Below are 67913 nucleotides of genomic sequence, written 5' to 3' on the forward strand. Positions count from 1 at the left end.
GGTGTGGGGAGTGTATGAAGTGGGTGGGGAGGTATATGGGGTGGGGTGTGTGTAGGAAGTGGATGGGTGCGTGCTGTGGGGGTATACGAAGTGTGAGGGGCATGAAGTGGGTGGGGGTGTATGGGGAGTGGGTGGGGGAATATGGGGTGCGGTATGAAGGGGTGGGTGGGGGGTATATGGAGTGAGGTATATGGGGGGTAGAAGAAGTGGGTGGGTGAGGTATTTGGGGGTGTAGGAAGTGGGTGGGGGGATAGGTGGGGTATGAAGGGGTGAGTGGGGGGGTATATGGAGTGTGAGGTATATGGGGGGTGTAGGAAGTGGATGCGGGGGTGATTTGTTTACAGACAAACGGGTCTGCGGGTTTGCTGTGGGTGCTGGACATTTTGGCATCGCCCAGCATTGCTGCCCCCAGGGTCGTGCCAGGGGCTCGCCTGGCGAGGGGGATCGACTGGATCAAGGAGCAGTGGGGGGCCGTGGCTCGTGGGTGCAGAGAACCCCCTCTGCAGAGCCCTCGCTGGCCCCTGGTGTGGAGGAGGAGGTCAGAGCGGGGGCAGGGGGCAAGGCAGGGGCTGGGGGCAGAGTCCATGTGCAGGGGGTGAGTCACAGCATTCCTGGCACGGGGACAGCCTGGAATCAATACCAGTGCACCCCGGGAGGTCAGGGACCGAACGGGCTGCCCCCACCACCCCTCCGGGCCGGCCCCCTGGGGAAAGCGGGTGAGCTGGGCACTGCTGCCCAATCGCTAGCGCCAGGAGGTGGGTGACAGGACGCCTGGTTCTATGCATGGCGCTGGGACTGAGCGAGTCCTCCCCACGGCCCCTGCCTCAGTTTCCCCAGCTGGGCTAACAATGCCAGCCCACCCTTCTTAAGAACAACGTGAGATTATCCTGTAGCTACGAGGGCCGAGCTCCCCGAGTTGTGAGCCCGGCCCGGGGCCTCCGCGTCGACCCTGTTAACTCACCCGAGCCCTGGCGCAGGCCAAGCGATTGTAAATAGCTTCGATGCAGGCGTGTGTGTGCAGGAGGGATGGGGCCAATTCCCCACGCAGCCCCCAACCCCGTGTCCGTCTCTCTCCTAGACGTGCTACTGGACGACGTCATCCTCACTCACTCGCTCTTCCTGCCGACCGAGCGCCTGCTGCAGGAGCTGCACCAGCGATATCCTTCGGGGGAAGGCCCCTAGGTTGGGGGCAGTGGGGATGGGCAGGGGGGTCTGATGGGCTTTACGCCTGGCTGGGTCTCATCTCGCCTCTTCCCTTTCCACAGCTGATGGGGGCCGGACTCGGGGGGGCGCACCTTTGCCTGGCCATTTGCTTGCAGCGGGAGGCGCTCGCTCGCCGTGGGGATGTCGGGCGCAGCCACGCCCTGGCTGTGATTTTCCATAGCACCGGCGGAAGCTCGAACTGGAAATCCCGTGGGGTGAATGCTTGTTTTTCTCCACAGCGGGTAGAAGCTGGTTTGTTATTGTAGGGTCTCCCGTGAGGAGCTGTGCTCTGCACGCTGAGAGCAGGGTGGGGGCTGGGCCGGTTTGTTATGGCAGGGTTGAGCCCCGGCCTGCTGACGTATATTCGTAACTGGGCTGGCCTCCGCCCCAGCCCGTGCCAGGCTGCCCGTGTGCCGGCGTGGTCCCTGTGGACAGCGACGCCAGGGAGGGCCGGGGTCGGGATGCCTGTGGCTCCCCTCGCGGCCTGACCTGGAAGCAGAGTTGACCAGGAGAGAGGGGGTGGAAGGAGCCAACGTGTCGCTTCGGCCGGGTGCCCTGGTTCGTTCCCTAGGGGAACGTGCCCCATCTCCGGGCCAGGCATGCTCGAGTGAAACGCGCATCAGCTCACTCAGACGCTTGTCCCGCCGCCTCCCCGCGCGGGGTTACCCCTGTTTGCCCCCCCTGTGGAACCACGGCATGCAGAGCAGGGCCCAGGGTGCTCAGCACCCGCCTCCAGAGCTGAGCTCATCTGTCCCCGGGGGGCAGCTGGGAAATGAACCCAGGTGTCCGGCGCCGCAGCCCGGCCCCCTTCTCTCGCTGCGCTAGCCAGGGCGCTCGTTGCCCCAGGGGCTGGTTGCCCCTCTTCCCCCAGGGGAGACTTTCAGACCCTTTCCCCTCCCCCAGCTCCCTGGTCTCTTTTCCCTTAACCCTGTGCCCACCTTCCTGCTGGCATCAGGGGGCCCTTCGCCTGGCTGGGCGGCGAGCGACGCGCGCCCGAGGAAGCGGGCCGTGCTGACCGTGTTGCTGCATTTCCTGGAGACCTACAAGGGCATCCTGCAGGAGGAGGAGAGCGCTGGGAAAGTCATCAAGGTCCGTGGCGGTCGGGGAGGGGGGGCAGCTTTACCCTCCCTCCCAGCCCTCGAGGGGTGGGGGGTCCCGGCCCGGAGCAGGACAACCCTGGGTCTGTCACTGCCGGGGGAGTCGTTGGATCCTCTCTGCCCACGTCTGTTTAACCCTCTATGCTTGGCCAGGCTGGTCAATTTCACTCTCTGGGCTGCCCCACTGGCCCCCACCCGGCTGCCCTGATTCTTCCTAGTGGATTTAATTTCCCCCCAAACTGTGTGTGGGGCTCCGATACCCCAGGGACCCGCTGCCCCAGGGAGAGTCTCTCTGGTGATGTGTCGCTCAGTAGCCGGAACATGGGCCCTGCAATCTGCTCGGCTGCACCCCCCAGAAAACCAGTGCTGACCATGGCCGGGGCGGGGGGTTGTTCCCCAGTGTCTCAGGGCAATGCCAGGCCAGATCTGAGCTGGGGGAGCCCTGCTGGCCGGGCAGCCTAAGACCCCCCTCCCTGTGCCCCCCTGCAGGATCTCTACCTGCTGATCATGAAAGACGTCGCCCTCTACCCGGAGCTGGAAGACGAGATCCTGAGACTGCACCAGCTGGTGGAAAGAGCGGAGCTCAAGTGAGTGACAGGGGGTCCCCGCCGGGTTAACTGGAGCGACGCTGCCCCGAGCCGCGGCCCTGCGACTGCACCCTCGCTGTGAGCAGCGTGACGGTAACGCCAAGAGGCCCCGATCCGGGCTCAGGGCCCCCTTAAGCCGGCTGGTGCCGTGCTGGTACCCAGCCCTGGGTGCAAAGGACTACTGGGGGACACTAGATGGCACCCAAAGATATTTCTGTTTGGGGGGCCAGGGCCTCGTGAAAACCGAGTGTGGCTTAATGCCCACTCTGCAGCCTCCCATCCCCCACAGGGCATTATTCCCCTACATCCTGCCCCTTTCCCTGACCTGCCCCCGCTTGGTTGCAGGGTGCCCGAGGAGATCCCGCCACCCAGCAAGCAGGTCAAGCCGCTTTTCCGGCACTTCCGGCGCATCGACTCCTGCCTCCAGACCAGGGTGGCCTTCCGGGGCTCGGATGAGAGTGAGTGTGGTGGTGGCGGGGGTCCGAGTGGCCGGCCTGGCACGGCGAGCAGAATCCGATTCCCTGCTGGGAGGCAGGACGTCTGGGTTCCCTCCCGCGGGGGAGGATGTAGCTGCTTGGCCCCAGTCACCAGCGCTGGGTTCCTGCCCCCCAATGGAGGGTGGTTGGTACCGGGGGGGGGGACGTGCTTGCTGCCTGCATTCGTTATTGTGATTGCGTCAGTTTCTGCGTGGGCTGGGGGCAGCCCCAAGGCTCCGGGCGAGCTGCCAGAGTGGCTGTTGGGGGTGTAAAATGTGGGCCCTGCCCCCACTGGGTAGTGCGGGGAGACCTCAGGCAAGTCCCTTCCCCGCTCTGTGCCTCAGTTTCCCCATCTGTAAAGTGGCTGGGCAAGCAGGAAATGCTTTGGGAGCCTGGGAGGGAGGGTGCAAAGTGACGCTGAGAACGAACTGTGAGCTGCCCCCATGTCTGATCTCCCCCTGCCCCAAGCCAACAGCAGCCCCCAAGCGACCCTGCCAGCAGAGCCCTCGCCGGGGGGCCCCTCCGCACACATCCCCTGCCCCCCATGCCCATCAATGGGGTGGTATGGCCACGGGCTCACGAGAGCGGGACCTTGCTGCCCGCTCCCATCGGGGGGTGCCGGCGATGGGACAACGGGGATGTGGCTGAAATTCCACCCCCACAGCAGCCCCCCCCGCCCCGGTCATCCACAGCCCCCCTCTTACCCCTCCCTCGTCTGTCTCCTTGCAGTCTTCTGCCGCGTGTACATGCCCGACCACTCCTACGTCACCATCCGCAGCCGCCTCTCGGCCTCGGTGCAGGACATCCTGGCCGCGGTGACGGAGAAGCTGCAGTACTCGGAGGAGCAGGGCACCCGCGAGGAAGCCCTTGCCCTGGTGGTGGTGGCGTCGTCTGGAGGTGACTGGCCTAGGGGGTCACAGTGTGGGGTCTCAGTGCAAGGCATGTTCCAGCTTCCCTTGGGGCTCGGAGGGTTGTGACTGGGCAGGGTCCGGCCTGGCATTGCTTCCCCTGGCTGCCTGCAGTGCATCAAACCAAGGATGTGCCAGCCCCCTCCAGGTCCGCCCGATGCACTGAGCCAGAACCGCCGAGGTCTCCATGGTCTGAGCAGAACGTGGCCCCTGCCCCACTGAGCTTGCAACGATGTCCTCCCTGGGTGCCAGTAGGGGGCACTCTGGGTGGTTATCTGGGCACAGGGGCCACGCCAGACCTCTGCAGTCTCCAGCTGATGGGCTGGTGCCAACCCTGGATAGACATGGGTGAAAGGGGCTGCAGGAAGGAGAGACCCGCTACCCTGCAGGGGTCTGGGCAGAAAGGGTATTTTACAGCTGGCCCTGGCTGCTGCCAGCTCATGGGTGGGGAAATTGCCCCCCGCCTGGGGCATTCCAGGGTCTGGTGGCTCCAAGAGGCCCCTTGATACAGATCCAGAGAAATGTGGACCCTGCATGAGCCCACCGCCACCCCCTTCTCATTCCGGGCCGGGGGGCAGAGCCTGATGGCCATTCATTTGCTGGCTGAGGTACAGTGAGTTTGGCAGGTCCCAGAGGCTGGGTCACAAATCTTTGGGCACTAGCCAGCCCCCCTTATGAGCAGAGAGACTGGCATTGATTGGCCCCTGGGTCCTACGCCCCGCGCCCCCAGGGCAGAGGGAGGGGGCAGTGTGGCTGGGAGACTGGGGGTGGCAGTGGGCTGACACACTGACCCCAGCCCCCGTCTCTCCTGCCCCCAGAGAAGGCTGTGCTGCAGCCCAGCGAGGAGTGTGTCTTCACCACGCTGGGCATTAACAGCCACCTCTTCGCCTGCACGAAGGACGCCATCGAGTCGCTGGTGAGAGCCCCGCCCCGCCCAGGGCACGCGCCAGGGGCCGCCCACGGCAGAACCCGGCTTCCTGCCTCTTAGTCCAGAGGCAGCCAAATGGTGCCAGCTGTGTCACAAACCAGAGGGGGAGCTGGGGACGCTGGTGCACAGAATCCTGCTTGTTTTACTTCCCATGCCCTCCCCTCGGCGGTGCTCTGGCAGATTCCACCCCCCCAGCTCCCCATGTCTCAGCCATCCCCGCCCCTGCTGACCCTGGGGACGGATTGCTGATCTCCCGTGGTTCTCATTCATCCTGAAGGGGAATCCCAGGGCTTTTGGAAACAAGTCTTAACCCTGAGATCACTGCGCGAGCAGTGAAATGCAGCCACCTCTGGGGTGGGATGGCAGCTGCTTGGCAGTGCACCACAACGCTGCACAACAGCGCAGGGTGGGAATTTAGAAATGCTGAAGCTGCAGGAGAAAAGCAGAGTCCCCAGGGTTGGGACGTGGCCAGAGCCCTGGGGTCGATGTCCCGACCCTTGCAAAAAGCATCATGAAATCTTAAAGGGCCCCCAGGATCTAACCACTAGGCAAGACCTCCTTTCCCACCCAATGCCACCATTCACCTCTGGATCTCGCTGCAGTCCCTGCGTAGCGCTGGCACCTTGGTGGTACGTAGGGGGGGCAGCCATGCAGGTGCCTTTGTACCAGGGACGTGGCCACAGTGCCATGGGGTTACTGGGGCAGCGCTGCACGAGCGGGCGATTTAACTGGGGTCTGGTCGCTTTAGCTGTGTGGTTCTCTCCCCTTCTGAGCATGTGGGTGCGGGGAGAAACTCCCCTCCCTGAATGCAGTGGCTTTTCTCATGGCCCACCGAGGGTGAGGGGGGACTATTACAGAGGCCAATAGCCCAGGCACCTTGCCCCCTCTCCGCACAGTTAGCCTGAGGCTACAGCCTCATGGCAAGTCTCGCCCCTTCCCCCCCGACAGGTCCCGCTCCCCGAGGAGATCCAGGTCTCGCCGGGTGACACGGAGATCCACCGCGCGGAGGCTGAGGAAATAGCCAATCACCTGACGGCCTTTCACTGGGAGCTCTTCCGCTGCATCCACGAGGTGAGGTCGGAGGGACTGGCCTGCAGGTCCCAAGCCTGCGTGCAGGGCACATAGTGGAGAGACATGGGGGGCAGGTGGAGGAGATACGGAGCAGAGCATGCTGGGGAAGCCAAAAACAATTGACAAAAACAATCCCCCACCCCCACCCCCCGCCCATTTTTCGCTGAAAAATTTCGTCCACGGTTTTGTAGGCTCCGAACTCGGCCGCTGCAAACGGGAGCAATGGGCCGGCCGGGTCAACAAAATCTGAGATTCCTGCACAAAAATGGAAACCGGCACAACACTCTCCACGGAATCGAACGCCTTTTCTGGGGGGTGCCCAGCTCTGAGATGGGGCCTTTGCTCCTCGCTGCTGGTTTGAGTCCAGCCTAGGACAGCAGGCAGCAAATGCTGTTCCCAGCAAACAGCTGTTTGGCCCGTAGGTGACACGAGTCTGGCGGTAGTTGACGGGGGAGGCGTGTAGGGCACTGGGGCTTTGCTGAGACTTTCTATACGGGAGGGGGCAGGGGTTGGGGTAGGGAAAGGGTTCAGGGTTAGGGGGCTGGTTACGGGACGGGGTTAGGGTGACCGGCGGGAGCTCAGGGTTCAGGCCGTGTGCACTGGCGTGGAGCGACACCGACCGCGCCCCTCTCCCGTGGTTTGCAGCTGGAGTTTGTGGACTACGTCTTCCACGGGGAGCGGGGCCGGCGGGAGACGGCCAACCTGGAGCTGCTGCTGCAACGCTGCAGTGAGGTGCAGCACTGGGTGGCCACCGAGATCCTGCTGTGCGAGGCCCTGGGGAAGCGCGCGCACCTGCTCAAGAAGTTCATCAAGATCGCAGCCATGTGAGCGCCGCGTCTTGCCCGCTGCCGGGACCGAGGGGCCCTGCATGGGGCTGGGGCGGGTGCTATGGACGGGGGGGGGGGCCCCCCTCCTTGCAGTCCCAGTCCCTGGTCCCTCGGCCTCAGCTCTGTGCTGCCGGGCGTCTCTCCTGCGTGGGCAGCTGGGACAGCGTGTAAGGCAGGTCAGGCGTGGATGTCGATGCTGGTGCGGCAGGAGGCTGCCGGGCCCCTGACTGGCACCGCCAGGGCCGGGACTGGAGTGCTGGGGGGGGGTGGGATCCCTCAGGGGCTTGGGGACACTGGTCATGGGGCTGCCCTCCACTTGCCCCCAGGGTCCTGATGACCCCATGCCTAGAGCTTGCCCCGCTGGAGGGCTGCAGGTTGCATGCCCCTTATCCCTCCCGCTGGGCTGGGGGGCAGGATCTCTCTCCCTTTTAACCCGTTAGCGGCTGGCCCCTGAGTCTCCTGCTCCATGTCCCCAGATGCAAGCAGAACCAGGACATGCTGTCGTTCTATGCCGTGGTGATGGGGCTGGACAACGCGGCCGTCAGCCGGTTACGGCTCACCTGGGAGGTAAGGGGGTAGCAGGAGTGTGGGTCTCTGCTTGTCGGCCCAGGGTTTGGGACCCCCCGTCGGTCAGGGCAGGGCTCCCCATCCCCCATCTGAGCCAGCCGGGTCGCTTTGCCCCGACTGCCAGTGACCTCACGTCATGGACCGCACCCAGCCTGCGCCGTGCTTGGGAGGGAGACCTCTAAGGAGAACCCAGGGTGCTGCTGGCTCAGGAGGGGGCGCTCTCCCCTGGCAGTCAGTGCTGACCCCAGGGGGGCGCTACGGGGCGCTGTGCTGCAGGGACTGGGGTGGGGGCTCAGTAGAGGGGGCACTCCCCTGGCAGTCCATGCTGACCCGAGCGAGGTGCTAGGGGGCCCGGGCTGCTGTCTCTCCGAGGTTGGGACTGTTTTGGAGGCATTAAAGACCCTGCCGACTGCCCTTTGCATCCGAGTTGGCTTTTAACCCCGATGCCCGGGCTGAATTCCAGCCCTGTCCTGCACCCGGCCTTGCCCCTGTGGTTTCAGCCGAGTACGCAGTGCCTTGCCCTCCCTGCCCAGAGAGGCTATGCAGCCTTGCTCCACGGCTGTGCAAGCAGCTGCCGTGGTCCACCCCAGAGGTGGCTGCATCTCCATGCTGGGGGAAATGGCTCCTTCCGCAGCTGCAAAGTGTGTGGGGATCCCGGTTGCTGTTTATCTTCCTCTTCCTCCCTCCAAGTAAACAAACCCAGGAAATAAACCCCAGGCCCCTCCCTCTGCTAACAAGGGCCTGGCCCATTGCACAAGAGAGCCTTGCCCAGACGGGGATTAGCTGCGCATTCTTGAGCCCCAGCAGCCTCCCCGCCCCCTCCCTGGGGCCCGGTGACCCCGCTCCACCTCTCTGCCCAGGGATGGCGCCCTGCGATGGAGGCGAGTCCCCCATGATGCCCGTGTGCCGGCCTGAGCCAGTGGCACCTTTCCCCCAGTGCGCATGTAGCTGGCACACGCAGTGACCTCCTGGCACGGGGGTACTGGGTGGCGGGGTCTGAACCTGGCCCCGGGGCCGGGCACTCACGGTTCCGTTTGTTTTTCAGAAGCTTCCGGGCAAGTTTAAGAACCTGTTCCGGAAGTTTGAGACTTTGACGGTGAGACCCTCGCCCCTGGGGGGCCGGGCTGAGTGGGGCGCTCACCGCTCTTGTCCCAAGGTGCTGGGGAGGCAGGACTGGGCACCCATGAGTACCTGGGTAACCTGGCACCTGCACAGGGGCGGGGTGGGGGCTGGGAAGGGAGGGGGTGGAAATGGTCCCCTGCAGCTCCGCTCCCGGGGGCCCCCAGCGGGAATCTCCCCTCGGAGTTAACTAGCAGCCCAAGGACGTGGCCGAGAGGAGGGAAAACGCAAACGGGGCCGGGGACCGGCCGGTCAACGGCCCTGCCCCTGTGCTGGGCGAGGCGAGCGGCAGCCCCCCAGCGCCTCCTGCTGGGAGTCCCATGAGCCGGGTGGGAGGCATGCACCACATGCCCCCGGCTGCCGCGGAGAGGTGGTGTGGATAACGTGGTGCCAGGAACCGTCCTCCCAGCCCGGCCTTCGCGCCCCCTGCCCCCAACACTGGCCTGCATCTGTCCCCTCGCTCGCGTCTGAGTATCAGGGACATAGGCGGGTTCCCCCATGCGTGCTGAGCGCACAGCGCTTGGCTCCTACCCGGAGGCACCGGGGGATTGGAACCGGCATGTTCCTGAGGCAGCCGCGCTGGGTGCGCTAGGCCGTGCTGCCTCGTCTGTGCCAAGCCGGCAGGCTGGAGACCCCCTAGCGGGGGGGCTGGGCCTTGCCAACGCTGTGATCTTAGCCACCGGCCCGGCTGCCCAGAGCGGAGCCTTGGGTGGCAACGGGGCTGACGCCGGCGCGACCCCATGTACCACAGCGTGGCCAGGCACGTGCGAGGCTCAGCCGGGTGGGTCTGGGTCCCCCGAGGGGTTTGCCTGTTCTTCTCTTCCTGGCCCTCGACCTGCAGAGCCCAGCCCCTTGTTCAGCCTCTCTGGGGTCCCGCTGGGGTGTCCAGGCTGGGGTTCCCTGGAGCACCCCCCCTTGACCTGTCCTCCCTCCCCGCCCCCTGCAGGACCCCTGCCGGAATCACAAAACCTACCGGGAAGTCCTCTCCAAGATGAACCCGCCCCTCATCCCCTTCGTGCCCCTCATCCTGAAAGGTGAGCCATGGGCCGGCAGGGACCGCCAGGTACAGTCCCTCCCTGGGGAGGCCTGGGGGCTCCTGGGAGACACTCCCCACTGCCCCCTCCCCAGAGGGCTCGTGGCCACGCAGGGACCCAATCCTGGCAGCCGAGGGCCCATGTGTCTGCACCTCGATGTGCAGGGAAAGCATTGCCTAGTGGTTGCAGCTGGGGGGGCTGCTGGACATGGCTTCAGGCTCTGCTGCTGTCTCATGGGTGACCTTGGGCCACTCCCCGCCCTCTTCGGTGCCTCAGTTTCCCCAGCTGTGCTGCAAGGAGCGGGGCCCAGGGCTCAGTAGGGGGCACGTTCCTTTCACCGTCAGTGCTGACCCCACTGCCCCAGCGCGGTGTCAGGAGGCACTGGGCTGCCTGACCTGCTGTCGCTCCCAGGAGGTGGTAAAACCTGGTGACGCCACAGCCCTTCCTGGCCAACAAGGGCCTCCTGCCCCTGGCCATGTTTCAACTGGGCAGAGTGAGCCCTGCGTGCTCCCCTCCCTCCCCCGCTGCTGCCCGCCCGGGATTTTCCCTTGTCCACTGACAGCTGCCGCGCTCCACCCCAGAAGCAGCTCATTCCTGGGACTCTTGGGGGCCGTGTTCTGCCCTCAGGCAGAGTCTCCGGAGCCAGCAGCCCTGGGAATCCCGCTGCCTGCAGAGCTATGGCCTGGGGCGCGGGGATCTCCCAGCCAGGTGCCCACGGAGCGGGAGGAGGGGCTGAGACCCGGGCCAGCACGGCACCCGGGCGGGGGAGGAGAGAGTCTGTCTTGCCTGCGCTCACCTTGTCCCTCCTCCTTTGCCCCCCAGACCTGACGTTTGTGCACGAGGGCAGCAAGACGCTCCTGGACGGGCTAGTGAACGTGGAGAAACTGGTGAGTCGCCCCCCTCCCCCGACCCCCTGGAGGAAGAGACCCCTGGATCCAATTCTCCCCAGTGGGTTTCATTCTCCCGGACACCTGGGTTCTTTCCTTGGCAAGGCCCTTCCCCTCTGTGACGTGTGTTACGCACAGAGTGCGTCCCTGCCTCAAGGAGCTCACACAGGGTAGGAGGGGAAACTGAGGCAGAGAGCAGGGACGGGACCTGGCCCGGGTCACCCAGCAGGCCAATAGCAGAGATGGCGACGGCTCCCGCCCCGTGTGCCTGTTGCAAGCCCCTGGCCTGGCTCTGAGAACAGCTGGTGTCTGGGGTGGGGTGGGGGGCGTTGCAGCACCAGACCCGCAGGGCAGCGAGCTCTGCCTTTGTCTGGATGGGACCCCAGGTGGCAGAGCCCCAGCCCCCTGCAGTTCCCCCCCCACCCCCAGCGGGATTAACTGGCGTTGTCCTGGGAACGTCCTTCATGCAATATTCAGCCTGGCGCAGGCGCGGGGGGGCCGGGAGTGTCGCAGCCAGCGGAGGTGGAGTGCGGGGGGGGGCCTGCTGCATGGAGCCAGTGTTGCCATGGCTACGCACTCAGTCCCGCAGCCCCTCCAGGGACGTGCCAGGCGCTCGGCTCATGGGGTCCTTGGGCCGCAGCTCGGCACAGAAAACGGGCCATGGCCAGGCTGGGGGGCGCCCGCTGCCGTTGGGGAGATTCTGGCCCGATCTGCCCGTCTGTCCAGCTCCACTCCCCTGTGCTGTATGTCCCAGATCCTGAGCTGGTGTAAACGGAGTCGCTGCCGATTGGCCACCGAGCAGAATTCCCCCCACCTGGCCCGTAGCTTGGGGGCGGCTGGGCTGAGAGATCCCCTCCCCCCACGGCACCCCTCTTCAGGTTTCATGGGGCTCTGGGCTGGCTGCCGAGCAAAGCGCTGGGTCGCTCCCCGGCGAACGGAGCCCGTCGGTGCCCTTCAGCTGGGGTGGTGCTGAGCCGGCAGGGGGCAGCACCCCGGGTCTGTGCCCCCCTCCCCAAGCTGTGCCAGGCGGGTGCCGGACATCTCTGCCCCCCCCATCCGGTGCTCGGCAGGCACTGGGTGTCCCTACCCCCCCCGAGCTGCGCTGGGCCCTCACTTCCGCCCTGGGTGTACCTGGGGCGTGAGGTGCGGGGCTGCGGGGACGTGAATTGTCCGGCTAGCGCCCCACGCGGGACGGCAGCTCCTCTGTGCCCCCGGCGCCACAGCTGGCTCTCAACGGGCTGGCAGCCAAACCCTGGCTGCCCCAGGGCGTGGAGGAGGCTTCGCTAGACCCGTGGAGTGCGGAGCTGCCTCCGCAGCGAACCCGGGCGGCCTTGCCCCGGGCACGTGGGCATGACCATACCCCACACGGCATGCTGTCCCCTCGGAGCCTCGTCCCTGCCTACGGATTGGCAGCTCCATGCAGCAGTTCCCTGCACCCCAGGGTTCCCGGCTCAGCCTGCGCCCCGGGGCGGGCATCTCACCTGCCTGGGTCCCCCCTGGATCTGTGCTGGGTGCTGTGCTGGGCTGGGGTTCAGAGCTCCCTCTCACCCACCCCTGGTGGGATCCGGGCACCCTGTCTAGGTGCTTGGTGTAGGAAACCAGGGCCCAGGTCTCGCTAAATCAACCCCCAGGGTGGAATTTCCCCTGCGCCACCTGCAGGTCACAGCCCCTGTAGGGCAGCAGCAAGGAACGATGGGTGCCGGGGCGGCAGAGCCAGCCTTGCTCCTGGCACTGGTGGGGCTCCCGGGTGCTGCGAGAGACCAACAGCTGGGTCCAAATCCCCTCCCCCACCTGCACCTGAGCCCCTGTGGGGGGTGGGTGGGTGGGTGTGTGTGTGTGTCTTGGCTGGGGTGTCTACCGCCCTCTGCTGGCCTGAGCGTGGAGGGCTTCGACCAGCTGTTTGTTATTTAACACACCTGCAGGGGTAGCGCCAACTGGATCGGGCTCCTTGGGCGGGCGCAGGGTGGGCGCAGAGTTGGTGCCTGTCCCCTGTGGGATGAGATGGGTTCTCCCAGCTGTGGCGCGGGACGGCTCACTGCCCTGACTGCCGGTCTCGTTTCTGTACCCGGCTGGGGGGGCTGGGTCCACGGTCCTGAGGCCCTTGCTGGGGCCTGGGCTGCCCCAGGGCCAGGCCCAGCACCCAGGCTGTTAACCACGCGGCTGCCTTCCTTTGCAGCACTCAATCGCTGAAAAAGTGAGGACAATCCGGAAGTATCGCAGCCGTCCCCTGTGTGAGTATGAGCGTCTCCCGCAGGCTGCCCCCCGCGCTGCGCTCCCGGGACAGGAAGGGCAGCGTCATTACCCCACGGAGCTCCCTGCTTCCCCAGACTGCAGATCCCGACTGGGGGGCACGGGGACTGGCAGCCAGGGTGACTTAGGGGCTGGCGCCTTTGCCCCTGGTTTACTGCTCTGAAACCTGCCCAGCCTGGGAGTAAATGAAAGCTGCCACCTTCCAACCGGCAGAGATCTGTTGCCCGGGCCATAAACCTGTGCGAAAGCCGACTCAGGCTGGCCTGTCTGGTTCTCGGGGAAGCTTCCCAGCTGGCCCGGTCAGGCCACCTGTGCCAGGGCCCGCCTGGCAGCCGCCATGCTTAGCCCCAGGGCAGCAAGCAGCCCGCCATCCTCCCTCATGCGGGCAGGAGCCAGGCGAGGTGAGTTCCACCAGGGGAGGGAGAGCAGCGCCTCCTGCTGCTGGCTCCCGGGTCGTGCGCCCTGACGTCTCCTCCCCTGCAGGCCTGGATTTGGAGGCGTCGCCCAGCCAGCTGCAGACCAAGGCCTACGTGCGCCAGTTCCAGGTGATTGACAATCAGAACCTGCTCTTTGAGCTCTCCTACAAACTGGAGGCGAGCAGCCAGTGACAGCCCGGGGGGCGCTGGATCCGTCACACTACAGCACTTTGGCCGGCCGCGGCCCCGTCTCGCTGGATGCCCCGTGCGTGGAGAGACACGGGCACTTTGTGGTTTACAGAGCCGGCTGGACTTTAAACACATGGCCCTTCCCCATCAGGGGGTAGGAGGGGACAACCCCTGCTGCGCAGACGGGGTGGGCCGGGACTGGCTTTCGGTCTAGCTTTAAACTCTGGGCCAGGCGCCCAGGGCACGGTCTGGGAGACCAGGGCATGGGCAGGAGACACTGTCCCCTCTGCCGGGTGCCAGGGGGGTGGTTCGGAGCCAGGTGGGGTGAGGGGCAGCATGTGGTATGGGGTCAGCATTCCCCTTGGCAAACGAAGGGGACCTGTGCCCCCTCCACAGGGTCCCAGCTCCCTCTCTCTTCTTGGGTTCATCCCTCCTGCTTCTCCCACCCATGTGTGTTTCCCTCCTTTCCTTCTTGCCCCAGCCAGAGCAGCTGTGACTGCATTACCCCCTGCCAGCTCTCAGACCCCCTCTGCTGGGGTGCTCTGAGTACATGTCAGAATGCAAAGCTCCCCCCCCTCCCCAAGGGAAACAGCATTGGGGTGCTGGGGAGAAGCCCTGGCTCCAGTGCCTCTGTCCCCCAGAGTCGGTCCAGCTGCAAGCACCTCACTTCCTTCTAGTTTCAAAATTATGGGTTGTCCCCACCTGCCCAGGGTGCCTTGGTCCCTAGGAGTTTGGCTGCAGTAACTGACACAGGTGGGGTTTGAACCTGTGACCTACAGAGTGGAAAGCAGGAGCCACCGGAGCTAGAGCCCTAAATCCCTTCAACAGCTTTCTGAACCTCATACATGGGCCGGCAGGGGGAGGGCAGGCAGAGCCCCCTGTGGGGGTTATGTGGCCCTCATAGTGCTCTGGGGCTGGGTTTATTTTCCCATTAGACTCCACCTGCCCCCCAGCTTCTCCCCCATCTCTGCCCCTTGCTTACCTATGCCAAGGGCAGGGTCCCCAGTCTGCCTGGGCCGGCACGAAGGGCAGTTGTGTAACCCCATTGCCTTTAAACCCTGCCTGTCTGCTTCATGGAGCCGCTCGTGTCCTGAAGCATGGCCCTAACGCCCTGGCCCCCAGCCACGCCCCACTGCTACAGCAGGGACTCTTCACCTGGGATGAAGCCAACCCCAACCCCCCTTCCCCCCACACACACATCATGCCCCTTGGCGGGATGGGAGCCACTCCCTACAGCCAGCTGCATCTGGCCCCAGGGAGCCCCCATGGCAGTATGCAGAGAGGATAGCAGCCTACGGGAGTGGGCGTCAAGAGTGGGGTGAGGTGGTTGCGAGGGGCAGCAGGTGGGTGGGGGAGCCCCAGAACAATGTTCCCTGCAATTCTAGTTTTGTACCTATCCTTTTGGTCACGCAGTAAACATCCCGAGGAGGTTCTCTTTATGTATATTCAGGGTCTTTCTGTTTCTGTCACGGCTGAGGGTCTCGCCTGCGGCCTGGGCGGCTCCCTGGCCTAACACGAGAATGTATATGTTTTGTACCAAAATGCTCTCTTAATTGTAAATTTATTTTTTAAAAGAAAACGGCAGCTCCTTGTGTGCTACGGTGCTTTGTACAGAGACTTTTCTACGGGCGGCTTCGGGGTTGCGGCCCTTTGCCCACACGAGCTGGAATGGAAAGATGCACCGTGCAGCTTGGCTGAGGCTGTTTGGGTTCTGAGTTTGATTGTTTTACCATGCTCCAGAAGCACTGGGGTGGGAGGAAGACTTTGGACCAGAACTGGCAATAAAAGCGGCACTGTCTACTGAGAGGCGTGTCCAGCACCTGAATGATTGCAGCAGCGGGTCCGAGCCCCAGCTGGGCACCAGAACCGCACGGCGTTGGCCCTAGGCAAACGCAACCTGCTGAGTCTCTAGACTCCAGGCCAGGCCAACCTGCCCCTTCTCATTCAGTTCCACTCGTCACACCCCATGGGGGAGACAAACGGGGCTCTGCGTGGCGTAGCCTTTCGGGAGAGTCTTTCAGGAGAGGACTTTGTAACCCACACACCTCCTGGGTGTGGCATTCTGTCCCATCTCGTGGCACCAGACCACTTAGAGAGAGACAATGAGTCTGCTCTACAGCCTGAGCTACGGCCAGTTGGCTTTTAGCTCATGTGGTAGAGCCTCCTGCACTGAGCTCCAGAGATCCACAGTTCGATCCTGCCGGCCGGGGGCCTGTTGGCATTACACCTTTAAAGTCCAAGGTCCCTAACCCCCATCCCCCCGAGTGCGTCTCTTGAGAGGGGAGGTTAACCTAGGGGCTGGCCATGCCTAGGATGGCCATCTCTGTAGTGCACAGGGTCTCTATCCTAAGCCCATCAACCCGGCCAGCTGGCGTGTGTGTGAACCCCATTGTGGATTTCCTAGGACAGCTACCTCAACAGAGGGACGCTCCTGAGAACACCGGGAGAGGCGCCAACCTTAAGTCCATGTGCCCTTTCCCCCGGCTGCGCCCAGAGGTGCTCCCTAGCACTCTGTGTGTGACTCCCCGCATGTTCCCTGGGCTCCAGCACGCCCAGGAGCCGGGCCCCTCAGCTGTTAAAGCGGGGTGAAGCAATTTGGGGGATCCAATTAGTAGGAAGGATCGGACCCCTGGCACCGAGTTCCTGAGTGTGGGTTATCGGGGTGTGTGTGTGCGCTGCGCAGAGAGGGACATGGCCGTCACCCCAGGAGAGAAGCTGGCAGAGGACCCCCTGTGGTGCTCCCAGCTGACACCTCACCCCCCCCCGTAGGGTTGCTGGGGGTCTTGTGACATGGCTGGGGGGGCATGAGGTTGGCTTGGCATCATGGCATTTTGGTGCAGCATGATGATGTCATATGTGTGATGTCAATGAAACAAGAAGTAGAGGCCTACTGAGGTGTGACATCTTTTTGGCGCAGTGTGATGATGTCACGTCATGCTGTGAAATGCCAGTACCCCAGGCTGAGGGCAGGTGGCAGCCTCAGCTCCCCAGGCCTGCGGGCAGGTGGGTCCCAGGGTGCTCCAGGGCCTGGCAAAGGGCCTCAGCAACCCACCCCCACTCACTGGTCCTAGGGCCCTATGTGACCTTCCCTGCATGGTGGCCCAGGCCACACAGCTCAGCGACCTTCCCAATAGGGGTACATAGCAGCACTTCCGTTGGACCTTCCTAAAATGGCCACAAAGATGGTTTCGCTTGACCTTCCCAAGAGGGCAGCGGGCTGCTGTGTGACCGGGTGACCTCGCCAACATGGCCGCATACTGGCAGTACATATGACCTTCACAACATGGCGTCTTCAACCTGTCCAAAGCGTTGAGCGTCCCGTCGCGCTAAAACCGGATGGGGGGGCGGGGGCGTGTTCTCTGCCCATGCGCAGAGGGTTCCCCGGCCGCCATTTTGTTTGGCCGCCGCGGCTGGGGGCCGGGGAGGTTCGCTCATTTCCGGGTTGGCGGAGGCAGGAGGCCCTGGTGCGGAGCGAGCGGCGGCGGCGGCGGCTCCAGGTGAGCAGGAGCCCCGGGTGGGCGGGGCCCTGCGCTGCTGAGGGCTGCGACGTGCCAGAGCCCACAGGCGCCTGGGGGGGTGCGGGGTCTGCCGGGGGGGCTGGGCCCGGGGGGGGTGCGGGGTCTGCGGGGGGGCTGGGCCCGGGGCCGGCCGGGCCGGGGTCTGCGGGAGGGGGGTTCTGGGGCTGGCGGGGGGCTGGGCCTGCGGGAGGCTGGGGCCCGCGGGGGGCCGCGGGCTGGGGCCTGGGGGCCGGAGATCCGGACGGGGAGCCCTTGCAGCAAACGGGGTGGCTCCGATTCCCTGCAGCCCAGTGGGGTGCCGCCCCCCGCCCCGCACTCCCTGGTTCAGCCCTTCCTGGATGTGTCTTGCCCTTGTGAATTGCCCCGGGCTCGGTGCGGGTCGGGGTGCTCTTGCCAGCTGGTCCAAGGCTCTGTGTTGCTCCCTGCATGAGAAAGGTGGGATTTCCCTTTCCGGGGGGGGCTCGTTCCTCGTGGCCCGCTGTGTCGGTGCTTCTCTCGCACGCCCTGGCAGCACCGGCGGTGCGTGGCATCCCTGCCCCTGTGGGACGCTGTTCGTGTCGCTCCCGTCGCGCTAGTTGGGAAGGAGGCTGCGGCCTTATCGGCATCGCCAAAGCACCTGCCTCTGCCTGACAAGCTGCTTGTGCTGCCGAATCTTAAATTGCCCCGTCTTCTCTGAGAAGAGACATAGAGTTCTTCCAAATTCCCCGTCCGTCTCCCAGTCATCCCCCACTCCTGAACGTGTGCGCCTGCCAGGGGTCCCCCGGAGCCCTCTCCGACGTGTGGCCACTCTCCCATGAAGGACTTGGACGGTCGGCCAAGGGAGCGTCAGTCTTGGGGCAGAGGATTACCCGTTCTCAGACTCTCACAAGCATCTTGACCCAGGTGTTTATCCCTGCTCAGGCTGTTACCTGCCCAGCCTTTAGCCTTCTCAGCGCTAGGTTTATGTGCAGATGAGGAAGAGCAGGCAAACAGATTGCCAGCAACATACTTGAGAACTTGGCTTGCGTGCGATGGGTTTGTCTCTGTTGCTGGATTTTAAGGAACGGGCTGCAAGAGAACACCTCAGTTTCATCTGTAGCCTGGGGGAATCTGACAAGCCAGTTGCAGCCAGGGAACTCTCCTCCTGGGCCATGTACAGAATTGCCCAACTGGTCAGGTGCATGATGGGGTTTCTTGCTTTCCTCTTAAGCGTCAGCTCTTGGCTGCAGTTAGAGGCAGGGAAACAGCTGGGGAGGACCAATAGTCTGATCTGATCTGGTAAATTGTGCATTGCTATGGTTCTAACTGATCATGTGATAACCTGGCTCCTGCAAGGAAATGCTCAGCATTAATCCTTAATGTATGCTCCCCCAGCTTCCTGCTCTGCGAGCTCAGGGGCTCTGTGCTTCCATTGTAAATCTTTGGGGTTCCCCGTGCAAAGTCCTTGTTTTAACAAACAAACGAGAAGGCAGCTGATAATTGTTTTATCTTTCATGGCTTGAAAGAAACTGGTGTCAGGCCAATGTGCCATGGTATAAGCACTGTCCTTTCCAACGCCCTTGCTCTGCAGAATTAATATGGCTTATTCCTGCCCTTTATTATTCCCCTGCTTTTCCAGGCTCAGGTTTCGCCTGCGCAGAGACTGTGACTCTTAGTCTATTATAGGCATTTGTCTGTGTGGTATCTTGGTGCCCCCAGATAATCTTCAGGGCTCCAGAACTGGCTGCGTGTTGCGGGCTGTGTATGGGAAGAATATCTCTGCACAGCTGGAGTGTGTGCCAGGTGTCTTGGCATTGGATTTTCTCTTGTCACTGCATTCTGTTGGCTTGCTCATCTACTGTCACCTGATTGATGGGTGCGCGCTCTCTCTCTCTCTCTCACTCGGCTATTCAGCCCCAGCACAAGACTGTACAGGGAATGTCTTGTACTGGAAGAGCCAGGGAAACTGCATGTCAGGTTTTGAGGGGATTTGGCCAAATCTCATGTGGGAACTGGGTCTGGAACGGCAGGTCAGGTGTGAGAGGCGGCAGCAGCAGAGCTGGGGGTGGGTAGCCCGGGACTGAATTAGGGAGGGATTCTCAGCCGTCAGCAAGCAGTGTGTTACAGGCAGTGTGGCCTGATGGCTAAAGCACTAGACTGGGATTCAGGAGACCTGGGTTCTACTGCTGATGTTAGAACAGTACTACCGTTCTACTACTTCTCTTGGGTGACTGGGCAAGTCACTGCCCCTCTTTGTGCCTGTTTCCTCATCTAGCAAATGAGGTGGTAATACTCATCCGCTTTGTAAAGCGCTTGTGATCTGCTGATGGCAAGTGCTGGATAAGAGCTAGGTTATTACTGGTGCTCTGGGGCCTGTAGTGAGTATTTTCCAAACCGCAGCTTGAGCTAGCTTCCAAGCTGATGCATCTGGAGTGAGTATCTCACACAAATCCATTTGCTGTTAATAAGCTATGAATAATCCATCTCTGATTCAGTACCTCTGAGGACCAAATTCATTTAGAGAGAGACAATGGCCCCCTTTGCAGCTGTTCAGGAGCCTTGGCAAGCAGTTATTTTAATGCCGCCCGACGGGATGTTGTGGAAGCAGATGTGAATTGCATGTAGTGATCAGCGGATAAATGAATGCACCGCTCCTGGCACCTTGAGAGCACTTCACAGGCTTTACCAACAGTTCCTTGCAGCCAGCTGGTATCGGCATGGAAGTCGTTCTTTGCTGAAATGCAGGTGTTGTACATGGAGGGAGGCAAAGAGACACCTTCAGGCCAAGAACGAAGTGCAGCTTAAGCGCGCTAGGACGGGGATGTTACAGCTTCTTCCGTGGGGTTGTGCAGGTGTCCTAGAATTGGGCTGTGCCAAGGACAGAAGCATCACATGGGGGAGTCATTTAAAGGAACCACTGCAGAGAGCATATTTCATGTACTGCATGCGGGTGGGAATGTTTGGAAAGATGCCGTGAACCCCAGTGGCTTTGTCTGAGGCCCCTCGTTTAGCTGTCAGCAGCCTTGGATTCTGCTCTGCCTGCTGCTGATCTCTTTGGTGTGGCCGGTGGTGGCCCTGCTAGAGAACGCCAGAGGCGCTTGGTGAAGCTGATTCCCCTTCATGGTAGTGCCTTGACTGCTGCTGAAGGAGCCGATGCGGTTTCAGGCAAGGCGTGAATTTGTCCGGCATCATGCAGGAGAGCTGATTTGAATGTGCTCTCTGAGGCAGACCCACCTGCCAAGAACGTCTCCTGCAGTGCTGGGCTGATGCCGGCGTTAGTGTTTTAGTGCCAGGGCTTGTTGCGGTTGTCACACTCCTGGGTAGTTTGGCACACCGCTAGGCCTCTCGGCTCGCTCATGAAGAGTTTATCGGAAACGTCGTCAGTTAGGTTCTTGCTGCAAATTGTCGAATGACGTTGCAAGATTCTTCCCAGTTACTGCTGTGTGTGGAGTAGCTGGGATACGCCAGATGTGCTCAGCTCTCTCGCTGTATTGCTTCGCTGCTTAGGGCTCTGAAGGGGCCCAACCCCCCCCGCGTGACAGTGAGCTGTGCATTGGGCCAGAAACTGCCCAGACCGGTCGCTTCCTGAACAAATACAAAGTGTCGCATCCAGCAACTTCGCATACGCTCGACATGTGAGCTGCACCACACAGCTGGGGGGAGAGCAGGCTATCCATCGGATCTGCACACAAATCGCCCCCTGTCTCCAGACATTATTTCTTTGCAGCTGGGCCGTTGCTCTTCAGAGCCAGACAGGCTGGCTTGATTTACTATCTTCCCCTTTCACTGGGTCCGTTTGACTGGTGTTCATAACTTAGTGCTAAATCAAAGCCCTACTTTATGTTGTCGGCCATCAAGTCATGGCAATGTGTGAATTTCTGAAGCTGCTCAGAAGCGCGCTGTCTCTGTGGCTCTGGCCCCAGGGCATTAGCGCCAGCAATGAGAGTCGCTGCTCAAGAGTCCCACTCCGTTATTGCATTTTCTGTTCTGACTGGATTGGCTCTTCATGCATTATCTTTGAAGTGAGGCGTGACAGTCACCTGCATGCCAATGTAGAGGTGAGGGCGCTCGCTCCAGAGCGGGGCTCTCGCCGCCGGGCTCTCTTCGCTTTCAAGCAATTCTGTCAGGGCGTTTGGTCCTCAAGTCTGTCTGACCTACTTACTACTTGCTCTTTCAGAGGGCAAGACAGAGCCATTCTTCAAAATAAAAGTAGGGTTTTCACTGCGAAACAGACGTTGCCTGGGGGAAAATGGTCCCTAGTTAGACATCCCACGAAAGCAAACTGTCTTCTTTCATCTCCTGGCTTCCCAGTAGCACTTACTGAATCAGTTCCCTCTCTGTGCTTCTGGGGCACAGTAACAGCACTTAGTACTGGAGCGTTTCACAAAGGTGAGTCCGTTTCGTGGCCCACGTTTTGCAGAAGGGAAAACTGAGGCTCTTAGTGGCTGTGACTTGCCATGGGTCATACACTCAGTGGTGGAATTGGGATTGTGATTTGGAGACACTCTGGATGCATGGTCAGGATGAATGAGATGCTGCCATTGCCTCTGACAAGCAGTCTTGTCTTCTCACCTCCCATTAGGTTCTCCAGAGCCCGTCCTTGGACACCAGAGCAGCAGCTCCCTTGGAAGTGCTGGCAGCTCTGGGAGGCTATTACTTGTCTCCGTGCATGAGGCAGAACAGGACAGAATCTTTCTTGCTGGCGATGCGTGGCCAGAACGGACCCAGGGTGACTTCCGGGTCCCACTAGAATTGCTACAGTGGCACCACCGCAGCGCTGTAGCGTAGTCACGGCAGCACTGGGAGGGGCTTTTCCGTCCCTGTAATAAATCCAGATGTTGTAGCTAGGTTGAGGGAGGAGTTCGTCCATCGACCTGGTGGTGTCTACACGTGAGTGTAGGTCGGCTTAATGACACCATATGGGGGGGTGACGTTTTTCACAGCCCTGAGCGATGTAGTTAAGCCAACCTCACTCTGTAGTGTAGACCACCCCGGGGATGACTCTGCCAAGGTTGAAATTTTCTTTTTTAAAAATAAACCTGTTTAAAATTTGAATTTAGTATGGACTATTTATTATAATATGCTATAGATACTATACATTGATTATAATCTCTCAAAACATTTCCCGACAAAATAAACATGGTGTTGTCTGTAATTCCAGTTACCACCCTAGCGCGGCTTGATACAAATCGGGAACAAAAAGTGAATTAGCTGGTAAGTAAGCAATGTATCATTCACACTTTGTAACATTTTACAGATTCTCAGGTGTAAGCTAGATAATTGCTTAAATAAATGTGGATAGCTACAGCGGCTCCTCCTAGGCGGCCAAGCAATGGAGCAGATTTCGTGTAAAGGCTCTATTTAGTTGTAAATCAACATGTTTAACTGGTTAGATCAATCAATTAGAATGTGCTTTTGTTCAGTTATTTTCTAAAGTCCCAGTGGAAACCTCAGGTTAAATCAGCCAGTGAACTGGAGGCTTTGCATTGAGTGATTAAATCAGTCCACCGGGCTGGGTACTGAGCTCTAGTCTGCAGGTGTGTCAGTTTCACCCCCCGTGTTGACACAAGACCTTTCTTACACTTACCCAACCCTTGCAAAACACACACGCCCCTGCAACTGGAGCTGTTGTGGTGAAGGCCCTAACCCCTGCTCCTTCAGTTCCTGTTGACTTCAGTGGGAGCCTTGCCTGAGTAAAGACTGCAAGATTGTCTTAATCTAGTGGTGCCGGGTTATGCACAATGGCCTATGGCTAAGACATGGCATTAATAAAATGATTTGGGGATCCACATGGACTATCCACCACGGTTGGCAGGCAGATGCTTCCATTTGACGTCTTTCCCAGAGTGCGTAGATAGTGGTGGGGACAGCAGAATGCCTTGCAGGCTGGATTGCAGAGAGCGCGATGTTGTAGTCTTGCCATTGGCAGTAGAATTGCATGTTTATGCCGTAAAGCAGCCATGTGGCTCTTCCGGCGTAACATTGGGCCCATGTATAATGCTTTTGTGTCTTCAGAACTGTGTACAAACATTGAGCGATTGTATAAATGGCCCAATATCACTCGCAAGCACTGAATAGATGGGCATTGGGCTTGTAAACTTGCTCCTAATTGCTCGTGAACTGCAGAGCTGGTTAGAAGCAGCAGCGTTTTTAGCCACTTAGGTTTTAAAAAACATACCGCAAACTGTTTCCTGACTGCATCTCTTCTCTCTGTGAGGTCATCCTGGCTTTGGCTCAGCTCGGGGTAACCAGACTCTCCTGGTGGAATTCCATTAAACGGTTCCCACATTGTTACAGCAAGGATTGGCCATCTGTGGTAGCTACGCAAAATAACTTGCACTGCATGCCTGTTCCTTGCCCTGCATAGTCTGAATTATAAATTGGTCCATCTCTGCTTGGCCCGTGCCTAGGAAAACCCTGCGAATACTTGGCTATGTCCCTGGGCCCAGGAGCCTGCTTTCGCTAGATTGCATGGAAGGACGAGAGACCGATCTCTCCCCACACTGAAAGAGAAGAATGCAAGGGACTGTTGTGGCCAGTGCTGCCTCCCAAGGCAGTGCTCAGAGATCCCAGCCTGTGAAAGAATCCCTCCTAGAAAGTGGAGGAGGCAGGCAAACCAGTACGTCCAGTCCCTTGTGGCCTACAGGTGGAAAAAACAAAGGATAGCAAAAGGAACAAGTTAAAGGCCAAAGACTTCCCTGGAACAAGAAGGGCTGAGAAGGTATCTTTGAAGAGTGCTGCACAGACAGCTGGTCCGTTAATAAGTAAGGATGGGTGGGAATGACTCAAACTGCGAAGAATAAAGAACTCATGGGAATAAAGAAAAGCAGTCTGGACAGCCCTGAGCCTGAATGTCTGCACTGTAACTTCATAGCCCTGCAGCCCGAGTCAGCTGAGATGGAGCAGCCCTGGTGTTTTATTACAGTGTGGACACACTCAGAGAGGGAGTCAGGAGAAGACACAGGCTGGGACTGGCCATCGTGGGGCCAAGGAAGTGGCCACCGGTTAGGGCGCAAGAGGCAAAGTTCCCTGCAGCACTGCGTCCAGGCAGGAGGGGGTGCCCTAGAGGTGAAGATGCGCTCTTACAGACCCTTAGCACCTTTTGAAAATGCTGTCAGCCTAGCCAGTAACGTCTCCTCCGTTTCTGCATTGCTCAGTGCTGAGTCTAATTTCATTGGACATTCTCCTTGCCTAGTAGATTCTGTTGTTGCACCTAAATTCTGCTCTGAGACCGTTCTCCTGTCCTATATGAGATGAACTAAACAATAGCCCTTTTTTCTTTTCAATTGTGAGAGTTTAATTTACTTGGAACATACAAGCAGCTATTTGAGCTCTTAGTGGACGGGGATGTTGGATTACTGGCCGTTGCTAAAGAAATGTCATTTTTATTTAAACTATAAGCTACTAACGTCAATCAAACAAAGGCACTGAGGTCCTTTTTCCTCTTGCAGCATATTGTTTGGTTGGAGGCGTGGGTGGTGCAGTTGAATGCATCCCCCTTTCCCCTCCCCAAATGCCTTTATGGGGTCACATTCTAAAGCCTCAGAAAGCCCTCAATTCAGTCTCTATTTACTGTTGTCAGTGAAATGATCAGTAGAGGATTTTTTAAAATAAAATGTTAAGAAAAGTCCTCTTGTTAGTTTTCGTCACATGCATCCCCATCCCTCTCTGCACCTCATGGGTTGTTCTGTGGCGGGAGGGGGAGGGAAACCCCTAAGCTTTTATGGGAGGGGTGTTTCCTCCTTGCCAGATCAGTGTTTCCTTTGCTTCAGTTTGATGTGGTGACAGGATTCCTTGATCCTGCTGACACTCTTCCTTTGCCAAATGAAGAAAGTTAAGATTTCTGGAAAGCTGTTAACGCACGGCCCAATTTGGCAGCCCTCCAATGGAGCAAAGCTCCCACTGAGTTGCAAAGCGGGGTCTTGCTCCATTGAGGACCCTGGAATTTGACCCTGAGGCATCTGAAATTTTTGTTCAAGGTTTGTTAAAAATGCACTCTCAGTGCCCGTGGGTTGTTAATAATTCATGATGAGTGTCTGAGTCCTGCAAACTGAAGCAGGTATGTCTGTCTGCACTCAGAGATGGGCCATGTGTCTGAGAAGCTCTGAATTGAGATGGCAGCTTGCTCTCTTAAATCATTTATGGTACATTTTTAAAAGCCTGACTGACCCTCAATTCTGAGATATTTTGCAGAGTAAATTAGTTATGTAGCAACCTCCGTGCTCTTCAGAAACAGAGACTCAGGAATGTCGCACTTCAGGGTTGGGTCTGGGATACTGAATCCAGGATCTGGAATACTTTCGGGAGGCTGAAGAAGGAAATTATGGAAGTGCTCTAATCTTGTGAATAGTCTAAAAGCTACTATAGCTACATCCGGCAATCAGTGCGGCATCATAAGGTTTGGAAATTCCACTCCAATCTGCAGTTCAAAGCCACTGCCCTCTGTGAGGATGAAATGTTTTCTTCATCTTGGTTTGCAAATGCAAACTAGCCGTAGAAGCATTGTAACTATGAAATATGAATCTGGCACGGTACCCAAATCCCTTTGAAAGGTGAGGAAATGTGCTCCTGACCTGTGAAAGGCACTGCTGCATCTCCAGTGAAAAGTCCTGACTGGAGAATCAATACTGAATGCTTTAGAAAACAAGTTATTTCCCTTTACAGCACATCTGGATTTCACAAATGTGTAGAAAGTTTAGGCTACTTCCAGCATGGGTTTGATCTGTGTGGATTTTCGAAGGCTAAGCACAGTTGGTCACTACAATCCAATGAGCTTCTGAGCATGAAGTTTGGCTTAGTTATTCTTTAAAAGGGTGGGGGAAAGGACTTGTTCTTACGCTCAATAGAAGTGCTTGCAAATAGACCACTTCTGATCTGGGTTTATTGGGCAGATGAACTAGTGTATAAGTTTTCCAGTGGGTGGGACACAAGCTGAGTTCTGAATGGCTACTATAAAGGATCTCTGTCAAAGGAGGCCTGGTTGCCTTGCCATCCAAAAACCACTTGCCTCCTTCTGAGCTCTTCAACTGAAGAAACTGGGAAGAAGGTGCTTCCTTTATTTTTATGTATAAAAGATCCACTAAATGGCAAATGTCTTTTCCTCTGGTTTACCCAAAGAGCCTGGCTGTGTTCTGTGCTTTAGTCTATTACGGTGCCTTTTGCATGCTGCCCTGCTCTGGGTCTTTCAAATTGCTTCCACCACAAACCAGAGGCTAAACCGCCGGAGCGTATAAAACCCTTGAACATTAAGATCTGTTTCCAGGTAAAAATCCTGATTAATAAAGGACAAAGCAAATGAAATGCTGGGCATCAGCTGTCTTAACTGCATTGTGTCAAAGGGGCGTGTTTCCCATAAGGTGCAGACTCAACGGGAAGGGCCTGTAAGCGTTGCTGTGAGAGACTCTTTATCAGCTGTGTTGACTGTCTTCATGAACCTAACAAAAGATGTGGTGTGTTTTTTTTGTTTTGTTGTTTTTTTAAGATTCCAAGATCTAGATTACTTCAGCCTTCCTTTGGAGTTTTCTTCTGGTTTTTCTCGGTATAAAGTAACGCGCTCCAATAGGGCTGTTTTTTGAGCTCAGTTGAATTCATTGGCTCTTAATTTTTAAACCTGACCTTTGCTGAGGGGTTTGTAGCCGTGTTTAGTTGCAGGATATACGAGAGACCTTTCCCAGATCTGAGGAAGAGTGCTGTGTCACTCGAAAGCTTCTCTCTTCCACCAACAGAAGCTGGTCCAATAAAAGATATTCCCTCGCCCACCTTGCCAAGTGGTTCATCCGTAATGTGCATTGGGCCACACGTTAAAATGAAGTGACCTGGTCATTAGAAATCTAGCTCCCTTTTCTCTCTGAGCTGCTTTAGCTTAGACTCTTTCTGCTTTTTTTCTTTATTTCAATACCTGTTTCGGTAGACTGGGACTTCTGCTTAATGTAAAGTGTTCAGAGATTAAAGTGCATCCATGAGTACTGTGAGAATCTTTCCCCAGCCAGCCCCACAGTCACTCAGTTTAATTCTGCAGGATTTTCCCCTCTGTTCCACTGAACGATTGCACGTCAAACTGATGAAAGTTGAGTAATGATCTCCGAGGTACAGTGAGGTCCCAGGGGTCTGAAGTAGGATGTGGAAGCAGGCGTGCCCTGATTCTATCCTGGACTTTGCCAGTGACTTGCTTTGTGACCGTAAACAAATCACGTACTCAGTGTCTGTGGAATGGTGGTTGCAGCTCTTGGTCTAGGGTGCCTATCACAGTCGTCCACGTATTACTTCTGTAGCATCTGAGCACGGCTGGTACTCGCACGGTTGGGCAGGATTGGTGTATGTAATGTTCAGGATCTATGCGAAGTGCTGTTGTGTAAGTACAGGGCTAGATAGCAACACCTTCCTTTGCATGGACTGCGGTGGGGATTCCATCAGGCCTGATCATGCTCGTAGCAAGCATGAACTTTGATTTCCGCTCAGTGGAGATAACTCCTCTAATCATCTGAATGTTCCTACAGGCCACGCGTCGAGAGGATGGGGAGCAGTTCTTCATGGCTTTGATATTTTTAAAGAGGAAGTTGGGTGCTAGGCATGGCTTTCAAATACCTCAGACTGAATCATAAATCTTTACCCCGTGCGCATTTCCCAGCTGTTAGTGTAAGCTAATTACCCCAAGCTATTTTCATCTTCTCCGCCGAGCTATGAAATCACAGTATTGGCCTTGTGACATCACAGTCGCTTCTGTGGCAACAGGCAGTGCGAACGTCAACACGAAAGCATGAGTTCATCGCAGGAAGGAGTGGGAGCACACGTGTGCTACTCAGGGAGAGAGCGCCTATTCAGACACACCGAAGGCAGCGCAGACAAACCCCAGCAAAGTATGTGACATTATTCCTCTTACCGAGAAATTTGTTCTCTTTCAGATCTGTTCTTGTGTGCGAGTTCCTATCTGAGTGGATTTGATGTCTTACTCCAATTCACTTGCCTTCTCGATTGTTGTGAGGACAAGGTGGGTAAGGTAGTGTCTTATTGGACCAACTTCTGTTAGTGAAAGAGACAAGCTTTTGAGCTTACGCAGAGCTCTTCTTCAGGTCTGGGATTAGAGTCTGGAAAGTGCTGAGACGAGTAATAGCTGTAGGTGAGGTCTAGATTTTATTTAAAAGCAGGATCTCATCCCGAACAGAATTCCACAGCGGTGTCAAAATGAAGAGCTGTTGTCTGAAAGGGCTCTTGGGTAGCTGGATTGCAGCGCTCACTTGGTGTGCCGTGTTCGAACAGGGAGCCTCGTTATTTAAAGAGATGTTTCTATCGGAATTTTTTTCATAGTAATGTTTCAAGTGCCACTTAGTATCACTGTAAACAAAAGACTTAGAGACAAATATTTTTCTTCGGTTTATTTATGTATTTAACAGCAGTTTGTGTAGGGCCGGTTTCACTCTTTCCTGCTGTCTGCATGGCTCTTTCACCCACCAGCAAGAGAGGGACATTTTTAAAGAAGGGGTTGTAAAACCATAAATATTGGCATGTGGGCTCTAGGGCAGGGAAAGTCCTTTACATTATTTTGAACTCTGGTTTTTTAAATTGACTCTTTCAGTCTGCTGGTGTCCCTTTCTAAACAAGGCAATACATGTAAATGATGAGACTAGAACCTCCCTAATTTGCTCTGATCGTGGAAGGGGTACTGTGGGAATGATGGGATTCTGTGAATTAGCATGAAAGGAAATGAACACAGCTTAAAGAAAAGCTGCTTTGATAACCTAAAACCTACATGATTTATTTAGACAATATGGGTTGCCTCACTAGTAAATTATTCTATAGTTTATCTTGTAGGAATAATGAAGTCTTATTACAAGCCCCCATTGCAGCCTCTGTTGCTCACTTCCCACCTCTCAAAGGTTGGCCAGGGTTTATTTTCTGCATTAGAAAGTGTGTGGACTGGCACCATCTTGCTATGTCATGTAACTGCCTGTTAAACTCCTTGGTTCGCTTATGATGGGATCTGGGCAAGGGATCTGGAGCACATGTAACTCCTGCTTTGACAAGTGAGTCCTGGCGTTCGTCACATTCCAATCCCATTAGCCGCTACTGTTTGAGAGTTTTAATTTTGTAATTTCATGTTGTCAGACTAATGGCTCTGACAGGTATCGGTGTCTTGCAGTCACCTGGTGATTCACCATCTTGTGCCTTTATCTACGTCCTCCACGGAAATGTTTCTTTTGTGACAGTGGCTGGTTTGTACAGGCTGTTCAATACCCAGGTTATTCAAAGGCCTAACAGCAGCGGGTGGTGGTTGTGCTAGGTAAGCTAGAGCTCAGATCCGTTATTAGGAGATTTCTATATGAACAGTTCAGACAGTGAAATACGCTCCCATTGGGCACTTTGGAGTCACTGTTAGAAATAACCTAGACACTGGGCCAGATTTTCAGGTACTCAGCTGGCCCTTTGCATTGGCGCCTGTGTGGGATCTGAACCTTTTTGAAAATCTGGCCGTTAATGCCTCCTTCTCAGGGATGGTTCAGGAAGAAGAGATTCTCCCCTGCTGTGACCCAGGGGTGCAGGCTCCAGGTCTCTTCCATCTCAAATGGTTCTTGATGATGATTTACACGATAAAAGATGTAGATACATTTATGGCTTGTGGCTCCCGCCTGGGAATTCTGCAGCGTTAGCTCTTGATTTCCACTGCTGAGCTGTAGATGTCATGGGCCCGTTAAATCCTGGCGTAAGCAGCCTCCTGCTGTGGCGGAAGTGGTGTGGATTGATGGAGTGTAGGATCAAGGTAGCTGGTTTGTTCCTTTCTCAAGTGAGATGATTGGGTTAAAAATAAATTGAATTCTGGATGCTTTGCAGCTCTCGCCAGCCATGCTTCTTGGGCAAGTGCTGAGCCTTCCTTGCTAGGGACCTAAAAGCGGGTCCAGATACAGGGTCTGGGGGATATCCTGGGTTCCTACACATAGTATCTGCCCCCAGGCTGATCTTCCAGGTGTGATTGAACTAGTTGCCTCTCAAGGAATCTCGCACCTTAAGCTGGCCAGAAGGTGGCGCTCGAAGCTCACAGGTATTGCTCTCCTGAAGCCAAGCCCTTGGAGAAGTCTCTGTACGGAGGATGGGTAGTGCTGTATCCTAAAGCTCTGTGCTCAGCGTCCACCTGTGATTTGCTCCCAGGATCCGCGTCATTGGGGACTCTCAGAGAGGCGGGGCTGCTGAAGTGGGGTGTTCCAGACAGTGTGGCCCGCTCGTGCCAGTTGCTGTTCCTTGCCCTGGCACTTGCATGGTTGCGTTGCTGAAATGGCCTGCGGGTCCCTGACTGTTTCTGTCTGAATTACAGGTATATGAGGGACCAAACGCTCCGCGGACGCTAAGCAGACTGAGCCAGCCAGGAGTGGGAAAGGATGCCAATACCTCCTCCCCCTCCACCGCCTCCTGGCCCCCCTCCACCGCCAACCTTTAATCAGGTACGGCCCCGCTCGCCCCCTCTCTCTGGGGCTAGTGGCTACTCTGCCCTGCCACTTCCCTTCTCCTGGGGTGGCTCATGTACATGGGGTGCTTTCTTCACAGCTGCATTTTCTCTGGCTGGATACCCTGGTGCGTTGCTGGAGCTGTTGGCGGCAGTTTGAATGGGACTCCAGAGACTGTGTGTAACTGTGGATAAGTCACCTGACTCCTGCCCTCAGTTTCCCTGGCTGTGTGGTGGGGATCAGTGAATGCCCATGTGACATGGACGATGCTAAGTGCTGGAGACGTGTTGATTAATTAGGTGAAGCTGTGAGATTGTGCCCTGTGTGCATGATTCTGATCTGGCACTGTGTGGCTACTGCCTGCAGCAGTGTCCCCTCAGGGCTCAGCTGGGCAGCATGACCAGCCCTCTGGACGTATCACTAGCAGAAGTTCCGGTGTGAGACAGGGCCCTGTTCAGCAGCCAGAGCTAGGCCGTTTTGGGCAGCGGGGGAAGTGGAGCTGGTCAGAAGCAGGGGACGAGACGAGGGAACAGGGGCAGTGAAGTCGCTGGTGGGCTAACAGTTGCCATCACCTGTCAGTTGGGAGTGGCGCTTCCTCCACCATAGCCAGTTCGAGGCGCGCTAGGGGAGGGCTGAGATCCTGTGATGTGGGGCTGCTGCCCCCTTCCCTCCCAAATGGCCCCAGAGGGAGAGCAAAGACTCTCAGGTGTGGTTCTTATGCCCCTTTGACCCAGCGGAGATGGGGACACTTATGTCTGGGGTAAGGGGGCGAGGACTGTAGCGACGCTCCTCTTGGGCATAGGAGGAACCTGCCCGGTACTACTTGAGAACTCTGCGTGTGCCTTGGTTTGGGTCTGGCGCGATGCTCCGTCTGGAAGGGAGGGATTGAAGCAGAGCTGCCTCGTGATGGGAGGGGACAGTGCAGTGGTGCCAGGGGCTGCAGTCAGGGTTGGAAGGGAGGGATTGAAGCAGAGCTGCCTCGTAGCGGAAAGGGACAGTGCAGTGGTGCCAAGGGCTGCAGTCAGGGTTGGACTGGGGGGATTGGGGTGGTTTGTAATGAGACTTCCAGCCAGCCCATCTGTACCAGCAGGGCTGGGAACGTGCCTGGCACTGACTTGCTTTCTCTCTGTAATGTCCCTCTTGTCTCTAGGCAAACACCGAGCTCCCGAAGCTGAGCCGAGATGAGCAGCGAGGTAGAGGAGCCCTGCTCCAAGATATCTGCAAAGGGCCCAGACTGAAAAAGGTGACGCAGGTCAATGACCGGAGCGCTCCAGTCCTGGAGAGTGAGTATCCTAGGCGTTTGCGTCCAAACCACCGTGCGGTGCCTCTTGGCCCCAAAGCCTCCTGTCCACCTCTAGCTGCAATTCCAGCCCCTCCCGTAGGTGTTCCTCTGAATTGCTGCCGTTGCTGGGAAGGGCATTTGTTGTGAAACTGCAGCAGCCCCATGGCTGCTCCGTACTGGCCGAGTTGGTTTCTCCCCACACCTTCCCTTAGAAACTTCTGAGGCCCCATACTCCTAGGCGTACAGTCCTCGTTCTGTGAACACACACTCACTCCTGAGCCAAGGCCTGGGGGGATGTTGGTGCTCCAGCTGCAGACGTGAGAGGCACCATTCAGTTAGTGGTCCTGGAGTGACAGCGAGTGGGGGTGAACAGAGCTGCTAATGCCCCGCATACACGCCCGGTGCTGCGTAATCTGAGGCATGCTGCGCCTGGAGCTGGGATGCTTCAAATCAAAGCCGCGAGAAGGAAAGGGGACCCTTGGGAGGGAGGCTGAGTTTGGACCCCTCTTGTTTCAGAGCCCAAGGGAGGAGGCAGTGGTGGCTCCAGCTCAGCAGCGCTCCAGCCCAAAGGGGGCATCTTCCAAGGGGGCGTCCCTAAGCTCAGACCCGTAGGAGCGAAGGACAACTCAGGTACCCAGTAAATCGCTCGCTGCCGTTGCTTACCGGTCACCAGCGTCGAGCAGGGGGGTCTGAAATGCTGCTGGGGTGCGGGGCGCATCACAGCACGTTGCAATGCACCAGTCCCTCCGTGGCCCCCCGCCCTCGCTAGGCTCTGGTGCCTGATCTGGTCTCAGAAGGGCTGGGGGTTCTCACTGCATGAAACCAGGGTTACCAGGCTGGCCCAGATGGGGGAATGGTCTGAACACAGGCCTATGAGCCAGGCGATAATCCCAGTTTTTACAGCCATCCTGTCTGGGACTTTGGGTAAGCCAGTGCATCCCTCTGTGCCTCAGTTTCCCCCATCTGTCCCATTAAGGATAGTTTATTTCCTGGGGTGGGATGAGGCTTGTCTTGTCTCGTGCTTTGGGAATGGCCCTAGGTGCACCAAGTGTTAACAGAAGAATGTTACTTTGCCTTTCTTCTGTGCATAACCTTGGCCTTCAGAACCTGCGAGGGTTAATTAGTGCTGCCTGGGAGGGGAGCTATCAGCTCCCTCTGGAGATCCCTGTGCTTGCCATTCCCCCGTCCTGGCACTCTGCTGAGCTGAGCGCTCTGGCTCCGCCGAATTGTGTGCCGGGCGCTGGCTCCAATGTGTCCCTTCAGACCAAGCTGGGCCCATCGATCTCCCTCAACTCAAGCCCTAGGCCGGGCTGGGACCCTTTTCCTCCCTTGGCAAGTAACCCAGCTTTCTATCCGCCACAGACAGCTCCTCTGGCAAGCAGTCGCTTCAGGTTCCTGGCTCCAGATCAGCAGCCCCGAGGCCTCCGGTGCTTGTGACCAACAGCCGACCTCATGATGACTCCGACAACAACCGGGCTTCCCCTCCCGAGCTTCCCCGGATGCAGAGACCCTCCTTGCCTGACCTTTCCCGGCCCAACAGCGCCAGCAGTACCGGCATGAAACACAGCTCGTCTGCCCCTCCGCCCCCGCCTCCGGGCCGCCGAGCCAACGCACCCCCCGCACCTCCTCCGATGCATGGCAGCAAAGCGCCTTCCTACAACCGGGAGAAGCCGTTACCACCAACTCCAGGACAGCGGCTCACCGCAGGCCGGGATGGCCCCCCAGCACCGCCCCCCATCAAGCCCCCCCCATCCCCAGTGAATGTCCGAACGGGGCCAAGTTCTCAGAACCAGTCTCTAGCTCCCCCTCCGCCCCCCTATCGGCAGCCCCCCGGCGTTCACAATGGCCCTTCCAGCCCTATCAACGAGCTGGCCCCAGAGCTGCCCCAGAGACACAACTCTTTGCATAGGAAAACCCCGGGCTCCGTGAGGGGCATGGCCCCTCCTCCACCCTCTTCGGCCTCCCCGTCGCTCCAGAGCAATCGACCCCCTCCGCCGGCCCGAGACCCTCCAAGCAGGGGAGCAGGTAAGAGCCCCTCCAGCGTGCCCTGCTCAGCAGCCCCGGAGCTAGTGTGGCAGTCAGGCAGCCACGCAAGACGCGGCTGCCTGCTCCTGATGGTTTGCAGTGGTGTAGCCGCGTGGCTCCCCAGGTGTGAGGAAAGACAAGGGGGCAGGGTGGAATCCCCAGCGCCTGCTGCGGGTAAGGGGCGTTCGTTTGTCAGGCTCACCGATGTGTGTGTCTGATCCCTGAGGGGGTTCAGCCTCCTCCTGGAACTTGTCCCTTGCGTTAGAGCCCTCGTTTGCAGGAGCTTTCTGGGAGAAAGTCAGAGCTTCAGGGTCTGATGTCGGCCTTTCCGAGCATGACTTAAGGCAATGTTTTCTCTTCAAGCTCTTTGCGTTTTCTCCTGGGTGCCCTCAGCTTCCCCCTCGCACGTGGCTCCATGGCCGTGCTAGCATCCGCCTGTGGTCAGCCCCTGGAGTCGGGAAAGCACAGCACTCGTATTTTATCGGGCTCTTCGAATGCACCGTCCCGGGCTGCGCCACAAGGCTGCAGTTCTGCCTCGGTTAGTCACCAGCTCCGGCCCCTTGTGGCCCTGCTGGAGTCCCTCAGTTCAGTCACCGCTACAGAGCTGGTGCATTATTTCTGTCTAATTAACCTAATTAGGAACATGAGCTGAAAATGTCTCGTTGGGGCACTAAACAGCAGAAAGGCTCTAGTAGGTACTTGCCGAGCCCTGATCCTGGTGTGCTCTAGCCTGGCATCTCTGCCTGACCTGGAGTCTCGGCTGGCATGAGGGGGTAGAGTGGGCCCCTGAAAATACTGGCTTGAAAAATGTCCAGATCCTGACAGGTGAGCTGTGTGCTGGGATTTTGCAATGGTAACGACCAGTCTTGTTGAACATGGGCTCCCCAGCCAGCCAGAAGAGGGTTAGGTCTGGTGTTCTGTCCCCCGCTGGGCTGCCCACTGGAGAACTGGGCAGTACCCTCCGAGCGGTGGAATAACCCTCAGTGCCCCGTTGCTGGAGGATGCCTCACTGGAGAGTGCTGGGGGAGGCCCAGTCCTGCCCAGGCTGCGCAGATGGACACGATGATCCAAGAGTCTCCCTGGCCCTTGTTTGCTGGAAGCTGGGAGTGGGCGACGGGCTGGATCGCTCGATGGCTGTGTTGTTCTGTTCATTCGCTCTGGGGCACCTGGTGTTGGCGGCTGGGCCATCGGTCTGACCGTTCCTATGTCCTTATCTGTGCTGATCAGGGTTTCTGTTGCAGCCCCCCCACCCCCGCCCCCGCTGATGCGGAATGGTGGTCGTGACGCGCCCCCGCCCCCGCCCCCCTACAGAATGCATGGGTCATCGGAGCCTCCGAGTCGAGGGAAACCTCCGCCCCCACCTACCAGGACACCGGCTGGGCCGCCCCCTCCACCTCCGCCAGTGCGAAATGGGCACAGAGATTCCATCGCCACCATGAGATCTTTCTTGGGTGAGTAGATGATGTTAGACCCCAGACAGAACCTGCCTCGGCCTGCTTGGGCAATGCAGTCCAGGTTCCAAACAGCCCTCTACAGACGCTGCGTTGGGGAGGCGCATGGAAAACTGCTGTTCTTGTAGGTCCTACGTAAACAAGGTGTGAGCCACTCCCTGCTGACGCTGCAGCAGTTCAGGAATCTTCATGGGTGGGCGCACGACTTTCCGGCAGCTCGAGCGTTCCTGGGTCTGTCTCCAGTACAGTGCCTCTGCTGTGGCTGGCTCTTGGGAGGAGAGGACAGTGCTCCCTCCCTCCCTGCCCTTAACAGCCAGATGCTTTCTTCCGAAGGGTGTTATTGCAGGGCTGACTCTGCCCTCCCCCGCTTCCGGGGTGGAACCCCGCTATTCCTGTCCTCCTTCAGTTCAGAGAGGAATTCTGTTCCCCCAGGGCATTCATTGCCTCATGTCTCTCTAGCCCCTAGCAGCCTGGCTTCTGATACCATGTCGTGGTAGAATTCTAGCTCCTTCGGAGACAAGGGAGGATAAAATGGATGAATTTCAGGGTCTTATGAAGGCTTTAGGGGGTGGCGGGAAGCCCTGTGTTCCCTGGCTGTGGTGTCTATGCTGGCTACATGGGTGGGAAACCTTCAGGAATCCCCACTCCTGCAGAGCACTGGGCTTAACTATTGAATGAAAACCTGCCGGCCTTGGGCAGTGCTAGGCATGAGACATGCTGGGGTGGGCAAACTCCCTGTGCGTTGCTCTGGTACCGGGTTTGATGGAGGCTGAAGTGATCAGGTTCTGGATTTGCCCCCTGGCTTGGAGTCATGGGCCCTACTCAGAAAATCTAACCATCATTGACGGGAACTTGAGCCTCGTGAACCATTTGGCTCCTGTCTGAATCAGGTCCAGGCCCACTAGGAACAGAGGGTGGTGGGGGGGAGCATGTTCCAGTTAACAGGTACTGGGGCCCAACTATTCGACGAGGCTGAGGCCTGATTTCCACTCACGCAGCACTCCCTAATGCTTGCAGAGTGGCTTTGCAGCTAGCGCAGTGAACGGAGGGCCCCCGTCAATGGGATCGTGTCTCTAACTGCGTGATTAACACCCGCTGATCGTGTTCCAGGTGGAAATTCAGCCCTGTGTCTGGAGCCATTCTCCTTTGTCAGCCAGCGGCTGGCAGCATGGCACAGAGAGAAATGGGAACTTACAAGGGGAGGGAAAAATTCTCCTCTGGTTCATAGAATCATAGAATATCAGGGTTGGAAGGGACCTCAGGAGGTCATCTAGTCCAACCCCCTGCTCAAAGCAGGACCGATCCCCAACTAAATCATCCCAGCCAGGGCTTTGTCAAGCCTGACCTTAAAAACTTCTAAGGAAGGAGATTCTACCACCTCCCTAGGTAACGCATTCCAGTGTTTCACCACCCTCCTAGTGAAAAAGTTTTTCCTAATATCCAACCTAAACCTCCCCCACTGCAACTTGAGACCATTACTCCTTGTCCTGTCATCTTCTACCACTGAGAATAGTCTAGAACCATCCTCTTTGGAACCACCTCTCAGGTAGTTGAAAGCAGCTATCAAATCCCCCCTCATTCTTCTCTTCTGCAGACTAAACAATCCCAGTTCCCTCAGCCTCTCCTCATAAGTCATGTGTTCCAGACCCCTAATCATTTTTGTTGCCCTTCGCTAGACTCTCTCCAATTTATCCACATCCTTCTTATAGTGCGGGGCCCAAAACTGGACACAGTACTCCAGATGAGGCCTCACCAATGTCGAATAGAGGGGAACGATCACGTCCCTCGATCTGCTCGCTATGCCCCTACTTATACATCCCAAAATGCCATTGGCCTTCTTGGCAACAAGGGCACACTGCTGACTCATATCCAGCTTCTCGTCCACTGTAACCCCTAGGTCCTTTTCCGCAGAACTGCTGCCTAGCCATTCGGTCCCTAGTCTGTAGCTGTGCATTGGGTTCTTCCGTCCTAAGTGCAGGACCCTGCACTTATCCTTATTGAACCTCATCAGGTTTCTTTTGGCCCAATCCTCCAATTTGTCTAGGTCCCTCTGTATCCTATCTCTGCCCTCCAACGTATCTACCACTCCTCCCAGTTTAGTATCATCCGCAAATTTGCTGAGAGTGCAATCCACACCATCCTCCAGATCATTTATGAAAATATTGAACAAAACCGGCCCCAGGACCGACCCCTGGGGCACTCCACTTGACACCGGCTGCCAACTAGACATGGAGCCATTGATCACTACCCGTTGAGCCCGACCATCTAGCCAACTTTCTACCCACCTTATAGTACATTCATCCAGCCCATACTTCTTTAACTTGCTGACAAGAATACTGTGGGAGACCCTGTCAAAAGCTTTGCTAAAGTCAAGAAACAATACATCCACTGCTTTCCCTTCATCCACAGAATCAGTAATCTCATCATAGAAGGCGATTAGATTAGTCAGGCATGACCTTCCCTTGGTGAATCCATGCTGACTGTTCCTGATCACTTTACTCTTCCCCTTTTTAAAGATTGGCACTACATTAGCCTTTTTCCAGTCATCCGGGACTTCCCCCGTTCGCCACGAGTTTTCAAAGATAATGGCCAATGGCTCTGCAATCACATCCGCCAATTCCTTTAGCACTCTCGGGTGCAACTCGTCCGGCCCCATGGACTTGTGCACGTCCAGCTTTTCTAAATAGTCCCTAACCACCTCTTTCTCCACAGAGGGCTGGCCATCTACTCCCCATGTTGCGATGCCCAGCGCAGCAGTCTGGGAGCTGTCCTTGTTAGTGAAGACAGGGGCAAAAAAAGCATTGAGCACATTAGCTTTTTCCACATCCTCTGTCACTAGGTTGCCTCCCTCATTCAGTAAGGGGCCCACACTTTCCTTGGCTTTCTTCTTGTTGCTAACATACCTGAAGAAACCCTTCTTGTTACTCTTGACATCTCTTGCTAGCTGCAGCTCCAGGTGCGATTTGGCCCTCCTGATTTCATTCCTACATGCCCGAGCAATATTTTTATACTCTTCCCTGGTCATATGTCCAACCTTCCACTTCTTGTAAGCTTCTTTTTTATGTTTAAGATCCGCTAGGATTTCACCATTAAGCCAAGCTGGTCGCCTGCCATATTTACTATTCTTTCGACTCATCGGGATGGTTTGTCCCTGTAACCTCAACAGGGATTCCTTGAAATACAGCCAGCTCTCCTGGACTCCTTTCCCCTTCATGTTAGTCCCCGAGGGGATCCTACCCATCCCCTCCCTGAGGGAGTCGAAGTCTGCTTTCCTGAAGTCCAGGGTCCGTATCCTGCTGCTTACCTTTCTTCCCTGTGTCAGGATCCTGAACTCGACCATCTCATGGTCACTGCCTCCCAGATTCCCATCCACTTTTGCTTCCCCCACTAATTCTTCCCTGTTTGTGAGCAGCAGGTCAAGAAAAGCTCCCCCCCTAGTTGGCTCGTCTAGCACTTGCACCAGGAAATTGTCCCCTACGCTTTCCAAAAACGTCCTGGATTGTCTATGCACCGCTGTATTGCTCTCCCAGCAAATATCAGGAAAATTAAAGTCACCCATGAGAACCAGGGCGTGCAATCTAGTAGCTTCTGCGAGTTGCCGGAAGAAAGCCTCATCCACCTCATCCCCCTGATCCGGTGGTCTATAGCAGACTCCCACCACTACATCACTCTTATTACTCACACTTCTAAACTTAATCCAGAGACACTCAGGTTTTTCTGCAGTTTCGTACCGGAGCTCTGAGCAGTCATACTGCTCCCTTACATACAGTGCTACTCCCCCACCTTTTCTGCCCTGCCTGTCCTTCCTGAACAGTTTATAACCATCCATGACAGTACTCCAGTCATGTGAGTTATCCCACCAAGTCTCTGTTGTTCCAATCACGTCGTCATTCCCTGACATCACCAGGAATCTCCAGTTCTCCCTGCTTGTTTCCAAGGCTTTGTGCATTCGTATATAAGCACTTGAGAGAACTTGCTGATCGCTCCTCATTCTCAGTATGAGGCAGGAGCCCTCCCATCACAGACCTTCCTGCCTGTGCTTCCTCCCGGTATCCCGTTTTCCCACTTACCTCAGGGCTTTGGTCTCCTTCCCCCGGTGAACCTAGTTTAAAGCCCTCCTTACTAGGTTAGCCAGCCTGCTCGCAAAGATGCTCTTCCCTCTCTTCGTAAGATGGAGCCCGTCTCTGCCCAGCACTCCTCCTTCATGGAACACCATCCCATGGTCAAAGAATCCAAAGCCTTCTCTCCGACACCACCTGCGTAGCCATTCGTTGACTTCCACGATTCGACGGTCCCTGCCCTGGCCTTTTCCTTCCACGGGGAGGATGGACGAGAACACCACTTGCGCCTCAAACTCCTTTATCCTTCTTCCCAGAGCCATGATCACTTCCGCAGTGATCCGCTCAAGGTCATTCTTGGCAGTATCATTGGTGCCCACGTGGAGAAGCAGGAAGGGGTAGCGATCCGAGGGCTTGATGAGTCTCGGCAGTCTCTCCGTCACATCGCGAATCTTAGCCCCTGGCAAGCAGCAGACTTCTCGGTTTTCCCGGTCAGGGCGGCAGATAGATGACTCAGTCCCCCGGAGGAGAGAGTCCCCGACCACCACCACCCGCCTCCTGGTTCATTTGTGCTAAGCAAGTCAGTGCAGTGCACAGCTCCCCCTGTGACACCCAGAGCATGATCAGGGTGGGTATCTCCATCCCCAGCTGCTCAGACTCGCACAGCCGGATCTCCAACATGCCCAGCAGCTCCCGCGAGTGGGGAGAGATTCTCCGTGTTCCCCCCCAGCAGTAGAGCTATTCTGCGTCACTGGCTCTGATCGGGAGCTCCGAGAACTCGGGGTGTAAGTTGACCTTTTCTGTTTCCTCTCTTCAGTTGTCTTATTTAGTTCACCCTTTTCCCTTCTTCCCAGATGACTTTGAGTCCAAATATTCCTTTCATCCAGTCGAAGACTTTCCAGCTCCAGAGGAGTATAAACACTTCCAGAGAACTTATCCCAGCAAAACGAACCGAGGTAGGTGACGGACCTAGCCAACGTGTCTCGCTGCTAAAACATCTGTGCCTGGTTGGTGGAGGACTCCCCAGCGCCTGTCCCGCTAAGCCGCCTGGGTGGCACCTACCACTTCAGAGCGGGAGGGCTAAAGCCACTGCTGAGCACTGCTGTCCACCGGCTGTCTGTGCAGCGGGCAGTGGGCTTTTGCCTTTCTATCAGCCCGTTGTCTTCCCTTGCTAGGCTTCTCCAAGCCCGCGCGATGGGTCTTTGCCCCTGTTCACACATGGGGTCTAACCCCAAAGGTGCCTTGATTAAGCTCATGGCCTGTGACAATATTGTGCCTTCTAATAGCACCCCCCAGAGACCTGCCTCCGTCAGTGCAGAGCTTCCAGGGCTCTGGCCTCCCCACCTGAGCTCCCTGGGAGCCTGTTGCTGACAGGCACTGGCTGGAGATGCAGTCCTGATTTCCTTCCCCCCTCTCCCCCCCGCTCCTGCAAAACCCCAGGCCTCACACTGGGCTCCTCCATGGCTCGTTCGGGGGCAGTGGCTCTTTGCATCCCCTGGGTGGGTGGAAGCTGGAGCCCCAGGGGGCAGTGCTGGAAGCTGGGACGATAACGAGCCCATGCACCAGTGACGGCTGGGTCTGTGGTTGCTGGACAGGGATCCCAGGTTTCAGGAATTCCCTGGGGGAAGTGGCCCATGAGTGCACAGACTCGGCAGCCATTGGCCAGGCTGGCGTCCGAGGACCGATACTTGACACAGCAGCTGGTGAAGAGACCTTTGAACTGAGTGACTTGGCCAGGAAACTCCTGCGCTTCCTGCTGCAGCCTAACTAACCCGGCTTCCTTGCCTTGCAGCAACACGGGGGGCCCCGCCGCTGCCTCCCATCCCCAGGTGAAGTCCAGCTGCATTGCCTGGTTGCTCCTTGGTGAGGAGACAGACCTCCTCTCCTTTCCTTGAATGGACTTTCCCCCCTGCCCCTAGGAACCTGCATGAGAAGCTCCCAGTGTCTTGTTTTGTTTTTCCAATGGTGCAAGGAACAAACAAACCCGGATGAATCCCCTCTCACCTCCATCTATGCATTCATACCTGGACTTACCTGGGTGAGTCCCTTCCTCCACTTTATAGCTGCAGATCCACGGGCCGCGCCGGAAAGAGGCTTCCTGCGCCACTCTGCAGATCTGTGCAAAAAGACTCTCCTGGTCCACAAAGTTAATATAACGTAGGGTGAACTCCAAGCAAGCAAGCCAGTGTGTGATGGCTTTGGGGCCAGAAACCAGCGTGGTGTGGCCAGTACCCCCCAGTGCTCCATGCTAGGGCAGGGGCATGTGGGGTGGGGGGTCAGATTTGGAGAAGGGAGGGCAGGAAAGGGCCCGGGGGGGAGGGGGGTGTCAGATTTGGAGACGGGAGTGTAGGAAAAGGGGATGGTTTTCTGAAAAGCGAAATGTCTAGAACACTATTGGCTGTGAACACTATATACTGATCAGTTCAGCTAAAGCAACAGGTTGCAGGAAGAGTTTAAACTAACATGGTTATTTACCCAGACACAGCAACTGCCATTTCCCCCCATGGATACAGCGAAGGGGACCCTACTGTCCCAAAGGAACACGGGCACACTGGGTGGAGCAAATGCTAGCTCAGGGCACGCTATCCCAGCCGTTCCAGAGGGACTGACCCCTGGCTGGAACATGCAGGCTGTTTGTGGGCCGTGTTCTGTCTGGGGATGCTGTCCATGGCTGCGTGGCCCTTCCTCAGAGCGTATTGTTGTAACAAATAGGGCACTGCTAGATTTCCCCTCCTCCCCCCGGAAGAGAATTTGACAAGGCTTATCATTCCTGGTTTTTTAACCTGGTAACGGCAGCTGCAAGCATCTCCAGCTTGCCCCCTGGTTGCGACACGGATGGTAGCTAGCGGCCTGTGGTCTGGGAGCTTGCTGTATTGGGAGCGGTCAGTTTAGTCAGACCGATGGGTTCCTGCGAAATACTGTCTCTGCTCCCGATGGGTGGCACGGCCCTTCGTGCCCTGCTGGGTACTCTGATTTTAATGCTAAATGACCAAATTTATCATTTTAACAGGAAGACTATCATCGTTGTAATGTTAATAAGCAAAAAATATGGAAACCCTGCTAAATAGGTTTTAATCTGTGGGGGGGAGATCAGGGTCCTCGTGTTCTGACTGTGGGTTGCCTGGCTAGAGAGAGTGTTTTCACGCTATTTCTAATGGGGGGATTGCCTCGTTTGGCCAAACTAGCTAATGACTGTTCAGATTCCATGGTTTCTAACAATAATCCAGTACCTAGCTTTTGTTTTGCCTTATACACTACTTCTGTCCTCCTGTTGGTACCAGATTGATGATTATTCTGTATATTTACTCTCTAACCAGGAGGGGTTACATTAATCATAGTTACTGATCTATTTTGTATGTTGTAAAAAGCTTGTAATATAGGATTAAGGTGGGCTTGTTGCAAGTATACTAAAATCCTCACCTTTAAACTGCTCTTTTTCTATGATGATGGAAATGTATCCTTTTTATGTTAGAACTAGGCAGCACTCATGTTGAGGACCACTGCCCAGTTACAGGAAATTTTGGGTTTGTTTTTTGTTTTTCTGGAGGAAAAATATCTGCCCAACTTAGCTGGTTGGAAGAGAAGTTAATGCACTGTGCATTTTTGTTTAAATAAATTTTAAAAAAGGAAAAAAAGTATTTCCCTGTAATGTTCGCTTCCTGTGAGTCTTGTTTTGGAAGCAGAGGGGGTTCTTTTTAAAGGAAAAAATAAAAACCAATAAGCTTGAAATTGCATTTAAATAAAAATAATAAAGATGCACCTCTGTTCAAATCGCAACTTTTGGGCCAAAGCACTTTGCTATTAGGTGTTTCGAATGTTGTCTTGTATATGTTTTGTGGTACTTCCATTGCTCGTCGGAGACCTGTTAGCGTTTCCTTCATCACCCTGCTGTGGTGTCTGTATGCCTTGGTCATTTATCGGTCGGCGGGGAAACGCAGGCGGAACCAGCTTTGTAGCAACGCGGGGAGTATCCAAGATGGTTCGGCCAAACTGGTCTGTGACTCATCAAAGGATGCTGCTAATGGTAGATCACAGGGAGCCCTTAAAGGAGGCATAGACTTGTTCGGGTGGGGAAGAGGGGCAGAAGGAAGAACAGGAAGATACCACTATATGGCAATGTGATGCTTCCTCAACTAGCCTGACGTAACTGCTTAACGTCAGCTTTGCTTAATGTAACATGGGGTTTGCTTGATTTTTTTTTTTTTTCCTGACTGCTTGAAATGGGGCCCTTGAGCCTGGGCTTTTTGTAGTAATAGACACTGCACCAACGAGGAGGTGTGTCCACCCCCCAAGAGGCGAGCAATCAGTTTGGATGCTCCAGCTAGCAAGGCTCTGCTGTGCCCTCTTTGGGATCATAGGGATTGGCTGGAAACAAAGTTCCTAACAGTCCTGTTTTTCGTAGTCTTGCGTTGCACCTGGAGCAGCTCCGAAGGGCTGCAGAAGGGAGAGGCTCAGTGGGTCTTCAGCGAGAGACCAGTCAATGGATGTAAAGAAAACGAAAAATGTTCTCCATTCATGCTTACGGTGCCTTACCTGTGTCCAAAGCATTTCGGACTCCTCTCCTTGTGCTTCGCGAACTGAAACAATTCAGCGTGCATATTCCCACCACTGTGATTTGTTTTTCCTTTCACTTGTTTGGTCCTATTTTAAATCCCAAGTTCGTCTTGACTGCAGCGCCACTGGGAGGAAGGGTTCCAGTTTCTTGAGTCTCTCCCACTGCAGCCGCTCCTCAGCTTGGAAGAGCTCAAGTATTCAACGGCCCGTTGTATAAATGGACCAGATCTGACCTGTGTGTGGAGTCCGCATGATTTTTATAATTTATTGTATGATGATTTTTTTTGTTACATTTTGCTGCAAGACTGTAGCCATCTCTAAAGGTTTGACTTCTCCCTTGGAGGGATGAGTACTGTAGCTCAGATTCTGGTCTAATTTTGTATGTTTCTTCCTGACTCTGCTACATGCAATTCTTTAAACCTCACTATTAAAATAATAATCCCAATGTTCTGTCGTGCTTCACATTCTTACCCTGAGGCCCCAAGGAGCTGCTGGCCAGGTTGGTGAATCCCCCGCTCTCCCATCTCCCAGCGGAAACAACAGCTGGATGGAGGAATCACTTGTGGCAGGTTGTTTCACCTGCCTGGGTTTTCACAGTCCACATCTGTAAAATGAGGTGACTCAGACCTGCCTTTCCTGAAGCGCTCTGAGCTGTTTCCTTGTAGCTTGCTAGCTAAGTGCCAAGAATTGTGTCCTGTTCTGTGCGGCTCCTCAGCTAGTGTCAGGCTGCCAAATCAGAGGTTGCGGCTGCCTGGACTGAGAGGCCCTGGATGAGATTTTTCTCAGAGGTGCGGAGTGCCCCCAACCCCATGGATTTCAGTGGGACATGCAGCAGCTCAGCCCTTCTGAAATGGGGGGTGTCTACAGACATTTGAAAAAGGGTGGCTTTAGAGCTCCGTGCCTCGGTTTCCCCATTTCTCTACTGGGGGATTTTTCCCTATCTCAGTGTTCTGGGCCTGTGAAGTGCATTGAGATTCTCAGATAGGAAGGAACGAGGGAAAATCCCAAGGCTTCAGCAGCCCTGAAGTTTGCAGTCAAGCTATCTCCAAGGCAGAGGATGCCAAGAGCCTGATATGTATCCAATGGAACAGGCAGCTGACCTGCAACTTGCTACTGGCTTGGCTGGAAGGTCTTATTAGCAAATGTTGCCCGTCTGTTTTTGTAACATGACAGCGATTCAGATGGGCTGCTTGCCCTGGCCAGACCTTCACCTGAGTTACCTACATCAGTCTGGGAGCTTCTCTGCAGAGTCCAGAGGTGGCAGGGCTGAGTGGACGCAACAATGGTATTGAAGCTAGAGTCAAGTCCTGTCCCCCCACTCCCTTTCTGAAAATTCTGCTTTGGAAACTTCTCAGAGCTGGGCACTACCCGAGGACTCCTGGCTTGCAGGGCAGCAGCCTCTGGCCTAGTGGCTGAATGAGTAAGAACCCCACTTCCTCTGAGTAGAGGAATTCTGACCCAGTGCGTGCCCTGAACCCAGCTCTGTTGCAGCTCCCGGAGCGTGTCATTCTAAATTCTCCTCGAACTAGGGCTTCCATGAAGTCTGCGTGTGGCTGCTTCACCATAATTAAGGTAAATGTTCTATGGAACGCTAATGATTAGTGCAGATGAGCACAGAGCCAGCTGGCACCGTCACTGCCTGCCCAGTTTGCAGTACTGCCTTCAGATTTTAAAAATCCGCTACTTTCTGATCCCCATAACTCCACTGCTTGTGGCCGGCTGCAGCAGGTTTGATTCTCCAGTAGTAGGTGCTCAGAGCTGGCTGCCATTTTTCTCACGTGGTTGAGAAGCTGTGCTGTGTAAGCGGTATGGTACTGCCTTTTGATCCCGGAGACCTAGGGTCTAGTCTCAGCTCTGTGACCTGAGCAAGTCCCTCTGTGCCTCTCCCCCCGCATCTGTTTAGATTATAAACCCTGGCTGGGCAGGAGCTGTCTCATGCATTGTGTTTGTAAGGTACCTAGTGCACTGGGGCTCTGTTCTCTGAACCTCACTACTATAGTTCCTAAGAGGAAGATGTAATGTGTGCTCTTATCAGTTCTCTTTATTTTCTGGCCTGTGGGGAGAAGAGGAGTGGAGGTGAACCAAAGAGAAAACTTGGTTAATATTAACTCTTATCTCTGGGCACCTTGTCCCAGTTTGCATTCAGCAGGCTTCTTTAATAATACACCCAGGGCTGCTGATACCCTGCCCATCAACCTTGGAGAGCGACTTAGATTTTTTAAAAGGGTAGGTTTAAGCATGCTTACAAAAAATACCTGAGTGGGTTTTTTTGTTTTTTTTTTGTTTTTGGTTTTTTTTTTAGTGGTAATGGCCCTCCAGCGGTAGTCCAGGTAGCAGTGGTATAAACTTCCAGCCTAGCTCCTCAGCCACAGCGAAGAGGCTTCAGGCACTGGCTTCTCTGCTGACGTTATGCCTGCTGAGGTAGACTATGGATACTTGATCACCATAACTATCATGCCATAGCAGTCGGGGCTGGATCTGCACCACCCGTGGAGTTTCCTTAAGCAGCCTTCTGCCTCCCTATCCTGTTACTAATTAATGAGTGATATAGTTAATTGTAGGGACTGTCCTTTTTCCTCAGCAGTGAGTGCAAATGTTTCTCACTTTGTTGGGGCTAGGCGCTTGTGCCTTTGCTTTTAGTTGAAGGAGGTGGATGTGTGTGTATTGCTAAGGGTATGGTCTGGCTCTGGTCGCTGAAGAAGAAGAGAGCAGTACCATTTCCAGTGGTGGTTGGATGGTCAGATCTTCCAAAGCTTGAGACCTGCCTGTGCCTTCCTATCCTGCTAACTCACCTGCCGGAATTGATCCAGGAGTTACAGATACCACTCTTCTACCAGGCTGGGGCTAACCTGCTGTGTTCCTTGGCGGGGCTCACCAAGGGCCGAGCCTTGCTGCAGGAAGTAATCCTGCTCCTGGGTGGCTGTTAGAGCGGTGATTCATCTCACACTGGGAAAATAGGCAGCGGGTCTTCACGCAACGCACAGTCAACCTGTGGAACTCCTTGCCAGAGGATATGGAGAAGGCCAAGACCATAACAGGGTTCAAAAAAGAACTAGATAAGTTCATGGAGGATAGGTCCATCAATGGCTATTAGCCAGGATGGGCAGGAATAGTGGCCCTAGCCTGTGTGTGCCAGAAGCTGGGAATGGATCACGGGATGATAATCTGTCTGTTCATTCCCTCTGGGGCCCCTGGCGGCAGAGAGGACACTGGGCGAGATGGGCCTTTGCTCTGACCCCGTCGGGCCCTTCCTATGTTCCAAAAACCCTCTGCCCCAGGTGCTCTGACGAGTCTCCCTGTGGCTCAGCCCCCACTTGCTTCCCCAAACCCAGGGCTCCCTGCGGGCCAGCCCCGAGCAAGACCTGCCAGGCCCGGTCCGGCTCCTGCTGCTCCCAGGCCTGCATTTTCCCTCTCTGGCCCCCAGCGTCCAGCCCCGGGCGTTTGCAAACCCCCCTGCACCCCGGGACTCGCCCCCCCTACACGTGGCTGGGGGGGGGGACAGGGAGCGTCCGCCTCCCTCCCCCCCCCAACAGCAGGGGCCCCTGGAGCTGCTGGCCCGAGGCCGTGGCTGAGTCCGCTCCTGCCTGGCGCCGCTCCGGGCCGGGCCGCCCCTGGGGGTCTCCCGCTCCAGGGCGTATGGCAGCCTCCAGCTCCTGTCCCGCGCGGGCTGTCCGTCAGTCCCAGCACGTGTCTTTCCACGGGGACTCCATCTCCCGGCATGCACTACGCCCCGTGAGCGCGCGATGCGGCCCCAGCTCTGCCGCATGGGCTGCTGGGAGCCGTAGTCCTCTGCGGGGGGCCTCGGTTTCCGGGAGGGACGGGGGAGGGGTCGCGGCGGCTCCCTGGGCGCTGATTGGCTGCCGGGCGGCTCGGGCCGTGGCTTGGCTTGGCGCGGAGGCGCGCGATTGGCGGAGGCGCCGGGCGGAGGAGCCTATGGGGTGCGTGGGCGGGGCTGGTTCGGGCCGGTGGCGCGAAGGGAGAGGGAGAACGCTGAGGTGTTTGGCGCCGAGCGGCCGGAGCCGGGTGAGAGAGGCGCGGGGCCGGGTCTGGGGGGCCCGAGGGGCTGGGTTTGGGGGGGCTGAGGTGAGAAAGGGCGGTGGCGCGTGGTGTCTGGTTGGGGGGGCTGAGGTGAGAAAGGGGGTGGCGGGGGGGCGTGGTGTCTGGTTGGGGGGGCTGAGGTGAGAAAGGGGGTGGCGGGGGGGCGTGGTGTCTGGGTGGGGGGGCTGAGGTGAGAAGGGGGTGGTGGGGGGCGTGGTGTCTGGGTGGGGGGGCTGAGGTGAGAAGGGGGGGCGGGGGGGCGTGGTGTCTGGGTGGGGGGGCTGAGGTGAGAAGGGGGGCGGGGGGGCGTGGTGTCTGGGTGGGGGGGCTGAGGTGAGAAGGGGGGGCGGGGGGGCGTGGTGTCTGGGTGGGGGGGCGGGGGGAGTATTCTTGTCGAGTGTGTTCTTGGCTGAGTCCCCTGGCTCCAGCCCGCTCCTGCGCAGGGGGTGGCCGGGGGCAGCGCTTCCAGCTGCCCGGGAGGGTGGGGGTTTCCCATCTAGCTGCTGAGCCTCCCCCCTTCCCCGCCCAGCGTTGTGAGGGGGGCCGGTGCCCCTTATGGGGAGGGGATGAGTCTGAGGCCAGTGGTTCCCCTGCCTCCCAGGTATCGTGTGGCAGCCATGCCCAGCACCAGGTCCCAGACCCAGGCCGCTATTGACTTCCCCCGGAGGAAACAGCCCAGGACGCCTGTCGCACCCGCTGGGGCTTGCAGAGATGCCACATCGAACCCCACCAGGGTGACCCTCCTGCCGCTCTCACCCGGGGAGAAGGTCCTGCCGCTGAGCCCCCGCAAACGCCTAGGTGAGGTACTGCCAGGGGACTTACCCTGCCCCCCACCTCTTGCAGGGCCAGAACTTAATGAGTTCAGGGTTCCTGGCTCCCAGCCCCACGCTTGGAACTCACCGTTCCCACAGGCGTTACCAGGCTGTCCCCTACACCCCACAGACAGCAGGCCTTTCTTTTCCTTTCCACCTGGAAAAAGGAGGCACTGTGATTGCTAAATGCCTGAGAACTGGGCCTTGTTTCTTGGGTAGCAAATAACTGCCTGGTTGGTCGTCCTGGGAGAGGGGTGGCAAACACTCAGCCCATGGGCCAAGTCCAGTTCTTTTGCATCTCCAGAATCCAAGGGCTTGTCAACGCTAGAAATTTTTGCCCCTTTAACTATGTCAGTATAGTTAGAGTGATGCAAGCCTCCTCATGTGGCTGCAGATATAAGGCACCTCTACACTGGTGCAACTGCAGCCACACAGGAGCTTAGACCTGTATAACCATGTCAGTAAAATATCACACTCCTAACTGACACAGTTATATCGGTAAAACTTTTATTTCCAACCCCCTCCCCCCAAATACCTAAGAGCGTGTCAATTATGAACTGTGTGTAACTAAGGCAGTACTGACTCAGGTCTCAAGACAGCCTGGACCAGAGGTGTCCATTCCCCACTCCACTCATCACTGAAATATTCACTCTAGGACCCTAAGATTATTTTAGTGGGTGGAATAGGGGAGTGGAAATGGAGCCCAGGGATATGGAGGTGGGATCTAGGGTTGCCAGGTGTCCGGTTTTCGACCGGAATGCCTGGTCAGAAAAGGACCCTGGCAGCTCCGGTAAGCATTAAAAGTCTGGTCGACAACGCAGCGGGACAAGGCAGGCTCCCTGCGGCTACAGGAAGCAGCAGCATGTCCCCCCTCCTGATCCTATGTGTAGGGACAGCCAGGGGGCTCCATGTGCTGCCCCTGTCCCAAGCACCAGCTCTGCAGCTACCATTGGCCAGAGCCCCCTGGCTGCCCCTCCGCCTAGGAACCAGAGTGGGAACATGCCACTGCTTCTGCGAGCTGCTTGAGGTAAGCGCTGCCTGGAGCCTGCACCCTGACCCCCTCCTTCACCCCAATCCCCTGACCCAGCTCGGAGCCTCCTCCTGCACCCTGAACCCCTCATTTCTGGCTTCACCCTGGAACCTGCAGCCCCCCCAGAACCTGTACCCCCTCCCATACCCCAACCCCCTGCCTCAGCCCGGAGCCCCCTCCCATACTCCAAACCCCTCGGTGCCACCCCCACCCCAGAGCCCCCTCCTGCACGCCAAACCCCTCATCCCTCGCTGCACCTCCAGTCAGAGGCCTCACCCCCTCCCACATCCCAACCCACTCAGCCCGGAGCCCCCTCCCGCACTCTGAACCCCTCAGCCCCATGTCGGAGCCCCCTCCTACACCCCAAATCCCTCACCCCACACCAGAGCCCTCACCCCCTCTTGAACCCCAACCTCCTGAGCCAGCATGGTGAAAATGAGCAGATGGGAGTGGGGGGGGCGGCGCAGCAAGAGTTTTTGGTTTTGTGCAAGTAGAAAGTTGGCTACCCTAGTGGTATCTAGGAGTTGCTGCAGGGCAAAGAGATCAGAGAAGGGGGAGAGGAAGATGGGGAAGGAAGGAAACAAGGCAGGAATAGTGCTGTTCCTAAAGGGGAGCAAGTTTTTCCACTAAGTGATGATGAAAATGACAAGACACTGAACAAATAAGCCAGGGTGACTGAAAGCTTAGTCACCGCATAAATGCTGTTACACTTTTAATCTGTGCCAGCCTCTGCTGAGGTGAGAAGTGAGACGTGGTCCTAAATGGAAACCACTGCCCAGGGATTGCAATGAAAGTTAACACCTGTGTTAGACCCAGCAGGCTTTTCCTGGGCCCTGTAGACTAAGGGAAGTTTCCCCCTCCCTGAGGCCAATGCAGGATTGTTTTATTGTCTTACCCAGCCTAATATGAAGGATCCCAAGCAACAGATGAAGCTGCTCCCCTGGGAGGCTGGCCCACAGCTGGATAGGTCTGTCTCACGGAGCTTTTGCTAATATTGGGGCTAAATTTTCCCCTTGGCCCATGAATTGTAGTTACCACCCCTGGGTGCCATTCTAAATTTCTCATGGGGTTGACATCCTAGCCTGTCTTTCAGAGCGTGCCTTAATCCTGCAATGTAAGTTGGTCCCTTGTCATGGCATCCAGATGCCAGACCTTCCTCCAGCCATTTACCTCTCCATTGGCCCCTGCTACCTATTGAACTTGACGCTTCTCTCCTGTAGGTGATGACAACCTGTGCAACATCCCTCAGTCACTGCCCTGTTCCCCAACGAAACAGAGCAAGAAGGAGAATGAGCTCCTATCTGTCTCTCACAAGGGGCGATGCTTGTTCTTCAGCGAGCAGTCAACGACTGAGTCTCCTGGCAAGAGGAAAAACTTGGTGCCATCCCTGCTCCACAAGCGGCAGGAGACCCCAAGAAGCTCGGAGCGCTCTCGTCTCAACAAGGAACCTGTGTGCAACCAGCTGTTCAAGCAGGAAAGTAGGTGTTGATGCAATGTCTGGTGGAGAACAAGCCCCAGGGCAGCTCCGCAACCTTCTCTGATGTGTTTCTTTATCTGGCATAGGCACTTGTTATCAGCAGGCGAAGAGTGTTCTGCACACGGCTGTCCCTGACCAGCTTCTTGCCAGGGAGAAGGAGACTGATGCCATCAGGCGGTTCCTGAAAGAGCATGTCTGTGGGGAGAAACCTGGCAGTCTTTACATCTCTGGTGCTCCTGGCACTGGAAAAACTGCCTGTCTGAGCAGAATCCTGCAAGACTTCCAGGTATGGCTGTGCTTGGAGGTTCAGACACCTGTCTCAAATGCTCTGTTATGGATGTCAGTGTCTCTTTAGCTACAGCAGGAACATGCCTACTTGCTATAAGCCCAGTGTACCCCATACCTTTGACAAACAAAATCTGATCCCCCTGAAATCTTTCTTGGGTGATCTTATGTGGGATGGATTTTCCTGGGAAGCTTGAGGCAAATCACACAAGTGGTACGGAGCATACTGGGAAGGGAGCAAACAATGGGGTGACTTTGGTTCTCCAGCCCCTCCTTAAGGCTGCTTTTCTGGCTCACCACAGCTCAAACACTTTGGCCTTTATGCTTCATGTTTGGTTTAATCTGCCATCCCCAGTCAGCATTAGCACCTCTGATTACTGCAGTTTGGGCATGCTGTAGCTCCATGTACGTGCAGAGTAATCTACGAACGCTTACCCTGGTCCCTGTCGTGTGGTGCTTAGTCTGGTTCAGGCAGTTAAATGCAGTGCATGTGGAGGGGGAATAACGAGATAGAGCATGTGCAGAGTGGGGTTTGAGGAGGAGATAGTTGAGGGCATTTCCTCAAGAAGAGGGGAAGATGCCATGAGAATCGGAGTAGGAGAAAGGAGTAAGTGTGCACTAGATACACTTCAGGTGCACCACTGTAGAGTAGACTCTTCCTACAGCGTTGGAAGGGCATCGCTTTAGTTAATCCATGTCTTTGAGAAGCGGTAGCTGGGTTGAGGGAAGAATTCTTCCCCTGCCCAAGCACTGTCTACACGGGAGCTTTGCTCGGCTTAATTACATCTCCTGTGGATGAATTTTTCATCCCCCTGAGCGATGTAGCTAGCTTGATCTAAGGCGATGGCTATGCTACAGAGCTTAAAGCAGCACAGCTGCAGCACTGCTAGTGCAGACGCTCTAAGCCGACCGGAGAGAGTTCTCCTGTCAACTTAATTACTCCAGTCCTCGTGAGCGGTGGTAGCTCTGTTGGCAGGAGAGGCTCTTCCATCAACATCACACTGTCCACAACAGCGCTTAGGTCAGTGTGACTTACATTGCTCAGGGGGGTGGCTTATTCACATCCCTGAGCAACATAACTTATACCGACTGAAGTTCTAGTATGTGCACATAGCCTGAGTTTTAGGTGTAGACCAGGCCTGAGGCCGAGGGACATAATGGGGAGAGAAAGAGAGACAAACACAACACCTTGAAAGTGAGGTTGGGAGGCATGAATTTGCTGTGATGATGCTGTGGGACTGGTGCACTGGGAAAGGGAGCTGGCTGCTAGCCAGTCTCCGCTCTGGACAGACTGTCAAAGCCTGGGTCAGCTGAGCTGCGTTGTCCTGTGCTCCGGTGCGCTGATCTGCTTGGCTCGCCTGAGCCTTTGCCTGGTGCAGGAGGGTGAGTGGGATGGGATCTGAACTGTGGCTCGCTGGCTCTCTAACTCTCCCTTTTCTCCCTGTGGCAGAATGAACTCCCGGGCAGCAAAACCATTGTCCTGAACTGCATGTCCCTCAGCAGCTCCCAGGCTGTGTTCCCAGCCATAGCTGAGCAGATGGGCCAGCAGGGGGCATCCAAGGTAGCTGGGAGAGACTTGGTGAGGAAGCTGGAGAAGCAGCTGACAGCAGAGGGGACGCCCATGATGTGAGTACCCTGCTCTGAAACTCTCCTGAAGTGTTGTGAGCTAGAGGCTGGGCCTGTGTGATAGCTGTGTTCCCAGCCAAGATTCCCCTCGTCATTGCAGCTGGTTAACTGCCAGAAGAGGGAGCTGATCGGTGCCTCTCTGCACCCAGGGACTGAGGGCTTGATTTTCCAGAGGTGCAGAGCACTGCCAGCTGCAGTGGAAGTCAGGGTGAGATGTGGGTGCTTGGCATCTTGGGATAACCAGGCCCTTATTTTGTTACTAAGTACAGGCTGTGTCAGGGAAGGATTGCACCCTGCCTCTGCCATGCCCCAGGACAGAGGGGGAGTGCTCTGCCATGCCTCAGCAGGGGCTGGTTAGTCTCCATGCCTCCAGGGTAAAGCCTCGGTGCTGAGCCGGGCTTTCTTTCCTGCCTTTGCATAGCGTGCTGGTGCTGGATGAGATGGACCAGCTGGACAGCAAAGGACAGGACGTGCTCTACACAGTGTTCGAGTGGCCCTGGCTCATTGGTTCCAGGCTTGTCCTCATCGGTAAGTGTGTCAGTTGTGCTGTGACAATGCTTTGGCCTGGTGCTGCCGTTGAAATGCCCTGTGGCTGCAGAAGCTCTGTCGGAGCGCCCTGAGGGGATGGCACGTATCCACCCTCCTGCAGGAGGTGCCCTGGCATTTTTCCTCTTGGAGAAAGCTGGGGAAGATTATGAAGCTGGTTTCTGGCAACAGAAATCAGTCTAGTTATAGTAGCAAACCTATCACCTGATAGGTGTGTTTAAAAACTGCCCTTGCCCAGCCCCAGGATGCATGATCGATGCAGGGCCTTGCACATGATTCTCTAGCCCTGGGCTTTGGAAGATCTCCCCACTCCCTGTTAGCCTAGGCTGCCATTCTCAATAGCTTCAATGTGCTTCACAGGAGTGGCCAATGCCCTGGACCTCACGGACCGGATCCTGGCCAGGCTACAGGCCCGGCCCAAGTGCAAACCCCAGCTACTAAACTTCCCACCTTACACAAAGGAGCAGATTGCCTCAATCCTGCAGGAACGGCTGAGACAGGTAAGAACCCAGGGACCAAGTCCACATGGGTTCATCCCCTTCTCTGGGGAAGAAGCTTAGACTCCTGAGCCGTTATACACAGAGATCTGGAACCACATGAGCAGCTTTCTGGTGCTGTCTTGAAGAAACTTTGTAGTTGTAGCTGGCTGATATTGCTTATTAGCTGCAGCATAGCACTCCTCTGCAGTGCTGGCTTCTGTGAGAGATGGCTCTGCTCTGTCTCCAACCCTGCCACTTCCCACTAAGCTGGTGGCAGAAGGGACAGTTGGTGACTTTCCACAAGCAGGTCAGTCAATGGCATAGGCTCAAGCCTAATCCAGGCACTGTCTCCTGCCCTGTTGTTATGACCCCACTCGACCCCACTGCCTTAGAGGGAACAGAGTCCAGGCTGTTGGGAATCCCATTCTCAGTGGCATCCCTGGATCCTCTCAGACTCTGGGGTCTGGAGGTGAGATCTTAGCCATGATGCAGTGAGTTACGCATTCTGTCTTCCCAGCACAGGAGGGAGAACTTCCCAGGTGCAGTGGGGTGCGGGAGACAATCCACATACATCCAGCCAGATGGGCTATTTTCTGTCTGAACCATATTGGACCACCTGAGGCTTCTGCAGTGGAGACCTCTCCATAACTGCCCTGTGCCCCATTTTCTCGGCAGGTGTCTGGTGATCAGGTCCTGGACAGCACTGCTGTCCAGTTCTGTGCCCGGAAAGTCTCTGCAGTTTCGGGAGATGCTCGCAAGGCACTGGATGTATGCAGGTAAATGCCGCCGCCTTGCCCTGCTGCTTCTGAAGGCAGGCTCCTTACCCAGTGTCCTTTGAGCGAATGTGACTTAAGGCTCCATTATGCCACTGCTTCCCTGGCGTTGAAAGGAGGGCTTGCATCACTGCAGGCGTGCTGCCTCCTGACCATGTTAATGTCTGAGACGTTCGCAGTCCATTACCTATGGAGGGTGAGACAACGGGCTGCTGCCAGCCCTCCCTGCTGTGACTAGAGATTGGTTAATTACATTTGTATTGCAGAAGGCCCCATTAGCAGCTCTCAAGCAGGTTTCTTTATGAAGCTGAACCAGTTTTTCCTTCAGAATTTTTTTCCCTCCTTGTTCTTTCTTTCTGGGGCTGTTTTCCTCCTCTAGTTTCATTATAGGTGGGACTTCTCTACCGCACTGGGGACACTTCCTTTGCTGGGGCACATCACTTCCAGAAAGGGGTGCCAGTTAAGCCTGTGCCAAAGGGTACATTCTGGACTATCCTGTTGGTTGGGGCTTCCGCACTGGCACAAGGACGGGTGCCATCCTGAGCTGGGAGTGCGGGAGAAGCAGGGTTGTCCCAATAGGAAAACAGCTGTATTGGAGGGACATTGGCCACCAGTTTGGGCCCAGAATTTGGGCTGGGAGGGACTAGGAAAAACTTACACTAGAATGCTGTAGAAGTCAGGTTGCTCCCCCCGCCCAGATTTGAACCTTCCCCTGCTATGCTGGCCACCCAAACGCCGCATCATCTTGCCAGGCATGCAGTGGTTCTCTTGCTTCCTTTTGTGGCCCACTTCTTAAAATCAAATGATTTCCTGGGCGCCTCCTCTCCCAGCCTCCATCCGTCAGTGACCCTGCAGCAACTAGAGGATTTTGTCTCATTAGGGCCATGTTTAGAGATGAAAATGAGCTCCTGTTAATGGGCTGTGTGCTGCTGTTCGTATCCCACAACTTCTGTATTCATGCTGGTTTAGCTTCTCTCCCTGGGTGCAGGGCTTATTACTTACTGGCTGTGATACTGCCCACCTGGGAATTCTTGGGAGATTGGGTCCAGCCTCCTGGGAGTGGGGTGGGGTGAGTTGGTGCCTAAAAAGTGATCACAGCTGAAGGAGGGGGTGCAGCAGTCCCATAGAGGCATGACCCAGGCTGCAGCTAGCAGTGAGCATCCCTGCTTGGAGACGAATGGATGCCCCGTTGTTGTTAGTGGGGCAGTCGGGGGGTCCAGGTGTGGGGCATGCCATGGGGATTTACCCGAGTCCATGCAAACCCTTCATGTTCCAAGCTGCTCTGTTTCAGTGAAGAGGGGCAAGGGTGCTGCTGGCAGGTCTGGGGCGTTAGGTTTTGACAAGCCCCAAAGGCTCAGTCTAAAGTAACTTGCGTAAATCTGTGTCCTAGGCGAGCCATTGAGATTGTGGAGTTGGACGTGAGAAGCCAGACTGTCCTCAAACCACTGCCTGGCTGTAAGTAGTTGCCGCCAGCCTGAGTCAGGAAGCTCTGCACTCTTGGCTTTTATTTTTCTGTCAGTCTCCTCGACCTTAATTGTAGCCTTCCTTGCCAATGGCGTGTTTTGCGCATTACTGGAATGGAACTCCCCAAGAGATTGAACAAACGCCTGGCACGCAAGGAGCTTTCCTTCCAGCTCTCTGGAAGCAAAAGCCCTGGATGTGAAGGTCACACCTGCTCTCGTCTCTGGGGCTGGCTTTAACTAGAATGAAAGCACTTAAGTGTAGGTGTGAAATAGCAGCTCCCAAAAGGGGGCGATAGAGTGGGCGGGAGTTCAGCTTGGGATAGGAGCTGTGGAACCTTTCCAAGTGCAAGCTGTACATAGGGGCTGTGCGTGGGGGGGTATTGGCACAGCCGTGTCTAAGCCCGTGTTCCAAAGGACTTCAGCCCTTCCCCTTGGATTTTTGGCTGCCATATGCAGGATGTGCTGCTCTTAGGGGTGGCTAAAACATCCCCCACTCTTGGGTCCTCATCAATTTTGTGACCATATATATAGAATATGAGTCTCTCTCCCTCTACTCCTGGTGCTTCAGACTATAGTAAGATGAAGTTTGCTTTAAAAATCTGCTTTTCTTTGCACCATTTTATGCCGCTGGCATTTTGCCCTGCCATGTCCTAACAGCGAAACTAGATGGATCAGTTTCACTTCCTGGTTCCCACGCACTGGCCCAGGGCTGCAGGATTTGGGTTCCCAATGCGGTGGGGGAGGAAGGGATAGTTACATCCCACTCAAACCCATGGCGTCTGACAACTCGGACTTGACTGAGTTGCCTTTAGCCAGTAGCCAATACACTGTGTGTTCTGCCCTGACCTATTTCCTGTCCCTAGTCTTGTATTGCTTCTATATTGATCAAACCCCAACTCTTCTGACTCAGCATTGTCTGGCCTACAGGTAAATCGCCCACTACATCTGCCTTGGTTTCCCCAGTTCCTAGGAGAGTTGGTCTCCCACACATATCCCAGGTGATCTCAGATGTGTATGGTGACAGGATGGCCCTGGGAAATGATGGGGCCAGTGACTCCTTCCCCCTGCAGCAGAAGATCCTGGTCTGCTCGCTGCTGCTCCTAGCCAGGCAGCTGAAAGCCAAGGAGGTGACGCTGGGGAAGGTGAGTCAGACCATTGGGTTGTACGGCTAGACGATCCTGCAGCAGAAGCTGAGCTCTTTGCCTCGTGCCCTAGTCCAACAGCAGTAGGTTGGGGGTTGCAAATCCCTGGGAAGGACAGTTTCTTCCACCTCGCTGGTCCAGTCGTGAGCCCCGCTGGGCATATGATGTGGGCCAGTCTTGTTTGCTCTCTAGCAACTCCCCAAGCAGGTGCTCAGAGTGATGTTGACACATTCTGGAGGGGGAATTAGGTCTAGCCACACACCTGGAGATGGTCAGCCCGGGGAGGGTGCTGGAGGCTTGCTGGCACCTGTGCGTCTCCCTCACCTGCATTCAGTGGCTGTGGGTAATGTCTGCTCCCTCCCTCCTCTTGCAGCTACATGAAGCCTACAGCAGAGTCTGCCGGCAGCAGCAGATGGCAGCTGTAGCCCACTCCGAATGCCTCTCCCTCGCCACCCTCTTGGAATCCAGGGGCATCCTGGCACTGAAGAAAGCCAAGGAAGCCAGGCTCACAAAGGTACCCCTACAAACCATGCTGCTTTTTCCCCATGGACAGGCTCCAAAGGGAGCCGCTGCAGAAGGGGCGTGGCTGTGACACACAGGCCTGGAAGGCGAGCGGAGGAGAGCACTGGAAAATGCAGGGTTAGCTGTGGAGCCAGCAGGGTCGAGGAGAACCCTGAAGGGGGCGTGTACAACAGCGGAGGGCTGCCCTGACCTTACAATTAGGTTCCCAGACTAGAAGGGCTCCCAGACCAGTAGGCTCTGTCGTGGGGACATTTTAACTCCTGGAGGATCTGACACCGACCGTTCTCGGAGGCGGGCTACAGACGGAAGGCACTTGTGCTTTGTTCTGGTGGTGGGCTAGGTGGGCCAGTGCGTGAGTGGCAGGATAGCAGGCTATTGTTGGTCAGCTGCACGGGGGCAGTTCCTGTCGGTGCTGCTGCTTCTATGGACTCTGTAACATCGGGTGAGGGTTTGAGTAGCCTGGGCCGTGCTCATTGGCTACCACGGATGCTGGGCAGGTCTGTGTAGTAAGGAGCCTTGTCTCTCCTCCAGGTTTCCCTGAAGATAGAAGAGAGGGATGTGGAACATGCCCTCAAGGACAGCGTCTTGGTTGGAAACATCTTGGCAGGGGGGCGGCTCTAGACTCATCTACCTTGATGCCTCTTTTTCAAAGGGATGTGGCTCTCTCCGTATCTTATACAAATAACTGCATGGGCTCCGTTGTCCACGGTAACAACCTTTGCTGAAGGTCACGCTGAGCCATGGCAGTGGAGCGTTTAAAAGGATGAATTTGATCTGCCTTCATCTCACGGCATCTTGTTATAAAGCTGCCTCGTTTGTTTTTAACTGTATACTTGTTTTTAAACATGCTGCCGGCTGAGGTGGATAATGCCCTGTGTCGGAGACAAAGCCAAACTGACCCTCCTTGTGGTGGATTTTGAACTGTTTGGGAATGGCTGCAGGCCCTATCCTCAGCCTCTTGCAGGGCTCCATCTCCCTCTTGGATCCAGGATGTTTGCTGGCCATCCTGACATCCTTTCCCCACAACCTGCACGTACGCCATCATGTTGCCCTTTTTGAACAGCTGGAGATCAAAGAGATGGTGCTCAGGCAGCAAGAGTCTGTTTGGAGAAACGAAACCATTAGCAGTGCGAGAGGCTGCAGGAGGAAATGAGATGGCAGGCGCTGCGCTCCCAACCCAGGCTCCTTTGAAGTCTGGTTATTTCCGCGTAGCAGATGTCTCTCTTAGTGAGGCTTAATGTCTCTGGGGCTCGATCAGGGCTTAGTATGAAGCCCTGAGGGCTGTGTGTATCTTACTGTTCAAGCTGTGGATACATTTATTCCTACTTGTTTGTGGCATTATGAAGAGTCACGTTAGGCCTCTTCCAAAAGACCTGGTTTCTTCTCCCCTTTCCTGCGCAGTAGAACAGAACATCTGTCCTATGACCCCACCCAGCCTGCATCCTGCTCTGCATGTCGGAGGTTCCTAATCTCAGCGTTGGTTTTTAATTTGATCTACTCTTTCCCCTTCCATCCCTCCCCCGACCCCTTATCCCGAAGGAGTGACCCACTTCAGACATTGTGATATATTCGCCCTTGGAGCAAGGTTTCTCCAGCAGGGGGCATTCTTGTAGTACAATGACGGTGCTTATGTCGCCTGGAACAAGTTTGTAAAGTTTGAGGAAGCTGTATTGCGTGTGTGAGGCCAAACAGCGTGGGGATTCTGGGCAACCCCTTCTCCTATCTATTTTTAAATTAAAAAGTAGCCTTTCTGGGTTGAAAATGACTTATTGTCTGCACACAGTGTCATCTGTTGTAATGAGCCTCTTGTGAGAGCATAGACCAGACAAATGTGTGCCAATGCAGTGAACATTTGGCACATGTTTATGTCCCTCCCTAACCTCTCTGTCCTCCACATCTCCCAGGTTAGAGCTGCCCTTGGGTGGACTCACTCCTGTAGCAGATGTGTTCTGAAAGGCAGGTGCAAGGACATAACTCCACTGAGAGACAGGCCCAGCTGTATTTACAGGTTGGGAAACATAAAAAAGCCTCCACTCTCTCACTAATGTGTGGCATTCTCTGACCAGCTCGACAGACACTTTGAAACTATCCTCTAGTGCTGAGAAGACACAATTACATTTTCTGCAGCTTATGTTAAAAATAATACAGGCTTTGACAAAATCGTAGCTTGCTTGATAGGCCAGCTATTCCTCCCCCTTCTGGTGCCATCCTCAAAAGGGGTTCAGTGGGGATGTGAGACTGATGCTAACTTGTCTGGAGCCCCTCTGCTATCCCACGGGGTGCTCCGATTCTCCACGCACACTGCAGGGAGGGGTAAGCTGCCACCACGCATGGCCAGTGCAGCATGTGGTGTAATCAGTGGGAACTGTCTGATGCCCACTGTTTTAAATGGAGTGGGATGTGCGGTCCCCAAGCAACCCAGGTTCCTGGCTACTGGAACCCATCTAGGCCCTGTGCTACAAGGAGTTTCTGTGGTGCTGTTCACCCAGTCTAGTCCATTAGCCTTTGCCATTCTCATAGCAGGTGAATAAAGAAAGGGGAGGTGGCCTGAAGTAGGCTGACCAGCTGTACAGTGAATGCTGGAGCCCCCCTGTTCCTGCTATCAACGCTTAAGGGGAAGGGGTGTGTGGATAGCTACTACATTTTCTAGGATCTGTGCCCCTCTCACAGTCACCCAGTGTGGAAAACGCCAGTGGGCAAAGAGTTAAAGGGCTGCTGGTGAAGATGAGCTGTGGTCTAATAAGAAGCAGGCTCGGAGCAGGATTGAGAACAGATGGGAGCCTTGATTTAAATGGCATTTTATTGGCTGTGGAGACCTTGAGAGAGACAGTTGTTCCTGCAGCTACTGTCTGTGCTGGGTCCAGTGCCAGACGGGCCAAACTATTCGCAAATTTGCAAAGATGCTGGCAGCAAGATACGGGTCAGCCAGAGTCACCACAACAGATATGGCCTTGTGGGCTGCTGTTTCCTTCTTACCCTCTGCAGCTCCCAGCACCAGCTTGCTGTGCTGGCAAGCTGAAAGCGGATTTATTTTTAACCACCCCTGCTGCAGCCTCCCAGTGGGATCTGAGAATCCCTTTGGTTCATCTCCTGTCGTGGCTGGTTGCTATCCAGGGTAGAAAAGACTCCAGCTTGGTCTTCCCTGGTGCTAATGGCACCTGCAGGGCCTTGAGAATGAGGACTGCTGTCAGAAAAGGCAACAGCTCCTTACTGCTGCTGATCACTCACTCTCCAGGCTGCAAAGAGGGTGTGGTGTCCATGCAGCAGCGGAGCGGGGCTGTGCTGTGCTCATGGAGGGGATGGCGCCTGAAAGAAATCCTCTGCGTAGAAATTAAAGCCCACCGAGACCTGGCCCTTTCTAAGTGCAGGCTTTAATCCCCTTGAGTGAGGACTTTGCTGCTTTTAATCGGAGACAGGGCTTGAGCCGAGCACTTCCAGAGCAGGCCTGCACCTGGCAGCTGATGTCAAGAGGAGAGCCAGGTGCCTCTGTGAGCGAGGCACCACACCTACACTAGAGAAAATGCAGCTGTTTCTTTTGTTCTTTCCCCCGGTGAAGGTTAGAGGCCTGGTGTGCCTTAGGGGCTGGCCCCAGGTAACTGGCACAGAGCTGGCAAGCAATGGGATGAAGTGGCACTAATTTCCAACAGCCTGGCTGCATGTCACCTTGCTGGGCTGTTGGCTACTGGGCTTGAAGCTACTCTGAGGGGAAAGGGACGCGGAGGTGCGGGGGAGACCATGTTTGTCTGGGAAGCAGCGGGGGCTGGCAAGGTGCAGAGGAGGGGGCTGAAGTGACCTAGGGTACAGACCCCTTTCAGACTTGCCTCTTAGTCGTGCCTCCAAGCTGGGCCTGTGCGTAAAACAGGCTCGTCCGTTTGAACCAATTGTCCTGATGGGGCTAGCGTGCAGCTGCCCTCTGCCAGTCGGGTTTGAATTGTTCAGCTATGCGGCATAGGCCCTGTACTGCTGCTTGCTAATGGAGGAGGGGCAGCTGCTGGGAGGCTCTGGGCAGGGCCGTGCTGAGCAGCTCTGGCACAGGAGGGAAGCTCTGGGGTGTCTAAGAAGAGCAGATAGTTTGGCACCATGGCTGGGCATGGTCCCAACACCCCCTCCCTCCCCGCCTTGGCCTGGAGTGCAGACCTGGTGGCCCCTTTTCTCAACAATTGATGGCTGTGGGGCGAAGGCCGGACTCCCGCAGTCAGTGGTGCATATGCAGGGCCCTCAGCCTAGCTTCACACAACAGCTGACTGTGCCCTGGCAATAGGGCTCCCTTTTTATTTTAAAGGCACTAATTGGGTTCTGAATCACGCTAGACTGCTTTGATCTCTCAACCATTTCCCACACAGCCTGCAACAGCCTCATCAGCGATTTCTAATGAGGGGGCCCGGCCGTCTCCTCTAGGCCCTCTTCCACCCCTCCCATCCCTGCCTATTAGGCCCCGGTACAGCCGCCCTGCACTGCTTGGCAATGATGCTGGGAGGTAAAGTCTGTATTTCCTACATGCCTGGGGTGGGGGGTCAGGCGCCCCAGCATGACTGCAGTGCCTCTGAGTGCAGAGGGGTGCCCCCTTCTGGCCAGGCAGCAGAGCGGCTGTACTGCATTAGTGCCATCTGCCCGTGAGACTTGAACCCAAGCCCCTCGCAGGCAGCCGGTGGAGCCTGTTTTCCCTGCTGCCCTTTGGCAATGGATGGAACCCTTTTAACAATGCTCATTAACAGGTTGAACCTGTCCTGCTACATGTGGTCATTGGAGATCCCCAGGAGTCAGAGTGGTACTGCCGAGGTCTGGAGCACGGTCCACCGTGGGTCATTACACTCTGCCTCCCTGAATCCAGCGCCCCTTCCCTAGAGTCATACCTGTGTGGTGGTTGAACACTGGTTCTGTTCCACCCCAGAGGAGATTGCAGATCAGCAGCAGGCACAGTAATTCCTGTGCGTAGGTAGGTCCTGATCGATCTGCGTGGTTGGACCTCTGCACGGCTGGGGCATGGGCACCAGGATCCAGCCTCCTGGAGCAGTTTACAGGATCTGCAGAGCACTTTGGGCAAAGAAAGGAGCGAGAGAGTGTGGATTGTTCTCATCTCTGCTATACCCCTCCGCACCCCATAGCTCCCTGGTCCCCCAAAGATGCCTTTGTTTACAGCAGGGCTGTGCCCCCAGCCTGGGATGGGTGCCCCAGAGGGAGCCCTGCCGTTACAAGGGGATCCTTATGAACCTTTTGGTTTTACAGTCACTTCAGGAACGGAGCAGGTGCGTTTGACTCCTGGCAGCAGCCTGGGAGCTTGAGGATGACAGCGGTGGTGACATGCGGTGCGGGTGAGGTCAAGGGCAGGGCAGGTGATGGGCAAGCTGTGGGGCTGTGTGATGAAGCGGGACTGTTCTTAATAAAAAGAAAGGAGTACTTGTGGCACCCCTTAGAGACTAACCAATTTATTTACTTCATCGGATGAAGTGAGCTGTAGCTCACGAAAGCTCATGCTCAAATAAATTGGTTAGTCTCGAAGGTGCCACAAGCACTCCTTTTTCTTTTTGCGAATACGGACTAACACGGCTGTTACTCTGAAAACTGTTCTTAATGTTTCCTCTGAATATTCTGGGGGTGCCTCAGTTTCCTCTATGCAGTTCTTAAGTATCTAGGTGGGGGGATAAGGGTGTATGATCGTTGCAGAGCCCTAGAGGGCAGGTGTGTGCAGGGGTCTGGACACAGAGAATGGCCAACACCCTGTTTCCTGGGAACTGATGGCCTGAGCCCTTTCCCCCTGCAAGGTGAGAGCTAAAGGGTTGGAGAACAAAGGAACCAGGTGACCACCTGGCCTGGAAAGGGACAAAGCCCGGAGGAGGAGGGGCTGGAGGGGGAGGCAGTTTGGGGCTGGAGACCTGGAGTGAAGTGCAGATGTGGTTGTCTGGCTCACTGCCCCCCAGAATGGACCCAGCTGAGGGGTCCTGTTGTCTGCACCTACAAACTCTGTGTTAGACCATGTTCCTGTTGTCTAATAAACCTCTGTTTTACTGGCTGGCTGAGAGTCACGTCTGACTACGGAGTTGGGGGGCAGGACCCTCTGGCTTCCCCAGGACCCTGCCTGGGCGGACTGGCTGTGGGAAGCGCATGGAGGGGCAGAGGAGGCTGAATGCTCCGAGGTCAGACCCAGGAAGGTGGAAGCCGGGTGAGCTGTGTGTCCTGCAGACAGGCTGCTCCCAGAGAGGAGCCTTCCCCAGAGTCCTGCCTGGCTTCATGGGGAGCAGTTCCAGAGCATCGCCCGGGGACTCCGTGACAGGCTCGGGGAATCCCCTCCCTCAAAACCCCACCACGTCTACCCCAGCGCCTTGGAGCAGAGAGTCCTGCATGGGGTGGCCAGGTGATGGCTCCGAGCAGAAGTGTTGTAGGGAAACTCCCTGCAGATTGTTTCCTTTCACATATTTATTTAATCCGCTGGAAGCCAATAAAAACATCCTTGCTGCCAGCGCGGGAAGCTGCCTGGACCCTGGGGAGACGGGCCAGTTCCCTGGGGGCTGGGAGGGTAGAGAAGAGGCAGGAATGGGATGGAAACAGGAGGGGAAGGAAGGGGGTTGGGTTGGCTTTTTAACACTATCCTGAGCCTGAAGGCCTCCGTCTCCCCCTGTCTACGTGGGCCTGTGCGTATCTCCCCTCTGATTATCTCCTCGGCCTCCTTCCTCTGGTCTATGGGGGGGGGGGTAGCATCACATCTGAGCCCCCCCCCTCGGGTTGAGATTAGCCCCCTTATTGCTGGGGATTTGGGGGGCTCTTAGGCTGCTCCCCGAAGTCCGTATGCCCCCGAGCCCGCCTGGCAATGAGCCGCCAAGGCCCCAGATGGGGCACCCCGGCGCGGAGCCGGGCGGGCGCTAGGACCCGGGGCAGCCGAGTTCCTGTTGCAGCCGCAGACGGTGCAAACACTCACTCCCCCAGAAGCAGGGGAATCCTGGCTGCTGGCTTCCAGGAGGGCTTCCCCCGAGCGGCCCCCTGACCCCCGCCAGGTAAGCGAGCCCCGCCGCCCCCTCAAAGGCGAGCTTCCCGCTTTGTAGCGCCTCTGCCCCGGGGCGCCCCCAGCCCGGCCGCGGGGCAGCTGCTGCAGGGCCCCTGAGCCCCAGAAAGTTGTGTCCGGGGTGGGGGGGGGCTCCTTCCCTTTCCTGCCTTTGCTCGTGTCCGCCCCACCCCGGAGGCTGCACTTTGTCCCGGGTGGGGGTGGGCGGGGCGAGCTTGTCTCTGCAAACGGCCACCCCCCCGCACCCCCGAGCTTTGCAAACTCTCCGGCAGCCCCCGAGCGCAGGGAGCTGCAAACTGCTGCGGCGGGGAAGGAGAAGTGGGAGAGGCTGGGGCGAGCCGGCGGCCTGGGCTGGCAGGAAATCCAGCTCGGAGCCTGCGCTGGCTCCCACAGGGGCAGGGCCCTGGGGCGGGGGGGCTGGGCCCGCCGTCTGCACGGGCAGGGCTGGGCTCTCGGTGCCAAGCCGGAGGAGGAGCTGATGTGAACTTTCCCCACGTCCAGGGCTGGGGCTAGGCAGTCCCGTCTCCAGCCCTGTCTTGCTCTCCAGAGTCCCGGGGCCAGGGCTCTGTTTGCCGGCTGCCAGCCGGGCACGGGGGCTGCAGGGCCCGGGGGGGGCGAGGTGGAAACGAGACATGAAAGGCAGGGGCAGAGCCCTGAAGCCACGTGATGTTCCTTACAGCTGTTGTCTGACAGCTGGATCTGTGTGTGTGTCCCCCCACCCCCCAATGCAACATAAATGGCCCTGTCTGTACAACGCCGCTTTCTGCTCTGGGCTGAGCTGAGCGCCTGGGAGACTTGGATCAAAGTTTCGCCGGTGCCGGGCTTCGGCTCCGGCTTCCCTGTTGTGCGGTTGCTAAAAGCCTCCTGCCAGCTCCACCCCAGAGGTGGCTGCATTTCAGGGTTGGCTGAGAGAGAGATTTCCAGCAGAATCTGGAAGGCTTGAAATGGGAGCTGGGTAATTCTGAATTAGGGGCAGGGGCAAAATCTCCACTTTTTCCGATTCATTCCAAAAGCCAAAGCAGGATGTTGGGGTTTTTTTTGAGCAACAGAAGAGATTAAAGCCTGGAACAAAACTGCGAATATCTGTGTGCCAAGGGCTGTGTTTGCTGCTCTCGGACCGAAAGCCAAGATGGCCCCGATCCTGCCTATGGCGACGCACACGCAGGCCTGACGATGGGACAAGTTGAAGGGTTCTGGTTAGACACGGACTAAGCTGATTTTTGGTGTCCCCGGCACAGACTCTTGAGTTCCCAGTGGCTGGGAGTCAGGCCCTGGGGCTCTGGCCGGTGGTTAGAGCAGCCGGACATCTGGCCAGTGAACGGAGGCTAACTGGCTGTTTTCTGGTTGCGCGGCTGTTGTACCCAGGGCTGGGGGCAGGGAAATGGGGCAGGCATCCTCGTTACAGCCCAGCCTTCCTGTGGGCCTGACGAGGGGGAGAAACCGGGCCTGGTGGCACAACCAGCTGCAAGGCCAGACCCGCGCCAGGCAGTGCCCCCCAGGTTCCAGGACTCTCCCCCGCCAGGACCCCAGTGTGCTGCGGGTGCCGGGCCAGGGAGCCCTCTGCCATTGTGCATGTGTCCCAAACCTGGGCTTTGCAAAGGGGGGGCATTGTCTCTGTGCTGTGGATGGGGAAACCGAAGCACAAAGTGGCATGGACATGCCTCAGGTTGCACAGCCAGTCGGTGGCTGGGCTGGGAACAGAACCCAGGAGTCCTGACTCCAGTTGTGTCCTGTAAACGAGCCGCCATTGTCTTGCCCTGACCAATGTTTGCCTCCTCCCCACCCGCCCCCGCCGACAGCACTGGAGATCTGCCAGGACCTGCTCTGAGTGGGTCTGTGTGTGGGCACCCTGCCAGGCATTGCCAGCTGCTGTGTGCGTGCCCAGGGGTTGGATCTCAGAGCAGCCATGGTGCCAGGGCTGGGCCGGGCAGCTGCCTGAGGCAGGGGGTGCATTGCGCCCAGAGGTGGGGTGGGGACTGGGTCCTTGCTGCCATCTCTGCCCTGTGATCCCCATCTGTCCCCAGGCCTGGGGGAGGGGTACAGCACTTCGTGCTGTTGGGGAGCACCTGGGTGTCCCCATTTATTGACGGTGGGGGGGGGGGGTTGCTCTGCCTGACAGGCGGCCTGCCAGCTTCCTGGCTGTACGTTGCGGGTTCTCTCCCCGGCCCCGTGTAATTATCTCACGGCTCCGCTGGCTGCCGAGCGAATGTAGGTCATGCAGATGGGTGAGTCCTGGATTTCCATCAATTAGAGCATGCAGGGGGACGGGGAGGGTGGCTCGTTCAGTGCCATGGCACGAGCCAGCCCTTCTCGCCTGGTCCATCTCTCTCCCTCCTGCTGCAGGACTGGCTGGCCTAGGGGTTAGCACTCAGCATGGGGACCCCATCCAGCCATCCTGGGGGCTAACGCCCTCTGCAGGCTGGTGGGAGAAGTGGATTCACCTCCCAGTCCAGAGTGATAGGAGCGGGGTGGTGTCCAGAGCTCAACAGCCCCCCCTCCTGGCTGAGTAACGGGCGGGGGGGAGGTATTGACCAGATTTGGGAGTGGGCGGAGGAGCATCCTCTGCTGTCGCGTTCATTTGACTGGAGCCCGGAATCAGACCTCCTGCCAGTTTGGGGTGATGGGGGGCAGCAGGGTCTAGACTGGGGAGGGACTGGGAGCCAGGACTCCTGGGTTCGATCCCTGACTCTGCCAGTGAGTGACTCGCTGTGTGAGCTGGAGGTTTGCTCTCTGTGCCTCAGTTTCCCAGATGTATAATGACAATTGGGAGGAGAGAGGCTTTGAGATCCTTGGCAAGATTGCACTAGACTAAGCTCCATGTGTCTGGCAGGGAAAGGAGGCTGTCTGCCAGGGGGGTCTGGATGGGCTCCACCCTACCCAGGGCA

The 67913-nt window shown here is 56.4% G+C and overlaps 3 protein-coding genes across 3 annotated transcripts; all 3 read left to right on the forward strand.

The window, feature by feature from the left end:
- Positions 1–2159: 2159 nt before the first annotated feature.
- RAPGEFL1 (Rap guanine nucleotide exchange factor like 1) lies at positions 2160–15359 on the forward strand. Its single transcript, XM_074940817.1, has 13 exons — positions 2160–2292; positions 2790–2887; positions 3233–3345; positions 4093–4260; positions 5090–5187; positions 6148–6270; positions 6916–7094; positions 7574–7664; positions 8710–8760; positions 9730–9817; positions 10640–10704; positions 12881–12935; positions 13438–15359. Exons 2-13 carry the CDS (start codon positions 2808–2810, stop codon positions 13560–13562), a joined length of 1236 nt encoding a protein of 411 aa, XP_074796918.1. The 5' UTR covers positions 2160–2292; positions 2790–2807; the 3' UTR covers positions 13563–15359.
- Positions 15360–16999: 1640 nt separating this feature from the next.
- Positions 17000–44277, forward strand: WIPF2 (WAS/WASL interacting protein family member 2). The gene is made up of 9 exons (XM_074940724.1): positions 17000–17056; positions 27937–28022; positions 30339–30465; positions 31619–31751; positions 32267–32380; positions 33113–33775; positions 35017–35226; positions 40139–40240; positions 41077–44277. Exons 3-9 carry the CDS (start codon positions 30403–30405, stop codon positions 41115–41117), a joined length of 1326 nt encoding a protein of 441 aa, XP_074796825.1. The 5' UTR covers positions 17000–17056; positions 27937–28022; positions 30339–30402; the 3' UTR covers positions 41118–44277.
- Positions 44278–47805: 3528 nt separating this feature from the next.
- Positions 47806–59576, forward strand: CDC6 (cell division cycle 6). Its single transcript, XM_074940614.1, has 12 exons — positions 47806–47861; positions 48478–48674; positions 50939–51196; positions 51282–51481; positions 52931–53106; positions 53528–53634; positions 54013–54152; positions 54807–54907; positions 56295–56359; positions 57295–57509; positions 57883–58023; positions 58563–59576. Exons 2-12 carry the CDS (start codon positions 48494–48496, stop codon positions 58650–58652), a joined length of 1674 nt encoding a protein of 557 aa, XP_074796715.1. The 5' UTR covers positions 47806–47861; positions 48478–48493; the 3' UTR covers positions 58653–59576.
- The last annotated feature ends 8337 nt before the right edge of the window (positions 59577–67913 follow it).

The sequence above is a fragment of the Natator depressus genome, chromosome 27 (assembly GCF_965152275.1).
Source record: "Natator depressus isolate rNatDep1 chromosome 27, rNatDep2.hap1, whole genome shotgun sequence".
NCBI lineage: Eukaryota > Metazoa > Chordata > Testudines > Cheloniidae > Natator > Natator depressus.

Coding starts and splice junctions, on each gene's coding strand:
- RAPGEFL1 (XM_074940817.1), top strand. CDS start 2,808: ATGAAAGACGTCGCCCTCTACCCGGAGCTGGAAGACGAGATCCTGAGA. Junction 3,346..4,092: donor CTTCCGGGGCTCGGATGAGA/GTGAGTGTGGTG, acceptor GTCTCCTTGCAG/TCTTCTGCCGCGTGTACATG. Junction 12,936..13,437: donor GTATCGCAGCCGTCCCCTGT/GTGAGTATGAGC, acceptor CCTCCCCTGCAG/GCCTGGATTTGGAGGCGTCG.
- WIPF2 (XM_074940724.1), top strand. CDS start 30,403: ATGCCAATACCTCCTCCCCCTCCACCGCCTCCTGGCCCCCCTCCACCG. Junction 33,776..35,016: donor CCCTCCAAGCAGGGGAGCAG/GTAAGAGCCCCT, acceptor TTTCTGTTGCAG/CCCCCCCACCCCCGCCCCCG. Junction 35,227..40,138: donor CACCATGAGATCTTTCTTGG/GTGAGTAGATGA, acceptor CCTTCTTCCCAG/ATGACTTTGAGTCCAAATAT.
- CDC6 (XM_074940614.1), top strand. CDS start 48,494: ATGCCCAGCACCAGGTCCCAGACCCAGGCCGCTATTGACTTCCCCCGG. Junction 53,107..53,527: donor GCAGAGGGGACGCCCATGAT/GTGAGTACCCTG, acceptor GCCTTTGCATAG/CGTGCTGGTGCTGGATGAGA. Junction 54,908..56,294: donor AAGGCACTGGATGTATGCAG/GTAAATGCCGCC, acceptor TCTGTGTCCTAG/GCGAGCCATTGAGATTGTGG.